Consider the following 60,948-nt stretch of genomic DNA (forward strand, 5'->3'; position numbering starts at 1 on the left):
GTTCTGATGATATTAAACATTTGTAAATAACCACTTTTAGACTTTTCTGCGTCTATCGGTTTCGATACGTACCCTTCTCTTCGTCAGGACACCAATTAAATTAACATACAAATCCTACTATACCCCTTTACCATAGTTGTTGCACAAAATATATTTTAGCTTTTTGCTAAACAATGAACTTGCACGATTATGCAATAACGATAATTTATTGAGCGCCATTTCAGTAAAAAGTCGCCTTAACGATGCTAGTATTCAATTTCGTGTTAAAAAAATTAACCACAGAATACGCGCTATTGCAGCAGCGAGAACGTCTCAATAAATCGTTCTAAATTCATTGCAAGGTTCGCTGGTTTGCATATTAAACCGTGACTTTTCTCAAGAAATACAATTGAAGACGTGTTCCTGAATCTTCAAACGTTTTATTGTGAAAAGATCGTTATTTCACCAATTCACCCGATATAGGATATTGATACGGTAGCCATGACATCGCATTCGATCCAATTTTAAATTTCTTCGCTCGATCAAAAATCCATTACGTCCACAAAATATACCGACTTTTTCTAAAGATTTCGTTACGCGCAAGTTAGTGCCAAAAACGTGTTTCTGGTCTTGTATTAAAATTCATGGCATACCTCCAGTTGTAGATAGCTAATACAAAATTACCCCCAAATTCACGGCAGTTCGGCGCGAATTATCCTTTTTTTTTATGGCTGCTGACCCTCCCCCGTGGTTTACTTTTCATGTTTGCTAAGAAAGCTTTTTGTTCGCGTACGTCATTGCGGTAGTTTTTGTGGGAATAGTTCCTATGCTTTCCTTTCTACGTAGTATACATAATATACCGCTAACGCGGAAGACTTCATAATACGTCAAACAAATATTTTTAGAAAATATGGGGATGGACTCTTCTATCTTTAAATTTACCTGTCGGCGAAACGTTAGGTTGTGGCGCTTTAATTTACACCACCTTCGGGGGTTATCTCCAGGAAGACATTTTCACGGACATTACAAATTTACGCCAACACTTAAATAAACTTTTATGCTATGTGAAAGTAACTCGTTCACGGTATATATAATTGTATTTTTGTAAGTTCTAATAGAACTCAGAATAATATCTCCTTTCCTCAATAAAAGCGGAAGTTCATGTTTCTTTTTGTTTACTTTTTTATTTGTTAATGGTCAGTCTCTGCTATACATAGGTACTTTTTTTTTTATTAGAAGATAAATATGGTGAAAAATAATATAGAAGATGATTGTGTAAAATAAACAAAATACCAGTATGTTGTGAAAATATAGTTTGTGAAATATGATATTTTATCATTTTACATTTAGTTCGGGCTGATATCTGATCGAGCACAAATCACCGCCCGAAATTTCATGTCATTTAACGCTTAAATATATCCGTGATTTTTGTCATGATCGTTTATAGTTATTAATTATTGCGGAATATCTAAATTCGGAATTTGTATAACTTAGAGAGATCCGATTCTTTGCGAGTAACCTATTTACATAATATGCTTGTGTGAAAGCTCTTTTAAAAAAATCCTGTATTGTGATAAATGGATTATCCCACTTATTCTCACTGAAGAAATTTGCCGCACTGCGAAGATTCGAAGCCAATGAATGTTTATTAATGAAAAACGCTACACGGGTAGAGATTACGTAGAGCAACCAATATTCGTATGACGAGTAAGCAAATCGGGTCGAGTTTTCCCCAAATTGTCTTGTTACATGCAAGTGGATTCTATTTTCCCTTCTTTAAAATTATTTTTTCCGTCTCTGTTGCGATATCTATCCAATAGATAATATATTTTACGGACATTTCTTTTCGGCTAGTTTAGTCTCGTCCTATTTACGATTCCACACCACGACCTAATTAAAATTCACGTAACTGATCCCCTTACGCAAGCTGCTTTACAAACGCTACTTTTTTCAGAGCTTTTTTGAGAATTGAATATGAACTGATCGCAATCTGAGTGTTAGTAGGCAGCTGTACATTTAACGATACGCCAAACTTTTACTAAAGGAATGTCACGTCAACACGTCATCCGTTTTCAGTCGTTAAGATCTTGGGATGAGCTCCTGTGTTATGTAAAAGCTTCAAGTTTGACAGTTCTAGATTGGAAAATTCTCTTCGGTAATTGAAACACGTTACAAATACAATTTAGCATAAGAATTTCGCATTTACGTAATGACAATGGAAATGTTTATATTTTTAATGAATAATTTTCTTTTGTTTTATGGCATATGTTTTTGTTTAAATACCTAGTTAACAATTGTACAATTATTATAATAAAAATCTCTCGACTGTTAACCAACTAGATGTTTTTGTTTTATATTATTTGAAAACTACTCATTCCGCAAATACTAAAACCTTTTTTTTTAATTCCCTCTTTTATAGAGAGTATTTAGTTTAATTTTAATACATTTACTGGCAAAGTCCATTTTAAACATATTACGTGGGTCATCCACAAAATAAGGTTACAAAATTTACGTAGGATCAAAAAATGCTTGTATTCAATTGAAATTCACAGAATAATTCACAAATATATTAAACCATTTCTCAGCGTAATCACCGCCGAGATAAAAACATTTCTGCAGTCGGGGCACCAGCTTTTGTCAGCGGGGCATCCGCCGCCAGCTGTTTCAGGTGCTTCTTCGCTGCTTCTTCGACCTCCTGATTGCTGGAAAAACGTTTCCCATCTAAAAACTCTTTTAAGTTTAGTGAAAAGGTGATAGTTCGAAGGTGCCAAGTCGGGCGAACAGGGGAGGGGGGTGACTATATCCCACCCAAACAATCCCAACAGCTCCTGTGTAACTCGCGCGGTGTAGGGCCTGGCGTTGTCATGCAGGAGGCTTACTCTCCGTGTCAGGGTTCTGTATGGCTCTTTTAAGTTTTTTGGGGTATTGCAGTAAGCCTCTGCAATAATGGTAGTCCCTTTCGGCATAAAATCAACCAAAAAGACCCTACAACTTTTCCGGCTGAACTAGTCGTTTTGAACCTCTCGGTGGATGGGGAAGATAAATGATGCTGCTGAAATGATTGTCTTTTTGATTCTGGGGTGTAGTGATACACCTACGTCTCATCATCCGTCACGATTGAGTCCAGAAAAGCTTCTCCTTGTGCAAATCGATCCAAAATTCACGTACGGTGGTCACGCGATTTTGACGGTGCTCCGGTGGCGGAAGCGCGCGACATGCTCTCCATCGGAAAAAAATATTGCGACCAAACAAAATGGCCGTCAATTTCTGCACTACAAGACACTGTATTTGCTTTTACATTCCATTTATATGTTACTTTATTTGATTATTACACGCCTTCAAAATGGAATGTCAGGTAGACGAAGTCAGCATTTTCGACACCTCCTTCGAGTTCAATCGTGGCAAGAAACCTGCCAAAGCTGTTCGCGATATTTGCGCAGGTGAAGATTTATTGTAAAATAATGAAAGATAATACATTATCGACTAATTTGTTTTTTTTTTATGTCCTCTTGTTCCCTTCATTTGGAAAAATTCAGACGCAACTTATGTAAACACCTAATATTTTGACGAAACAATCATATTATACAGTAACAAAACTAGAAAAGAAACAATAACGAAAAAGCAATGACAAATGCCGGCATTGTGCCGATATCGTTTCAAAGCTAAATTACATCATAATAACATCAAAATACTTAGTAAAAAAAATTAAAAATCCCAGTTGGGCGTAAATAAAACAAATAAATTATGTACGTACCTACGTCCTACATAACATATTATTATGTATGATACACTAAAAAGTAATCATTTTGTTAGCCATCTCGGAAAAGGTAAAACAGGTTGTAAACCATTTTTCTTTTTCATTCTATCTTTTGTATCCGTGGGTTCTTATTAAAGCGGGTCTTTTTATAAAGTGGGACGATTTTATAAAGGGAATTGTATTCTTCATATACCTACATAATTTCACTCGATGTTGGCGGCCGTTTATTTGTGAAAAATAAATAAATCATACCGTTAGATCGTCAAAATATATCTGTCGATATTGCATCACCGCGCAGGCGCAGTGCGAACTGTGCTTGTGACCGAGGAACGTTTTCTAGCGCGAGCGCTCGGGTGTGTATTCTGAGATTTTGACTAATGAATTCCCATGTTCTTGTCGTTGCAGAAGCTTTTATAAGAATTCGGGAATTTAAAATTGAGTGCGAAAATGTTTAAATATTTTGTTATTATTTATTTTAGTTACTCAATTAAGATAAGAGGGACAAGACTCAATTTATATATCTACATGTATAATTTTATTTCTGAAATCAATAATCTTCAAAACTGATTCAAAAAGGGTTCAACGAACGTCAATATTTTTTTAATACTATGTAAAAAAAACTTTATTTTTATCCGATCAAATTTTTAAAATTGAAAATGCGGTATAAAATATTAATTTTATATTTCTGTTATTTTACACCCTCATACGAACAGTGTTATGATTACAGTAAGCCATACAGAAATAACCCAACATTTTCCGTCACAAATTAGTAGTGACCGACCGAAGTTTCTAAGTTAATGTTCATATAGCGTATATTGAAGAAATGTTACATATGTATAACATAACAATGAACCAAAAACCGCTAAAAGTAATCAAATTTATGCCTTTTATTTCAATGTGTAGGAACTTGTAAGGTTCAACAATTAAAACGCCTAATTTTAGGCGTTTTGAAGTGACTTTTAACTTATTTACATGTGTTAGTTTCGGTCGGTCACTACAAATTAGTTCAACTTCTCCACATCATAAAATATCGTCATCTTGAAATAAGCTAAATTGTAATTTTAGTACTGATAAATTTAATTATATAATACTATAAAGCCCTCTTAACATTTTCTACTAATATCGTTATTTTACATAAATAAGTTTTATGGAGAATATATAATATCTAAAATTATTCATTTTTCTAAATTGATCGACGCGAATAACAATATTATATATGAAAATAAACCGGTCTAAAAAAATTATAACGTGTGTATTAAATTATAAAATATTTCATCTGTAAATTTGTCTAAAACGATACAGGATTTCATAGTGAAAAAATTCAATATAAATGTAATTAGTTCGACTATGAATAGTAATAATAAAATAGTTTCAGCTCATTATTTATATATAAATCATTGAAATCATTAATTGAACGAGAGGCGGATAACTCTAATTTATTAAGTACCAGCTGGACCAAAAAGTGTTTAAAAAAGGTAACTATAAATTACGGTTTCGCTTTCAATTGTCAAAATAATGTCACCTTATTTGGCCCATTTTGATGAAAACATAACAATTATTTATTGAACTTTCAACGTTTTCCGTGCAACCGCTTCTAAAAGAATGACCGACGCCGACCTTTTTATTTTCATCAGATTAATTAACAATTATGTTCAATAGTACGATATAACCTACTTTAAATTATCACATTATCATAACTACTCGTAATAATTATATATCTACGTTAATTTTCCTCTGTTTTATGTACGCACTTAAAATTGCAGTAAAATATCCAAATAATGGCAAGCAACAGTCGTAAATTTTACTACGCGTTTTCAGGAAATCCAAAAGTTAATTGGGATACGAAAAAAAAACTTGAATGGCTTTCACTAGAACGTTTTGCGTGCTAGTAATTACAGATGTTCGCGTGCGCTATGTTCGACACCCCTGACCTAGGAAAGCGATGGGCAGGTATGGATGTGTGTGTGATGTATTTTTCCGCAATACGGTGGACGTTGGCGATGCGCCTGCCCGACCCAATTCACCTTCGGCCGTGTGAATACTGAATAGCGAATAGCAAACAGCTCTGACCCACTCGACTCCTATTATCGTTATTTACTAAATGCATCAAACTGTCTTGGCCTACATGACCAGCACCGAGCACGAGACATTCTTTCCGCGAGTGATTAGTCCTATGTTTCAATTATTCAGTTCACGGTTAAATTACAAGCGAAACACTTACTTTTTCGGAACAGTCTACAAATAAAATCAGCGTAGGATTAATCAACATAAAAATGTAGCTACTTAATCCAGAAGATTATAATGGGTAATGTATGCATTTGTGAAATATATTGTTACCGATTTACCTAAGTTTATGAGGCATGATCTTTCCGGCGAAAAGTAATTGTATTTTGATTATAGAAAACTTTTAAGTGATTTTTTTTTATTAGAAAATATTGTTTATTAGTGATCAATCACTTTGGTCAACCAAAGATTCAGTTTCGGCCAATAAAACGAGTTGGAGCCGCGGTTTCGGTTTCGAAACTTCGGCTCGGCCGAAACCTGCTGTCGGGATGTGTCAGATTACGCTCGACTGTACTCGGGTGGAAAATTAGCACAATTCGAGATATTGGATTCTTGTCCATTCAAATAATCGGTTATTGTCCATTCAAATAATTATAAAAAATATACTTATTTTGTGATTTTTTACTATATAGTTAGTATTTCTAAGATCTTTCATATTTATATTTTAGTAATTCCTTTATAGTTAATACGTCTTATAGCGTACATTGAAGATCTGTTACATACAGGGTGTTCTTTAAACCCTGTCACATCCGAAACCACGATGATCAGTATGGGCAAGAAGACGTATTAGCACATTAAAAAAAATGTTTAGAACGAAGAAATTTAAAAAAAAAAAAATGAAAAAAACAAATAGTTGCTTACTTCTGCAGGGGAGAAGCGAGAGGGGCGCGGCCGCGCGGTCGACATTGTACCAGACTCCCCCCTCCCTCCTTCTCGTTATTCCCCTGCAGATGTAAGCAACCATTTGTTTTTTTTAATATTTTATTTTTGTAAATTTAATTCGTTCTAAAAAAAATTTTAATGTGCCAATATGTCTTTCTGCTCACACTGATCATCGTGGTTTCGGATGTGACAGGGTTTTAAGAACACCCTGTATTATATATCTGACGCGAATCTATAAATGTATTTTACTATTTAAAACTAAGCTTACCTTAAACACATTATTAAACTGATAATAATTTGTTAAATATGTACCTATGGAGTAGGTAGGTTTGTCGCATTATAATCATTATTAATTTTGTACACATATACATAAATACATTTTGCGTATAAACATAGAAAAACGATTTAAAGAACATCAAACAGGCAAACTGTAATATAATAGTTTTTTTTTATGTTTTTAAAAGGTCATCTTTGTAACACAGATTTCTCAAATGTAACTTTTTCGCTTTCTAACTTGTGCAATAATAAATTATTAAAGTTCCCGTCAAACTGTATACTCAGCCACGCGCATAACACCAAACAGGTTCCTATCGACGAATTTCTATCGTGATGGAAGTTCAAAGAGTAAAGTTAACACTGCGGCCACGATGATAAAATATTCAGTTGGTTTTATTCAATAATCAAGTTTTTAAGTCACAAAACACTTAATATATTCCATTACATGATAACAAATTGACCCTAAAGGTTATTGTAAAATTCTCGGCAGATCGAAATTTAATTACAATCAGTCTAGATTCATATTTACAACAAATATATTTAATTAGTTGAATTGTTTATCAATCGTGATTGATCACTTGAATACTCAAAATTATCTTATCCGCACCTGGTGCATAGGGCACTGCATGGGTAAACTACAAAATTTCATATCCAACAAATATTTTCATAGCTCCAGATTCTAACAATTGTTTTATTAAAGCATAGTTTCGAATATAAATTCAAGTTTTTCAAAAATAAGTTGGTATGTACATTTCAAAATCAAAATTTGAAGTTTGTACTTCTCGACAAGTAAATGCCTGTTTCCGAAAGGGTCGACATACCTGCGTACCAGGCGCGTTCCGCCCATACATTCTGCGGATGCGGCTCATCCCTTAAATATTTGAAGATAGTCACATGTATTTGATTATTAAAAATTACAATATGAAAATATTCCTCAAATTAACGCAGAAAATTTTCGAGCGCACGCAATTTACAAATTCAAACAATATTTTCAGTATACAACCTACCTACGTATGCATTTCCTATATCAATATACTGAATATCGAGGTACCTTGGCCTTGTTCGTTAGATACGCAGGAATCTGGATACTACTCTTTATTTTGAGTCCAGTTCAATTAGACATGTTCGAATTTCCGCGCACGCGCGTTAAGGTTTGTAACGTTGTCATATTGCTCTACGAGACTCATAATAAGATAAAAGAGCATCTAACTCATATAATGCAAATAAAAACGACTCTAATAATGTATAGCGTAGCGTATTCTTGAAATTTGGCCAAAATTTAAGAACATCTCGAGTTTAAGGTACTGTCCTAATGTTTACACCTTCACCGCTAGACGCACCTGCTCCTGTGCAGCGTTTATTTATAAACGATCAATCATGTTTATAATTATTATTATAATGGAAAACTTAAATAATATCATTTTCGTAATATAATACGTCTTTCGTAAAATAATCAAGCGCACTTTGCAAAGCTGATTCTAAGCAATATTGATTTTAATTGGATATCTAATTATATCTATTATCATACCTACTAAATGTAAGAACATGATTATTTTTGTCAGCATCCCTACTGATAATATTCACCGCATGCGCTTGCTACGTATATATATATTTAATTAGTGATTTTATATAAAGTTATTATAAATCTATTTTTTTACTCAATAACTGGTCAACAGCCATTTACGCGGTTTATGGTTTTTGTCATAATTTGCTGAAATGGGCTAGATTTCCATATTCCATTCCGAATAAAGTTTTCCGTCCCCGTTAAAATATCTTGTTGATCTTGGTAAACTATGTACATAGAAATTTTTAAACAATCAAAAAAATATAAATAAATAATACTAAATTAATTCAAGTGTCCTCCTCACTAGGAAAATCTGTTCTAAGGAGGACGACTGTACAGTTTTTTTTTCGTTTAAATTTATTCTCCACCAGATTTTGATATACATTTTTAAAGCTTCTTTGTTATCATCTGTCGAAATAATTATTTTAGTATATCAAAACAATTTGGCGGAGAAAAAATCCACCCACGGACCGAATGTTGTCCTACTGGGAGGAACATTGATGCATGTATTATGCATATTTTTCCTAAAACATATTATCCGCAATTAAATCCAATATTTCTTCACAAAGATTTGGATGTACTCAAAATATTGTTAGTATATTTTTTTCATACGTTTCTGGTGTCCGATGACCACATTGCCTATCGCTAGATTAGAAGTGTTTCACTCGAACCTACAAATAATAATGCACTATCGATCTACTAGAACTAGACGACTGCGGCTGTAGCTGTGGCTCTCCACTCTCCACCTGCCACTAATCAACCTTGGCTAATGTGGAGCGAGGTTCCTACTCTGAAAAAATCCAGCAGTTCTTCATCCCGCTCTAATCACACCACATTGAAAGGAGACAGCGAATGACTGCAGTACGGAGTACGTACAGATCCTCGCATTTTGAGCAGCTTTTATTGGAACAATCCGATAATACTTGTTTGAAATATTCACCAAATATTTTTTTTTTACAAATATGCTTTTATATTTTATTTTTTACATATTTATTTATGACTTAGGTTGCTAAAAGTAGGTACATCGTTTTAATGTCGTGTTTATAGTATGCGTGCGTAATCAGACAGCCAGATATGAAATTTAAATTATTAAAAAAATATGTATTTGCGTTTTTATGATTTATTGAAATATTTCAATATTGGGGTAATTTTTACTGTCGTAAATAACCGTATTAAAATAAGTTGTGGTAGAGCGGTGTTCGAATCTCGAACCTCGTGGTTCGGAGTCCGCGACCCTATAACCCCCTCTTAAATAAACATTGAGATCTTTTAGAGAAAATAATATTTAAATTTAGGCATGTCTGTGTTTGAATATCATTTTGCATTTTATTATATTTTTTTTTTGTGTTTAACTATTTAATACCTTTCTTGATGTAGGTTCTTCGGAATCATTTCACCTGCACAACTATTAATTTTGCAATCTTTTAACTGATAACAGGTCTTTTATATGACTTTGCGAAACTTCCATATTCTGTTTTCATTTCAGTCTTTATCCCCGATAAAATACCTAGGGGGTTGAATCCGGCACTCATCCAAATATTTGGCAATACTCAAAATATTTGTACATTCCAAAACTATTTATTTTTCGCTAGAACGTGCTGCCCGATCAGCTTTACCTATTAATTGGTTGATATCGAACAGATTTGTATACGTCAATAAATGAATACTCGTATCACTTTTAGATTTAGCATTTGATTAACGATTACAGCCCACTTTTTTTTTATTCATACTTATTGGCGATCATACTAACTATTCGCGTAATATATTATTATTACGAACCGTAGTAAAAAATATATTTGTTATTTTTCTCTACTCAGACTGCTACAGCCGCCACCGTGTTTGTCATACATTCTGCATATGATTACGAGTCCACTCTCATTTCTTCCGAATCGCGATTTTTTACTACACCAGAAGTATAACATAACTTGTTTCAAATGTTATATTCTTCGCAAGGGTATTGTAACTCCGTCTCGAGGAAATTTCCTTAAAAGATAGAAAATATTTCCCCCATTCATGCGTATTGGAATAATGACGCAAATCGTTTCATGAATGTCTATTTCTACCATTTAATCAATCGAAAGGTTTCGTTATTTGAGCCTTTGTCGATTGTTTGTTTTCGCCTCGTTTTGTGCGCCTTTCGTTTCTCAGAACATTATAGCCTTGTATGATTTCATTAAATCATTATTTTCTAATTAGGTACCTACACATACAATACAATTTACATTATAATATCCCCTTATGTATTTTTTTTTTACATTTTCCCATCTCCCGTGTTTCGATGTTTTACGTGAAAAATCGTTATTAAAAATGCGTTTTTTAAAATAAAACCTTTTTATTTATTTTGATAAACATTTTAAAAGAAGTGGAGTGCGGTTCGAGAAGGGAATGTGGATATTTATTCAAAAAACAAATAAAGATACGATACAAATATAATACCCGTGCTTTTAACTAGTCTGCTACTTTCCGCCTCGTTGGTTAGTGGTAAGTTTACATATCTTGCATCTGCGTGTCTCTGTTTCGATTCCCGACAAGTTTGACATAAAATGTTCACTTAAAATGGTGATATGCACTTGAAACGTGAGATTGGTCAACTTGCCTTTAAGTGACAATTGATCGAGATACGCTGCGATTGTTAATTGATAACAATGCAGTGCTCTATGCACTATCTGGTGCGGATAAGAGTATTATGATGATGCGATTGATGATGTTTCTGTGCTTGTATATGTGTGAATGTGACGGAAAGTACAGTGCGTAATGCGCAATGTACAGTGTGTTCGAATATTTAATAACCCTATGTTGGTGTTTAGTGCCTGTCGGTGAACCAAGTGAACATGCAATTTTTGCTTGTGTAAGCACTCACATTTGAATGCTATGTTATGCACACGTGAGTAGTGGTTATTAAATATTAAGTTTATTAAATATTTGAATAGATTGTGACTAAGAGTAATATGGATTTTATAGGGGTGGAGTGTAAAAAGTTTATTTTGTGAATTTTGTATGCCCGGCGTAGATTTGTTTATTTGTTGCGTTCAACGTTTGTTATTTCTTATTGGATTTACGATAAAGCAATAATAGAACAGTATCAAGATTGCGCATTTTTGTTATTGAAATATTGCGCCAATAACGCGACGCAGTTAGTACCGACATAGAAATAGGTTGATATTTTCTCCAACGCTTTAATGCGTGATGCAATTATTTTGGAAATAAATATTGCCAGTCACACTAAAATGTTGCGATTTAAATTACGAAACATTCAATGGTTTATCTCATCAGATGCACAAACCGAAGGAGAATATTGAACGCTTATAAACTTGCTGAATTGCACAGTTGTTATACAGTCGCTAGTCACTAGGGTTGCCAACTCGATCGGCCAAAAATCCGGGAGGTAAAAAAAAATAACTGCCTTATATAATATATGTTTTTTTTTTAATAACGTAGAATTTATATTTAATAAAACGTCATTTACAAGGTGTCTTTTCTTAAAAGTATACTTTTAAATCTGGGTGGGATTTTATGTGAATTTAATTTGTCGTAAGTTAAACTACGTTAAAAACGCACTTAGCCGAGACATTCGCGATTGGGATTGATTAACAAATACATTTACTTTTTTTCAATTACTTACTTACTTAGCGTGTCCGGTTGGATCATATCCTGCCACTCCAATATGCGGCGACAGATATCGCCTCGTCGTTTGCCACAATTAGGTCCCCAGGAGTGCAGCCTTCTCCCATGAGCGGGCATGTCAATAGGTGGCTGTCGTCCTGGGTCACACAATATATTATCACCAGAGAGTTACCCCCACCTTTGGAGATTTTTTTTACATCGTCTAACACCCACCCGTAGTCTATTGAAGGCGATCCATAGGGAATAGGGAGTATGGTAGGTGTTCACCTCCTTGAATACCCTTATTTGGATTCATCCACGGTCTCGCTCCAAGATCCTCTTGCCAAGTTCTTTTCTCCGCTGTTGTGAGGATTCAACGGGGGAGGTGGCTTTGATAAAACTGTTTCTAGATCTCGGTTGGTGGGGGTGTAGAGGATGTCTAGGATCGTGGGTTTGTTTGTACCTCTCTGCTTCTGCGGCTGTCCTTCTTCGAATGTGTGGTGGGGCGATTCCGATGATTGAATATATTTTATCAGTCGGTATTGGCTTGAGGCACCCTCCTTCTACAGTTTCATTTTCAGTGCTGCAGAGCAGCGTTTATTTAATAATTTAAAATACATATAACAATTTGTTACCTACTAAGTCTCAAGACTTTTTAGTGGGACACATTTTTTTTTATGACAGGTTTATTTTACATAATTTTATTTATATTATACAAATTTATTTATTAACAGGCACTATAAAGTATTTAGAAGATTCAGTTCTTTTTTTTTCATTTGAAGATCCTTCATGTTAATGATGGTTTGTGGGAGATCATTGAACAACCTTGGAATAACGCAATTTAATGTTCGCTCTCCGAAGTAATTTGTAATTCGGGGAACGATCAGGGAGCCCTCAGTTTTTAATCTAGTGTTGTGAGTGTGGGAAACTCTTGTTTTATATTCCGGATCAACAAAGTGATCTACAATCAATTTGTAGTCACAAAGTTGTTTTACCGGCAGGACATTACAGAATTTAAAAAAAATATACACCATATGTTTTGCCTCCCGGATTATGCTATCCGGTACAATCCCCCTTAAGTCTTCTCCAAGCGGATATATCTAATATATCTGAATGGGGAAGGCGAAACAAACTTGGGTTTAATGTTTCCAAGTGTTCGGTCACGTCCTTCACTAGGGCCCAAAAAACTCTTTTTTTTCGCTACAAAATGAATGACCAGAATCTGATACGAACATCGAATGTTAAGGATCTGGGCGTTAGATTTGTAAGCACTCTGACATTTCATGAACACATAGAGACAATCAGTGGTGATGCATTGAAGATGTTAGGATTTGTTCTGCGTACTGCCAGGGTTTTCGAAAATACCCGCGTACTGAGAACTCTTTACAACTCCTTGGTGCGAAGTAGACTCGAGAGTGGCTCGATGATTTGGGGGCCACATGAACTGAAGTACTCTCTTATGATAGAGAAAATCCAAAAGAAGTTTCTGAGATATCTCTACATGAGAGAGTGCGGGTATTATCCTTGGCTCTACCCGACCGAGTTTCTCCAGGGTATGCTTGGCTACAACAGTTTAGAGACTAGAAGGAATGTGTATTTGACCACACATTTTTATCGATTGTTGCGCGGTATGATCGATAATTCTGAAATTATGATGAGCATTGGTTTGTATGTTCCTGATAACTACCTAAGACAGCGTCAGCATAGATTGTTTCATATTCCGATATTCAGGACCAACCTGCCTATGGTTATGCCTGTTGGAAGAGCTACCGCTATGTTGAACAACATCGCTCTGGATATTGATCTGTTCCATGTATCCGAAGGGGTTTTCCGGAGCAGGATTCTTCGACTCCTTTGACATGAGTCTCTTTCGTGTATTTTTTTTCCTTTTTTATAATATGTACGTATTGAATATATTTTTGTAATGTATATGTTATATTTAAAATAAATAAATTGAAATTGAATTGAACAGTCTCACCTGAATATCATAAATTTTACCCAGATGAGACTGGAAGGTGAGACCCCAGACACGCACTCCGTAAGATATAATCGATTCAATGAGCGAGTTATATATGTATCTTAACGTTTTGAAAGGTAGTATACTTTTGATTTTACAAATGACCTCAAGCCAGTACCTTAATCTGTCGCAGATTCCATCAATATGAACACCCCAGCTAAATTTAGAATAAATAATTCATCCTAAATACTTACGATTATTTACAACTTCTATAATAGAACAATTACGTTTATCTGATTCTATATTTGAATTTGAATGAAAGCAAAAATTTATATGAGCTAGTATTCCTATTTCAAATTCACATTTAGTGATATATGGTGAGGATACATGAACAATTTGAGATTTTTAGAATTTATTACTAAGCAATAGTCATGCGTCCATTTAATGAGATTTGAAAAATCTTCTTGAAGCATTTTTTGGGCAGTTTTTACATTTGAATGGCTTATTACAAGGGCAGTATCGTTTGCGAATTGGAAGCAATTCGAAAATTTTACATGATTTTCTATTGAATTATAGTAATGAATCGGTCCGAAGACTGATCCTTGAGCTGTTCCCATAGACACACCTCTTTTATTACTACTATTCTAAGTTCTAAGTACTGATGGCGTTACACCCCATGTGGTCCCGTGAGTTTTTAAAATTTATTTCCCATATTCATATTTATATTTTGTCAATTTACCCGACGCAGCGTCTAGCCTATCGGTTTCTCTCGCCACAACTTCACTAACTTCTCGCAACAAACAATAATCATCAAACAACAATCGATTCGGGAGCCATAATAAAAAAGATGGCTTCGATCGAAAAGAATGATTCATCAAAATTCAATATGAATGTTGATGAATCATTATTTATCCGCCCCCTGTGGTGCATTGGGCCCTGCATAGTGATCCGACTGCCGCGTATCTCTATCATGCGATGAAGGTATGAAGGTATGGTGACGCTTCAGATGTCTCTCACGGGACGGTGAAATATTGCCATGTAAACAAATATTTCATGTCGACCTTTCCAGGAAAAAAATCCGTGAGCTCAATTACACGGCGGACTTTTCTCCACCCGGTTTTATTTTTCATACAAGTATACACGGCACGGGTAACCCCCGTGAGGTCTCATTATTTTTATCATTTATTATTGTTTATAATTCTAAAAAATAAATAAAAAAATACATTCTGAATAGTGCAGCGTTAGTAACATTTTCAAAACCGTTTCGTAACACTAACATTTCACATAGCGAACGTCACTCAGATTCGCCCGAGTCTATGGAGTGTTGCCATGGGATATGTCAGCACTCGGCACTTAGTGAAATTTAACTCGGGAATAAATCAAACAATATTTTATATCCATTGAATACAATCACTATTACATAATATATATCTAAAGCCTACTTTGTTCTCTTGTAATAATGACGATTTCTCATTAAAACTATTGAAATCTAAGAAACAAGTCATATTATGATGATTTATCTTATTTTAGAAAGTTAGCTACAAAAAAGTTTGTTATCCTAAAAAAATTAGGCTGAATAACTAATAAGAGTTGTTTTCGTTTCATGAAAAATAGCACAAAAACATAAATAAAACCTTAGAATCGTTGTTAAATGTTAATTCAAATGTCATATTAAGTTACCTACAATTATTTACGTACAATTGATTACAAATTCAATTTTTTATCGAGGAACAAAGTCTTTTTCAAAAAATATACCAATAATTTAATGGTACATCCACAACACGCTAAACCTTAATGTATTTTTTTTATTGTTTCGTTATAATACCATATAAACTCGTATTATTTCTTATTGTATTTTAAACGCTTTAATTTGTCTATGAACACAAAACATAAATGAAATAAAATCAATAAAACTAAATGTACTTAATATCTAGGTCGTAGGTATTACTTTTCTGGAAATTCAAAGCCTGTATATCTACCCTCTTCGATGAAGTAATGTCACAGTACTTCACGTGTGAAGTGAATTTGACGATGACATCAAAGTGGATGTCAGAGTATAAGATCGGTGTCACCCACAGCCCACAACCCACAATCCGCCGGCACCGGGAGCGAGAAGTGGCTCCAGCTCGGTCAGCACATTCCGTCACGGGGCTGGGTAGGTACCGAGCACCCGGCACTACTCGGCACTACTAGAACTACTAATCCAGAACTGCGCCTGCGGTATGATGGTATACAGTGTACGGTAGATACTCGACACTCCATACTCCGTCCCCGCTGGCAATGGCGGTGTAGTGTGGGCACACTCGCTCGTCTCTCGTCTTGCGGGAGATGAGAGCTTCCCGAGCTCGGCTCTCACGATAAACCTCACTCCTTACTTTACTTACATTTCCCCGATTATCATTAACCCCATAATCTTAATATTTACATCAAACGTCTCTATGATATTATAACCAGATTATGTAGAACCTAAATTGCCGTATCTGAACTTTATTTATCCTTTAATCGTAATATTTTTACCAGTTATATGCTCGTAGTACCCACCGATTAGTATACTATCGTCTCTTTGTAATCCCGTGCAATTAACATTTCTACCATCAATATTGAGCTGTTGCGACAAATTAATACGTTTCGAAATAGACTCTGAAAGATATATTTTTGATGGTTATTATTTATGAAGTATTTCATAGGTATATAAATGTTCTTAATTTAGTTATAATGTATTCCTTACTGGGAAATTTAAATTTTAAAGTTTTTTTTAAATACTAACCATCGTATAAATTATATTTTATGGTAATATATTTATGTTTATAAAATGTATGTTTTCATTATAATACATTTTCCTGCCATGACCATATTAATATTTGCCTTCTCCCAATACAGAAAACTGCTATTATAGTATTCTACTATTACCGATAGTAGTATGCAGTAGAGAGGATAGACCGCCACAAACGTCTATCCTGACGTACAATCCTAATATATCTGTCATACATGCCCTTCGGTTGTGTCCGCTTATGACACGACCAGACTTAAGATTTTGGTTTATCTGATCATGCCACATCTTTCTTGGTCGTCCTCGTTCTATGTCACCATTAATTCTCGCCATTAACTGTTTTAACATTATTTCGTAATTATTTCTATTAGATTTATGTAATGGATGTGATTGAACGATATTCGAAACGGAATACTCGCTTGTTTGATAATGTACAATATGTACCTTATCAATGTTATCAAGTGTAGATAGTAAATCAGATGTATTTAATGCTCTATTTTACAGATAAAAACATAACAAACATAATATGTATACACAAAGGCAAACATGTTGCAGGCAAACCTTGGCACTACTTTGTTGGCTATTTATTTTATGTCCATATGGAGGATATAATTATTGAGCTCATATATTTAGTAGAATTAGAAGGTTACTCTTTGCGACGCATGTGACATGTGACATAATAATGCATAATGCACTAAACATACATCATCGATATGCGATGCAGCAAAATAAACTACACCACGAGCGAAATAATTTTATAGTAATAAATCTAAATTTAATTTATGATGAGCATAAAGGTATAAACAGATGTTATGTTTCTATCTGTCTCCGGGCGGATAAAGAATACAATTAAAAGTAAAGTGGCCACTTGAACCAGCCAATGACAGGTCATAAGCCCTGTAAATGCCTAGACTCCCATATCCCCTTCTCAAAAATATTTTCCCTCTCTGTTGCAAAAATTTAGAATACAATTTGTTTGTGAAATAGAACCAGAATCCTGGGCTAGTACTTTCGACTACTCTCGGGTAAAAATCCTAAAAAGGGAAATCGAGTTGAGATAAGTCCGTCCCCGTAGTGTAATGGTTGGCGCGTTCGCTTATCATGCTTGAGGTCCCCGGTTAGATTGGAACTATTTATTAAAAAGGTGGTTCTACTTTATGCGATATTTTATTTATTATACACCCCCGGCAACATAAATAGCCGAACCCGTTCCATTTCAACAAATTTTCAAATTTTGTGCTTATACGTATACCTATAGGTATACTTTACATCAATGAAACACTAAGTTTATCATTCAAAAATCTTTTGAGAGTTTTTCTATTCGAGTGAAAAAACATTTAAAAATGAATTTTAAAAAATCGTTAATTGTTATGCAAACTGATATATTGAATTTTAAAAACATTTATTTAGTAAATAAAACACCATAAAGCATCTTTAAAAAATATTTATTATTTAATTAAAACAACATTAATATTTTTAATGACCGCCTTTGGCCTTTATCGCATAATTTATTCGTCTTGGCGTGGATTTGTACAGCTTACTCACAAATTCTGCGGAAATTTCTTCATACCATACTTCTTGTTCTATTACATTTTTTTAACTCCTGCACCGTTTTCGGAGATTTCTTCCTAATTTTTTTCCCATTACGGCCAATAGATCTTCTATTATGTTCAAATCTGGGCTATTTCTGGCCATGAAAGGGAATTAATTCCCAATGATATTTTGAGCTGCGATACCTGATGAAGAAAAACACCAAAATTTATCTAAAAAAATATTAAATGCAATAAGACGCATTTAAAAAAAAAAGCACACTCACAGAACGAGCCCGATGGCAAGGCGCAGAATCATCCTGAATTACAAGGTCATCAATTTCTTCAGTTATGTTCTAAATTGTTGGCACAACACTCTCTAAAATTATTCAATTATATTTTTCAGCATTCGCTGACCACCCTTGTATCATTATTAAATTACCAACACCCAATTTTGTGATGCATCCCCCCATGATATAAGGCGAATGTTTAACTGTGGGTGCAAGTCACCATATCGTTCTCCAGCTCGGTGGCGCACTGTCTGCAAACCGTCTGGACCAATAAAATTAAATTTTGATTCATCAGAAAATACAACTCTTTCCCAATTATTGTCTGTCCATTTCTTTTCTTTCGCCATTCCAAACGGTTTTTTTCATTTTCTGATTTAAAATAAGTTTTTTTGCAGGTCTTCTGGCCATTAATCCAAATTCTAGTAGTCTTTTTGTGACTCTGCGTACACTAACACTGCCACCGGTGGTTTGTTGTAGTCAGTGTTCTTAGTTCTGGAGCTGATGCGAACCGATTTCTTAATGATATTTTTTTAGTACATGATCATCACGTTTTGAAGTGCAGCGTTTTAATCCTGTGCCCACTTTTCGATTTAGTGTCCCACTTTCTTCGACTTTTTTCAGAAATCTCACAGTTGATTCATTGCACTGTATTTGCCTTGCTATACCACAATTAGAAAAGTATTTTTTAGATAACGCAACATTAACTTTTTTTTTTTCGAAAGTTTAAGTCTCGTAGACATTTTGCTTTAATAAAATAGGGACCCTCCGAGAAAAAGACTAATCACTGCCGAATCAGGTGTATAACTGAAGAAATTTAGGGCTTTCCAGGTTCGTAAGTAGCTATTAATTGTTCCTAGAAGTGATGACCCACGACTCAAACCTAGGTTCAATTACTTTGAACACCTAACGGGAATTTTCGTATTTAATTAGTCATTCGGCTGTTTATGTTGCCGGGGGTGGTATATGAGGCGTAAGCCAATTACAACAGTTACATGAATGCACAAGAAACTGAACAAAACATTAAACTATGAAGCAAATATAAACAAGGGAAATAAAATAATGGTAAACAATATATTCAAGAACATGATCAATATATAAAACTTCGAACTAACCCATGCCAATATTGCAACTTGATTTGATTAATATAAAATTTTGACTTTTGGTGAAACGGTTGGGAACATGAAAAGAAATTGATTGCAACAGATATGGGACACCACTTATGGCATTAAGTATTTTTTAAATGCATTTAAGGTCCATCCCGGTTCTATGTTTCTCCAATGAAGACAGATTAAGCGATTGCTCTATTTAAAAATAGGAATAGTTACCCCTTTGCAATCCGAGCAACCGTGCCACTTTTGTTGGACATACTCGATATGGTCAATATGAGTCAATATTTCATGTTCCAGGACTAACATCTAAATCGTCTGGCTAAAACTGTTGAAATATATATTTTTATTTTATATTTACTATGGTACATTGTGTCATTTCAACTTTTTCTTTGATTGAATAGCATTATTATTATAAATAAACAAAATAAATCAATAGTCTTCATATAAATATATTAAGTCGCATACATACTTCCAAATCAGGTACATTTAATTTTAAAAGTACGTGCTTTTCATTACAGCCGCAATTTCCACGTGCTTTCATAGATATGAAATTTTTTTCAATTCATGTTTTTTAATAATAATGTACATATTTACACAATTCATCGCGTAACCTTTACTAGCAGCTTTCGGATACACTCGGTATTTATTTTATATTTAGTATCATAACTGTTTCAATTACGTTCCCTTGACGTTGCGAATATATCCACCGATGTACATTCGTACAGGCATCGCATAAGTTCTATAATGTATAGGTGTAATAAAATTTCATTTGTGTTTTACGACTTGTCATTCATTTCATGAGCCATCTTGTATTGTATATCATACGCACCTTCAAACATAGTTTTGATTGTATAAAAATATGATTAAAAATTCTAATTATGTACTTCTTTTTACGATGTATTTTACTTTATATTCTTATTTTATGTAAGAAACACAATATTATAAGACATGACATACTCGTACATGCATAATTCATTTATTGTGTAATTTACACGAATGATATAAAAAAGAACATATTATTTTGGCCTTGCATTGATAGAAGCATTTGGTATATTTGTATATTTATATAAAACATTAAAAACATGTGTCGTGTATTGTATATTTTTATTTATAAGTACGTCTATACTTTTATTGATTAATTTACCTTTCTCTAGGAGTTTATAACAATAAAATACTCAATAAATAAATAAAAGTAAGGTATCGGGTGTTAACAAAAGTTGTGTCCTTTTTTTCCAAATTTAAAAAACTGAATGGTAAAGGTTATGCGTCATTCGAAAGAAAATTTTCTGCTCTACAAGATACTTTGTTTGCCTTTAAGTTACATGTATTATTTTATTTGATCACAAGCCTTCAGAATGGAATGTCAAATAGACGATACTGAGAATTTTTGTCACCTTAATAACAGTCTCATTATAATAGATTCTGCAAGTTCTCGCTTTACACTCCCTCCCGAAACATTTTTGTGTCAGATCAAAATGTCGATTAAAGTCATTTTCTTTAGTTTTGTACTGAAATTTAATAAATAAGCTCAGTCATTGGTGTATTTTGTAGACATTTCACCTTTTTTGTCAGAGATTTTGATACGTGATAATAATTTAATAATTTATTCTAATTGCAGAAAATGCTTTCTTTGAGTTGTGTAAATTCCTGTTTTGTACTAAATGGTGAATTAATGATAATTTTTATTTTTTTATTATTTTTTTATTTTATTGAAATAAACGGCACTTAGTGCCTTTTACATATTAGTTACAAATACAATTAAATATACAAACATGTAAGCATAAGTAAAACAGAGCATTTAAAACAATATTATTAATTAACAAATTAAGAAAGTCTAAGAAATATAAACTATATAAAATAATAAAATATTACCAGTTATAGAATTATCGATAAAAAAAAGATAATTTGGTATTAGAAATACTTTGAACCAGTAAAAAAAAAACTAAGAAAACAATATTGAATAACATTAAAAAAATATATATATATGTATTATTATTTAAAACTAATATTTAGGTAAATAGTATATGTTTATGTATAAAACTATATAATGATGTAAAAAAAATGATAAAGAGGAATATTTTGTACTTATAAATTAATTTAAGAAAAGAAACGAAAAAAGAAAGAAAAAAAACACTAATAAAGAAGTTTAAAACAAATTTTTAACAATATTAACAAATAGTTACCTAGATGAAATAAAGAAAAAGAGCCGTTCTATATGTACTAAATTTCATGTGAAATGAGTCACCAACGTCCTGGTACTTATTGCCTAGAGAGTGAAGTCTATTGATGACTGCATTTATGCATGACTGCTGTACTATCTATTTATTTAAAAAAATAAGATCAACTTTTGTTTTTATGCCCGAATGTCCAGAATGTGTAGATTAGTCAATTCGTCACATAACTTAGAATTCTTTGGGATAGATCTTCCGGCTTTTCGTAGATCTCTTCGCCACTAGAACAGTATGGGACACTGTGGGATGTAGTTAGATTAGCATGGTTTTGCTCGAAGTCTTGTATGTTTATGAATATATTGTATACCATTATTTTATTGCCCTCGTTTGTCTGCGCTACCCAGTTTTATATTATTTTTGTTCAGTTTCTTGTATATATGTTTTCATGTAACGGTTGTAATTGGCTCAGGCCGTATATATAATGAATTAGTAAATAAATACAAATTTATAACCAATTTTAGATTAAGATAATAAGGTTTAATTTACCCATGCGTACGTAATACGTATATGTGATTTAAAGTAAAATTACTGTTTCCATATTATGTTTTTTATTCGTCGAGCTCGAGTTTATTCCATTAATCTGATTTGGTCATGAGAGTTATTTTTGATTTTTAATTTATTCGAAAACAAAATTTATGATTATGGGCGAACAAAAATCTAAATAGTAAAATAGGGTATATTTAGTTATTGGTCTTGATTTATTAATAAATGTATATACGATCTAAATGTTTCGTTCTCAAATAATTATTGCATTGACTCAATTACATCTTTGAATTCATAGTAAACTACTTAACTAGTCGGAAATAACTGTGTTCGTATGTGTGAATAAAGTTTTGTTAGAGCGGGGCTCGAACCTCGTACCTCTGATCTGTGAGTCCGCGACAATACCACTGGACCACAAACTGGTTGAAGCAAATGCTTCGTGATTTTGAAAAATGTATCAACCCGATTTTTTTGGTACATAACTCGTTAGTTTAATAATTTTCAGTTGGATTATTTACATTTACATTTACATTTTTTTTTGCACCACAACAGGCCAGGAGGCCTAATTACAGTGGTGAATTACATCACAGAGCACCCAGGCTTGAGAAAAATCACATTTTTAATTTTTTTTTGTGTTCTCACCGGGAATCGAACCCGGAACCTTCCGTGCGTGAGTCTAGCGTCTTGACCACTACACCACGTAGGCCGCATTTACATGATCATAGCATGGCTTTCGATTCACAGAGTGGGTAAGCCGCTGATTTTAATTAAAAAAAACCTTAATTTTCTATTATAAATTATACTCATCCCTCAAATCATAATTCTTCTTCTTTTTCCCACATCCTAAGTTGAGAGTGCGGACATCATCAGACGCCTCCAGGAGATCCCAAAGTCGCAAGCCAGCACTCCGCCTCCTCCCACCACCGTATACCTAATATTATCCTCAAACACTCAAGCTCTCAAAGCTCGAAAGTTTTTAGGTTTGGTAAGGTGCCAGGCTTCGCACCCATATTCGTGTAAGGGCTGAATTCATTTCACCCCTCTGTTGGAGAATACATCTGATATTATGGATGAGGTCCGCAAAAGATTTTGAATAAATCCAGTTTTGTTGTCTAAGAATCTGAAGCACGGGAGCTCGCAATCTGCCCAAGATTATGTGTGCAAGAATATTTCCTGGACCGCTCAGCAGAATCATCATAACCCACGTCTTATAAACAGATTCCTGGAACCCTTCAGCATAAATATTGGTTCAGTGCCCAAAAAAGATGTATTTAAGGACTCGTCGATTGCCAAACTTTTGTTCGTAAAAACGACTGCTTCGGTTTTTTAAATTCGAGTTCTTTCTTTATTTAGATTAAGTTTGTCCATATAATTCAAAGGCATTCTCGTATATATTCTGCTAACGGGCTAAACTTCAATCCAATGCTCAGAAAGTTAAACAATTATGTACCCACACCGCAAATAAAAACATTAGTTCCATATACAAATAATATTGAAATAAACGATAGGTAACTAGGTAAAGATTATTCTGTACAATAAATAGCAATATAATTTTATAAAAAATATCTGTACGCGAGAAGTAAACTACGGTACCGTATTTCCGAAAACCCAACTTTTCAGGAAGGACAAATGGGTGATTTTTTATACTTTAAATATCTGGTATTTTTTAATGAAAGGCTTTTTGGACATATAAAAATGTTATTTTCATGTACTCGTAAATATTTTTCAAAAATCATTTTTTTTTTTTAAAGAACAGTAAGTTATTGTAAATTATAGTATAATTATGGTACAAAAAATGTCGCATGGGAAAACAACAGTCAATCCAAAGGTTTTATCCATGAATAAAAAAACGCTCCTTAAAATAAGTAAAAAGTAGGTGTTATGATACCATGAAAATGTTTTTTGTAAACATAATATTGTTTAATGTTTTTTTACTAATGTGAAAAAAGGGTGAGTGCAAATCAAAAAGGGGTTTTAATTTCCTTGCATTTATTGTCAAATTGTAATGTTATGAAGAGTTTATATTGGTTCTGAATATAAGATGTTATGAACCAACTTATTAAATAATATAACATTACTTTACATTTTTGATAAACCAGCAGTGTAATTTTTTTCAGGAATTGACCAACTCTATTTTATGATTTTTCTAAAAGATTAGTAATAGGATAAGTAGTACTGTAATTTTTTTCTGTAAAACAAATTATTTAGAATTTTTTTCTTACTTTTCTTAGTATTGTATATTTCTCACGGTAAGGAGTTTCAATAAAAAAAACAAAGTTTTCTTTGTTATTAAAGAAATTAGGAGTTAATGCTATTTAGCTCCAAATAAGAGGACAAAACAACTGTTGGTTTCGTCATACTAATCATTATACTTGGAGGTACCGTAGTTTACCTCTCGCATTCAGATATTGGTTTATGTAGGGATTTTACGCGAATATATCACATACATAAATAATATATAAATACAAAGCACTATGCAACAAAAAGAAACACAAGAGTAATTATTAAATTATTTATTAAATCCCCAATTTATTATTTTTTGGAATGTAAAACTTGATTTTTTAATTAAAAAAAAACAACAACTCTTTAATTGTGAATAAAAACTATGTACCAGATTAATTTTAACTATATTAACTGCAGAAATGTATATTTCTTAATTGCCGCTTTTGGTAACAGCACGCCGAAAGAATGTTTAATTGATATTTTTTTATTATTTTTTATATAGGTAAATATTTATATTTGTTACAGATGTAATATTTATTTTTATAAAAATATATAAATAGAAATACTGTTAACCATTGTATACTTTTCTCGTAGTTTTTGTTTTTTTTTTATATCATTTCATATTTTTTGTTGTATTTTTTTAACTGGTTTTATTATAATTGTGTAAAAGGTTCATGGAACCGTAAATAAATAAACAAAAAATGTGCTCTGTTCCAAGCCGAAATTTACTTAATAATTGATTCTTGTAGATTTTCAATCACGCTTTCGACCAATGCAGTGTCTTATGCATCATTAGGTACGAATAACAAAATAATGAGTATAAAAACCAAAGATGTACATTTCTGAAATTATTTTCCCCTTTCAGCGTCGATATGAAAATCTGGAAAATGGTTTGGTCTAACCCAAAAAGAAAATGAAGAATTACGATTTTTTATTTGTACTGAAATATATTATCCTCTAAAACTACGGCATCAAATCAGAGTTAACGTTGTATTATTTCATAACGCCAGAAAACAAGGCGTTTCCTTGCTACCGGTTCTGTGTCGTGTGCGTGCGTGTGTGTGTGTGTAGTGCTAAGGGATGGGAACCCATTCTAATTCCGGGTAAAGTTAAGTTTATGGGAACTCCGTATAAATGATAGGTTCTTATTGTCCACATTCCCGGCTCCAATAATTCATCGTGACATCACATTACCACGGACAGTACGGACAGGTTTACACGGGACACATATTTCACGATTAAATCGGACATCCGGAAAACATTTTGCTATTTTTCATCGCGTAAAATGCTGGCGAACTTATTTTCACCGGAATAACACCTGTCAATGTTGGACGCTGGATGCTGGAAACAGTGGGAGCTGTATCCATTATCTTCGAGAAGGAAATATCAAATTCGTGAAAGATAACAAGCGATCATTTCGTTTTCTGCCATCCACTCGCTTATTTTGTAAATTAATTTTAAAATACTCAAATTCACCGCATTATTTTTTTATTAAATAATAATAAAATGATCAAATGGTCCGACTTGGAAAATCCGATCGAGAGTATTTTGACGTTAAAATTGCTGATTTGTTGAACAAGTCAATTTTATTATTCGTTTGGCTATAGTTACCATAATTAAAATTATTATTTTTGTCCTGTACACATAATGTCGATGATTTAAAAAAATCTACTTCTGGTACTCGTCACTAGGATATATGTTAATTTTGAACCCGTACACAAATATAAACGCATAAATGAGGAGACCCGTATGTCTTTACTTTTTCGTAATTGTTATTGTAATTTATATTGTACTTATGTTTTGCGTTAAAGTGTTATGTACATAAATATTAACGAAATAATTTTTAACGTAGCGCCTTGTAATTTAATGCAAAATGTAGCAATTATAATACGTAGTTCATACAAAACATTGGAATTTCTTAATCAAATCATAATTCACGCTAAAATATATCGTTTCGCGACATCATTGTATTATTAATATTTATTGTAAATGAATAAATATACTAGTTAGGTTAGCAGCGTTGTTGTGTTTTGTCTCTCGCACGTTCGTAGATTAGTTAAATATCTCGGTACGATAATTTATGTCGCGTTGATAAAACCCGCTCTAGATTAGTTGAGCCAATGTCGCCAGGATTGTCCGCCATTGTGGCCCAAATACTGCTCTATTTCGCATAATCCTATATTTATTTAGCGTTCTACTGCAGTTTAATGTGCCAAATCGAATAAATAATGTACACACAATACACACATCACACAACCATCGTAACTTTAGAGTTACCTAGACATTTGATTATAATAATAGAAATTATACGCGTACTTAGGAAAATGTAATATTTCAGTTCAGAGCGCTATTTCAGGAAAAGACCTTCGGGTCGCCATTTTGCGTTCTTGCATTAGAAATAATTTATGTACGTACACGTTTCTACTACAGTGTTGTTAAATTGTATTATCATAGCAAAGCGAGTTTTTTCTTTAGATGTTTATAACTCCCATTCTTTGTTTTGGTATTCGCATAATTAGTTTTTTGAAATATTATATTTTCGTTTGAAATTTTAAGTTATCAAAGTATCTCTCTCTTTTCTTTTACGTGTTTATGAACACATGAAAACAATCAATCTGTTTTAAAGGAATTCCGTATTAAAGTATTTCCATTTTTAAATTTGTCGCAACAGAGAGGGAAAACATTTTTGACAAGGGAATATGGGAGTCTAGGCATTTACAGGGCTTATGACCTGTCACTGGCTGGTTTGAGTGGCCACTTGACACACTGTATAACATTCTCAAAAACGTTTTCCCTCTCTGTTGCAACAAATTTAAATATGAACAACTCCCTAGGGAGGAAATCCAGCCAGTCTGCAAGCATTTGGACATACTCAAAAAAAAATGTATTTCTATTTAGTCTACTGTATTTCAAACTAGTACCGTCACACGGGGTCACAACCCTTCTAGTACTTTCCCAATATTTATGCCCCACACCGGCATCTAACGACGCATGGAACGCCGCAATCCCCCGACACCATTGAGCCTAATAATATTGAGCCAGTCGGAAATCAAACCCTGGAAACAGCGAAAACGTCTTCTGTTTTACATCTGCAACATACAGCTAGGTCAGATTGTCGGACGAGCTCGCGTCGAGGCGTTCGCGGCGAGTATGCGGGTGTGCATGTAGCGTTCAGTATTTGATCGGCAGTTTAATATGTAAAATGTGTCCGAAGGTCTAAGTTGAGATATCTTGACATCACCGGGAGTGATGTAATGCGGTGTTAAAGGTCACCCGGAGCGACTAGTGGAGATTTCTCGGCGAACGAATCACTGATCAAATTATATAATCAATAAATATAACCATGTTATTTGTAGAAAATGGGCTTCTACTGCGAGCGCCGAGGTAGGCAGTAGGCAGTAGGCAGTAGGCAGTACGTAGTACGTACCGATACCTATCTAACTACTGTGTATAAACTGACTGTAGTGTTACGCCGAAATACAAAGCTCGGAATGTATTCTATTTTACGTTTTATGTTTTTTTCCGTGTTGATTGTGGAAACGGTATTAAAGTTGTCATCATTATCACTTTATTGGGTATCTCGTGGCTCGCGGCGTGCGGCACAATGGCTGCGAATTAAAATGCAAAATGTTTTCATTCCGCCTTTTTCTACATTAACGCGTACAAACTGTCTCTGATTTTGGTCCCTTTGTCCGATGAGTGAATTTAATCATGTCGTTTACAAAGCTTTCGGGGCTTACATAAGCTTTCAGTATCGCCGGCAACCACAATATTGTACCGGCATGAATCTTCAGTAGCGCGTAGTGTGGGCGCGTGGGCACAATACGAGTATTATTCACGTTATTCACGTTGGTCACGGCGAATATACGTTTGGTTTTGGAATATAGGAGATTGACTATTTATTTATATGTATTTATCAACTTAATGTTAATAATTAATGGGATAGACACGAACGATTGTGTTTTTATTAGAAAATTCTTGAAATGTTTGTTTATTCCATGTTTTTTCTAACAAATTTTATTTGAACGTGAAGCAATACCTAATTTATCGTATCGGGAGTTTGTCGCGTGACGCGTGATGCTTCCATTCGTTGCTTGCAGGAATAGGACGAAAATTCCACGCATTTTGATCATTTATTTTCATTTCCAAAACAATTTCACTTGCACGAGTTTATAATATATTACGATCCTCTACCGAACCCTTTCTCGTCTGTGAGCAAGTCCTCGCATGTTCAGCCCCTGGTTATATTACTGATCAGGAAAATTGGCTGCAGCTTTGTTTTTATAAATTGCTAGGTGCAAATAAACGGAACCGTTACAATGCGAAGCCATTCTTCAGAAAATCGTTTTATTTCAAATGTATTTAATCAAAAACTGTCCTGGGGCGTACCTACAGCAATAAATCCGTTGGAAAACTGTTGGTTCCGTAGGATTAGAGAACCCAAAAATAATTTACGAATTTATTTTAACATCGTCAGCGTCATTCCATCTCCGCTCCCTGGTTGGAGCGTATGGCATCAACAAAGAGCTTCCGTGGATCTCTATCGGCTGCCAGCTCCTGTGCGTCCTCCCGACAGGCAAGCGTGGTTAAGGCTCTCAGGAGTAATTCGCAGTATATGGCCCAGGCAACCGTATCGCTTCCGCTCGATGACAGTTATCACCGGAGTTCGCTTCGTCCGTTCTCTTATTACTTCATTCCTCGTAAAGTCAAACCACCGCACACCCGATATCCAACACCTATTTTCGAAACTCAGTATTTTGCTGTACGGGCCCTAGCCTAGTGAGGTGCCACAATTCGCGTAGCATTTTAACATAACGACGTGAAACAATAATGTTCTATTTTAGTTCAATGTTATGTACATAATAACCTTGTTAAATAACAAAAATAAATAAATTAATTTGTCATGAAGTGTTATCGGTTCTTAGAAATTTTATACCAATAATGTTGATGACTTTTATCAAGTATTTTCAGATACATACATAACATTATTATGTTATCGGACAGTAGTTTCCCACAAATTCAATATAGATCGGTATTTGTTAGAAATACCGAAACAGTAATGGAATTTTTCCTAGTAATATTTATAATAATCGTGTTTTGAAAACATGTAAAAACATGTCTGTTAATCCGATGTTTATATTTTAGCATAAATCGTATTTTATTTCTTGATTTTGCATTAAAATATTTTGATTACGCAGTTGACAAATGTGTCGTCGGGTTTCTGGAACAAGTTGGTAACTACAAATACTAGAAAAATGAGATGCCTTCATAAACTGCCATCAAATAATCTTCGTTTAAAAAGTAAATAAAGATTTCGTATTTTATGAATACGAAAAATAACATTTTATAATATTCAATTTGCTGTTTTACTTGAATTGTTGATTTGGTATGAGCTTTTAACTTTAAAGGTGCAATATCTCACAACTAGTAAAATTTTAGTTACTAACTCGTCACAGAAACCCGTTAATTTAGGAAACTGTATAATATAAACACATCGTTTCAACAAACCTTATCGACGATCCACGACCTTTCAAATTGATTATAGTAAGTACCAACATACAACATACCTTGTAAAAAATCACGATATTGTTAAATTAAAGCTTTTTATCTTGATTAATTATTTGGGAAAATGTTATTCATTCGCCTGCACGAACATAATAATATAATGGACTTTACTCGTTTAAGTTGATTGGCGAAGCAAAAACTGAATAGGTATACTGTATTCTGTATCTACCTGGAATAACTCCAGCCGTGTTAGAAACGGTAACAGTTTTTTACTGATAACCATTCTTCGTTCATTTATTCACGTTTCGCTTGTATTTTGCACCTCAACCAGCTCTCGGGTTTCGGTTGGCCAGAGAACTCTGCGTTCATTTATCGGAGAGCTTTTTGCTTAAATGTATGCAAATTTAAGGTCTTTACCTATACAGTCTACGTTTCTATACAATTATACGTACCGGCTCCATTTCGTTTGCTAACTAACCACTTTCATTTTTATTATGCGGTACCCGACCCTACAAAATATTCGTTTAATTCTGCGACAGCCGTTTGGATAAATTTCCCGTTTGTTTTTTCTAATGTACCTTCACATAAATATTTATTGTCAAAACGATCAAATAAACACGACTAGCGCGAGGAGCCGGTTTATAAGTTCGCCATAACAAATGATGCGCAAATTTGCGTTTTTTATTCCTTTGAATTCTATTGACGGAGCAAGATGGCCGATAATATTAATAAATTCGCGTAGTTCAACACCTTTTCCACGGCTCCATACGTTGGCAAACAATAGTGGAAATGTACATTTCATTCATTTATCCTCGTTCAAATTAAAACGTATAATTATTATGTTTTTTTTTAAAACTGTAATTTGTATTAACTATGTGTAGTACTCTATGGTAGTACTTCATTATGATGCATTGCCTCTGCACTGGAAAACCTTATATTTTTATCTTCTGTAATTTTGTTTTGTATGTAAAAGTTATGGGTTTAAATGCTTATGATGTTTTGGCATGTTTGCCACAATTTTTTTTGTTGATTTTGTTTACAAACGCGGGTGTTTTGTATTTTATTTTATCATTATATATATTTTTTCCTTTATTATGGCCTTTACCATTCTTGGTAATACTAGCCAGAAACAAACAGTGTTTACATATGTTAAATGGGAGCAAAACAATATTACAGACAATACAGAAAAAACAGATAAACCGTATACATTTTTAAAATACATGGAACATAAATTTTAAATACTTTTTTAAAAGCATAAACCGTTGCATTTAAAAAATGACGTTCATTTCAATTTCGAATAATTTTTAGTAAATTAAGTGGCGGAGATAATGGTAGGTACTCCTAACTTCCTACAAAATTACCGTGAATCTTTTGTAAGCGTATTCGTGCTAATTTATAGTAATTTTCTCGTAGCTTATCCGATTTAAATATGTCATGAGGTAACCAGTGACTACAGGACTTCAATACCTAACGATGATAATCATTTTGTCGCGGTGAAGTCACGTTTCCGTAATCATTTGAACTTTATGAACGGGAATCCACCGAGCTTTCTCTACCCGCGAATCATTTGCATTTTGATTATCAAATCTAGACATTACTCCTAAAACTTGACGCCGACACTATTGATTATTTATTTTCTATTATTAATATCTATTATAAACATTTCAATAATTTAATCTTATTCTTTTTTTTAATAGAAAAAGTAATAAATATGATATCACTTAACTTTATCAAAACCATATTACATACATACATATACCATAGACACGTCGTTTTAACATTTCCAATTTGATAATGGTCTATTTATTTTTCAACTCTCTGCGCGCAAATTTTTTTTATGGAAAATTTCTTCGAAAAATTGTAAATTTTATTAAAAATACTGATTGGTTTTTAATGTAGGTTGTTTATTTACAAACTTTATAATATATTCTGATCATACATAGGTAAAAGTTATGAAGACTAAATGGAAAATAAGTCAGTTTAAGTTTTACATGTGATAAATAATACGAATATTTTTTTTCCGTCGATCTTTTAATTTAATAATTTTAAAAATAATAATTATACTACATAACAAGTAATAACTCTGGATAGGGCCGCCAGCATTAGGAGGCGCAAGGGTTCAAGGTTAATGTTTATTAGCAAAAAAGTAGTATATAAAAATATATACAGATAAATAAAAGCTAATCATTTATGATTAGAAAAATACGAGTGGTTTTATAAGTTTTTCTCCTTGCTGTTTTGCAACACATTGTATTTTATGATCAATTTTATTCCAAGGTTTTCTTCTAAATTTTTTTCAAACTTTGTGTAGTCTGATGATATCTCAACAGACGAAGAAATTATCAGGATATCTAGTCTAGGGGTACCTATTAGTCAGGGCTTATGACATGTCATTAGGTGGTTCAAATCATCACTTTACACACATGAATTTTCTGGACTTTTCCCGTACCATATTTGAGAGTAATATCTCTCGCAAATTTTTTATCCGTTTTCCCAATTCTTGTGTATGTATGATACTATGTAAGTATTATGTACCCGTGCTAACAATATGTTTCCGTTTGTTTCTAGCCGGGGATGCGACGTACAACTTCAAGACCCTCGTGCCGTCGGTGGCCGCTGGAGCCATCATCGGCAAGGGAGGGGATGCCATCGCTCAGGTACAGAAGGATACCGGAGCCAAGGTCAAGATGTCCAAATCGCAGGACTATTATCCAGGTACATTTACATATCGCTACAGAAACGAACAATTCTTAGAGAAGGGAATATGAAAGTCTCTATATTTATAGAGCTTACAACCTGTCATTGGTTGTTTTAATGCAGTTAAAATTCACCACACTTGTGTTTGAACATACTTGTTTTTCAATTTTCGGATCTTGTATGTTTATCTATTTCTATTCTGGCAATTTTTAGTTTTTATTTTCTAGTCTTATTTTAGTTATTCTATAAATCCAATTAAATAAAAAATAAAAAAGCCTTGCATGATGTCACATAAGTCTACATAGAATACAAGACTTGATCAATATTTCTTATTTTTTAGAATAGTGAAGTCGTATTTTGTTACATCAGGCCAGACAATTTTTTTATAAATTATGGAAACTAGATCAAACAGTTTACATGCGTATTAATTTTTTGTTTTTAAATAGCCATATAAAAAAAGTCATCTTTTGCTTAATGTAAAAAGGTTACAGCACTGTCTCCAAAGGGATTTCTTAACACGGCCTTTTAAGAGTTAAAATTTAATCAAATATCACATTGTATTTTTTTTCCCAAAAATTTTTAAATGCCCATCTCAGCCAATCATCTAAGGTGCATTTTCCTTTTTCGACTTTTGCACCATGTCTCCGTATGTTACATACTTTTTTTCCTTAATAATATTGATTACAGTAGAACACGTTTTGGAAGAGTGACGGTGGTTTACTTGTGATGCTTCTGGAATGCATTTTACTGTAGCTAATTGTTTTTATCCATTAATGTCTCTATTTCTTCATCATTTTTATGCGTATAATTTTAAAAGTATGAGTTTGCGTCAAATTAAAAGTGATTATGTATACAGTTCAGCATTATATCTTTAGAATACTAATCAGGGCCTCGAATACGATAGGACATTAACAGAGTTATCTTTAATTGTCAATACAGTAAAATCAAATTTTCTGTATGAAAAATGTAATATTCATTAAAAAAAACTTGATTGATTACAATTTACTAACGATACTTCAAATTTTTGTTCAAATTTATACACATTTTTGTACTGAAAATTAGTTTTTATTTTATAGGCAATGAATATAACTCTGCTAACTTCCTATCTTCCTATTGTGATTGTTCAGACATTGCAGATACTTAAATAATCTTCTACTCAGAGTTGTCTGCAGTTTTTTGAATCGTGATAATGTTTTACTTCCAGGCACGTCAGAACGAGTTTGTTTGATAACGGGAACAGTGGAGGCTATAATGCAAGTTATGGATTTCATAATGGACAAGATAAGAGAGAAGCCCGATCTCACCAAGTCATTCTCACCTGACGCGGATCCCAAGATCTCCCAGGACCGGGACAAGCAGGTCAAGATATTGGTACCCAACTCCACGGCGGGTATGATCATAGGGAAGGCGGGGAACTACATTAAGCAGATTAAGGAAACCACGGGCAGCTATGTACAGATCTCACAGAAGGCCAAAGATATATCATTACAAGAAAGGTGTATTACTGTTATAGGTAACTACAGTTTGACTATTTTATCAATAATTAACACCGTCTTATTCTGAAAAATACTGGATAAGCATTGTGTAGATCTATTTGAGAGTGTTCTCATATTGCTAAATCTCTACCTCCAAGCCCAGATCCTTAAAGTATAGGGATACTAGGTAGAGGGCGAGCGCTCTAACATCAGGTTTAACCAGAGACTCGCCAAGGCTGTGGCTTCTTTCGTGACATAGTTGTAATAACACCGTCTTACATTAGTATGAATTTAAGATCACATCTAATAAAATTTCCAGTTAGTGAGTTAAAAAGTTGCATCTATTTTCAGTAGATGTTTTTTAAATTATGAACAATGGAGATACAATTGTTACTACATGATGGTTAAAGCTAGACAAATCCCCTAAGATTTCGGTAGAAATTACTACAAATTTCAATCCAGTATATATATTTGATTTATTTAGCTTTTGTATACTTAAGATATTATGTCAGCTCGTGAGACACTCCCTTTTAAAAATGTTACATACACCTCGGTGATTTTTTCACGTAGCTAAATCATCATTCTGAAAAATGTGACGAGACCAATTTTATCTGGCTTGGATTTCAGGGGAAAAGGAATCAAACAAAAAAGCGTGCATGATGATTCTAGCTAAAGTAGTAGACGATCCTTCGTCGGGCATTTGTTTGAATGTGTCGTATGCGGACGTCGTGGGACCGGTAGCCAACTTCAATCCAACAGGGTCACCCTATGCTCAAGGACAACAGGTAACTACCACTCACTTACTAATTCAATAATACTTTACCATTACTGAATCAATCGAGAATGTTTAAATTATGGGACACGGTAATAATGCGTTGATAGAGAATGCAAGATCCTAAATGGTACCCTGCAAGAGATGTATCGAGTCAACCCTAACAACACCCATTTGCTGAAAGCTCTATCGTCCTCAATTGCACGTCAACACCCAGAAAACTTCCTTTCCAGCAGAGTGGTTCCAAAACCAAACCTAGTTGTCCATTCCACCATTTTCAACTAATTTTAAATCCATTTGGATGATTTTTAAGGGAAGAACAAAATCACTACACCATATCTTTACACCATATCTTTACACCATGATCGCTTCACTTACCCAGATCATTCAAATCTCAGCACTCACCTTATACTGGAGTTCTCCAAATCTCACTGTCAGCCACTCCTCTCTAGTTCTCCAAATCTTATTGTTAGAAGTTCTTCTTGCAGCTGGCTCTATGAGATGTTAGGTTGAATAATGGCACTTGATCTTGACTAGTCGAGCACGACGATATGATGGATTAAAACAAATAAACACTTATCGCGCGGTGTAAGGATCCAAAGTTACTAAGGCAATCTCTCAAATATCTTATAATTCATTGCGTGGCGATACGCTTTCACACGCACTCACATCGACAGTTTGTACCCCATTGCTGTAGAGAAAAGGATGGTTACCCACAGTGAGGGTTCTAAAATTTTGATTGAGGTTCAGGCGGTAAGTTTAAATTTAACAAAGCAACCTTCATAGTAAATGTGGCTCCATCACACCATATCCCTAAATTTAAACATCCTTGAAGTTAACATAGATTATCTTTTTGAGGTAGAATTAAAGCTTTATATAAATTTAGTTTAATTAACCTAGGTGTTAAAGGTGGGTTTCAAGACTTAGATTCGTATATCAGGTATTATTGTGCATCAGAAGTTGATAAAATGAGTGTAAAGTCATCACTATGACCAATTTATTATTTTTCATTAAATAAAATAAAACTGTAAATTTGAAGGTAATTTTTAATCCAACAATTTTGCATGATTTGGTCAGAATTTTAGATATAATGATTACGCATGTTGTTTATATGTTTGAGTGTCAGTGTATCTTAGCTTTATTTTCTAATTGGTATAAAAAATACTAAAACACAACTCCTGGCATTGTTTAAATATTTTCGCACGAGTACAATATCTTTTTAAATTGAATAAAAAATTCTGTAAAATCCTTTTTTTTCAATTCTTGTTTTCTTCAAATCATTTTTTTATAAAAAACTAAAATTTGATCAACATATTACTAAGCCGTAGTTCCTTTGTTTAACAGATTTTATATTTTTCAGATTTGTTGGAATTTTTATTTGATATTTTTTTCATGAATATTATTTGTGTCATTGATTGTATTTTTTGCATGAATTTTGTTGTTAGTTAATATGTGTTTTTGGGATGTTTAATAAAATTGTATTTTTAACCTTGCATTACAAAATACCTATACCTCACTATGAACTAAATAAGTATGTAGTATATGTATACCAACATTTTTATATAATATCAATATGTGAAATTAATATTTAAAGTTATTAATACCTGTACCAACACATTGACATTTTAATACACATGCACTTAGTTATTTAAAATAGGAAAATTTTGTTCATCCATTGACAATAATCATTGATGTAGGTAATAAAGAAGTCAAAGGCAGCTATTACTGTAAAATTATTGAAATATATAATTCTTACACACATATTTAAATAGAACTCAAAATTACATGTAATTTGAAAGACTACTGTTAGAGTTTCTTTATTGAAATGAATCACTTTGTTAATATATGAGAAGGTAATATAGATAGTAGGCGGGTAGCTAGAGTTCTTTCTGTTCTCGCTGTCGAGTGAGGTGTAATAATTCATACCTTATGATGACCATTACAGGCTCACGCGTTCGGTTCGAGTACGTCCTCCCTGAACAGCAGCGGGCTCGGTGGCATGGTGGTGAATGGGGGAGCTCTGGCTAGTCTCAACCTCACACTCAACCTTACATCGCCACAGCCCGCAGCCAGCACGGTCACCGCCCAGGTTCTAGACCACATCAAGGTCAGCCACTCTTCTCTCTAGGCTAGGGTCTCTGTACTGTAGGCTAGTCGCTATCTCACCCCTGCACAACCCGCAGTCGGCACGTCACCCCCTCAGGTTCTAGATCACATCAAGGTCAGCCACTCCTCTCTACGCCAGGGTTTCTGTACTGTAGGCTAGTCGCTACCTCACACCTGCACAACCCGCAGCCGGCAGTCACCCCCTCGGGTTCTAGACTACACCGAGGTCAGCTGCTCTTCTCTCTAGGCTAGGGTCTTTGTACTGTAGGCTAGTCGCTACTTCACCCCTCCACAACCTACAGCCGGCACAGTTATCGCCCAAGTTCTAGACCACACCTAGGTCAGCCACTCTACTCTCTAAGCTAGCGTCTTTGTACTGTAGGATAGTCACTACTTCACCCCTCCACAACCTTCAGCCGGCATAGTCCTAGACCACACCAAGGTCAGCCACTATCCTCTCTACGCTAGGGTCTCTGTACTGTAGACTAGTCGCTATCTTACCCCTGCACAACCCGCAGTCGGCACGTCACCCCCCCAGGTTCTAGATCACATCAAGGTCAGCCACTCCTCTCTACGCCAGGGTTTCTGTACTGTAGGCTAGTCGCTAAATCACTCCTGCGCAATCCGCAGTCGGCAGTCACCCCCTCGGGTTCTAGACTACACCGAGGTCAGCCGCTCTTCTCTCTAGGCTAGGGTCTTTGTAGTGTAGGCTAGTCGCTACTTCACCCCTCCACAACCTACAGCCAGCACAGTCATCGGCCAAGTTCTAGGCCACACCTAGGTCAGCCACTATCCTCTCTACGCTAGGATCTCTGTACTGTAGGTTAGTCGCTATCTCACCCCTGCACAACCCGCAGTCGGCACGTCACCCCCCCAGGTTTTAGATCACATCAAGGTCAGCCACCCCTCTCTACGCTAGGGTCTCTGTACTGTAGGCTAGTCGCTACCTCACACCTGCACAACCCGCAGCCGGCACAGTCGCACCCCGAGGTTCTTCTTTCTAGGCTAGGAACTCTGTGTACAAGTCGCTTTCTCTCTGAAATAACAAATAAAAGAAAGACAGGTAATATAATACAATTGCTACCTATTTCTTCTTTTCATACTTCTTTACATTTAACGGTGCCTGAGGTGCTGTATTGGTACACCATTTTCAATGTATTTAAATCATTTGTTATATTCACTAGAAACTTTCATCACATAAATGGTCAGTTTCGTTTTTCATCATACATAATATCACGGGCTAATCACTACAACTGGGTAACTTCAAAATCAGCATTTTTGAGTTACCCACTAAAAACACATTTGTATCTTCCTCCGTGAATGCTACGAATAGGCAAGTCGTGATTCATTAAATACACATTATGATGATGCTGATTTTGAGGTTACCTAGTTGTAGTAATGACCCCGCGATATGATTGTAATGACTCACTACTTGCTTATTTGTGACGTTCGTGGAGGAAGATGGAAATATGTGTTTTAATGGGTAACTCAAAAATACTGATTTTGAAGTTACCTAGTTGCATTAATTACCCCGTGATATTATTATTATTATAGAGTATACTTCAAATATGCATATCGCTGGCCCAAAGTAACAATGAGATAAAACCGAAATTTCCAATTTTGAATCACACGTGATATATTAATAAATTAAATTAATTAATGTTTTCAAATAATAAAATATTGAAATTAGTTAACCTATTTGATAATATAGTATTCATAATCAACTTCAAGTAATTCAATTCTGCCAGACCCTCTGCACATCTCTTAAGTCCGATTATCTAAGAATGTTCTTCAAAGATATCTCACTGTTGGTTTTGGCTAGCGATATGTTCATATTAACTTCTTTCTAATATTTATTTTCCAGCAACTTTCATATATATTTTGTGCTAATACTCGATTGAGTTGTCAGTTATTGCATGGATGAGTTGGCGGTTCTAGACCCTTATTGTGCACACATTAAATACAAAATATGAATGATTTTCTCTCGAGCATCTTATGTATTGAACGCCTATTACTGTCTCATCTTACATCTGTATTGTCCTTGAAACAGAAATAAGTTAGATCTGCGATATACTATTATCCAACGAGTTTTATAACTTTTGGTCAGTGGCGGTATTTCCATAGAAGCCCATAAGCCGGGCTTGACTATTAATTTTATTTCAATATTACCAAATCTGGACCAAACGCTTAAAAATAATTCATTTCGTTGTTTAAATTTCGCGCCGCATAAGAATTAGAGACCTTTTCGACGTTTGTACTGTTTGCATCCCGAGATCCGAACTCCGAACCATATGAAATCCATGTGCGGGAACGACAGTCTTCTTATCTCGCTCAAAAATCTCCTCAAAAATACCTCAAAACAAATTAAATAATTGTTTTTCAATCTAATAACAGTAAAAACATTTTTGGACATTTTACGAAAATTCTATTGGCGATCAATGTGTTGAGTCCAAACAGTAAACTTAAACTTAATGTATTTTAGCAGAATGCCTTATATAAATTATAAAGGCAACACTAGTTCTTTTTGATGGGAAAGGACGGTACATTCAGAGAATTTGTAGAATAGTTGATAAATTTTCTCCTATTTCTCAGGGTATGAGCTAGAGCCGTTACAGGATCGCAGAGTGCGATTGGCTTGTTAAGGCTGTAGTCTGGTAAAACGAATGCAAAATTAGGAAATCATACGATTTTGCCATTTTAAAACTAATGTTTTTTTTTAATTGCGCGATAATATAAAAATAAAAAAACAAATTAGATAAAAACAATATTTTTTAAAGGTATTTCTGTTAAAAAATACACTGAAAAATTTTATGTAACTAAAATATAATTGCTTTTAGACTGGCAGATTACGCCATTTCAAATTTAGACTGCAATTAGGTATCTATATATTTTTTAACAGAAATACCTTTAAAAAATGTTGTTTTTTTCTAATTTATGTTTTTATTATTGCGCGATTAAAAAAAAACATTAGTTTTAAAATGGAAAAATTGTATGATTTCCTAATTTTGTGTTCGTTTTACCAGACTACAGCCTTAATATAGTGAGCTCCCAACTTGAGCAATGCAAATGTTTTACATCTCAAAGTGCCAGCCAAACTGATTTCAGAATGCTTTTTAGAAGATATGCGGAATGAGGAATTTTAGTGGTTTTTAAAAAAAATTGTATATTTATTAATAGACTATCAAACTAAGCAAAAAAAAACCAAAATATTTTTACGTATCGTATTATCATTGCTATGATGTTGTAAAGTTTTGTAATTTTGAAAATACACAATTCTGGGTGGTGAGTGTTTCTCACATTTAAAAGTTGAACGCAATACAATTATAAAAACAAATTATTTGTACTCGCTAAATGTCAAAAAACATGGCTACCCCAGAAACTGAAAATCTGTTGCTGATTGCTACAACATAACAACACTAATATTTATTGCTTATTATAAACACGTGATCACTTAAACCCGTGATGTTGCCAAGTAGTTTATTTTAATGAATTTTTTTATTCATTTTTGAGAAATTTCTTTATTTTTATATCCAATTTCCCGTACCACTGAACTTCCTCATGAAAAGCAGAAAAATCACTATTCAATGTGTTAAAAAAGCGGAAAAAATCATTCCGGTTTCTTTTCACATGCAAATTACGCTATGTCACCTTAGAGTAATATACATAATCACATAAGAGTGAACGTAACTTAACCGGGTGAAAGGCTCTGCCCCAGCAGGTGCACCTGCGCGGCGGCGGCTACTCGGAGAGCGGCGTGTCGGAGATCTGCGCGGCGCTGGGACTGCTGGCCAAGCACGGTGTGCTGGGACTGGGGCTGCCCTCGCTGCCCTCCCTGCCCTCGCTGCCGACGCTGCCCTCGCTGCCCTACTTCCCCTCGCTGCAGCCCGACCAGGCGCCCGCGCCCAGCGTCTTCGGCCCCATCGGACAAGTCAGTCTCGGTGAGTGCGAAGCGGCAATGGAGTTATTATTCCTAGTGATAAATGTCGTCAAACATATTACTTGTTTTTGTTAATATATGTATCATCATCATCATTACCTTTCCGCACCTAATGGTGCATAGGGCACTGCATTGGTACACCAAACGCAGTGTATCTTGATCATTTTTGTTACATGAAGGTAAGATGATCAGTCTTACGCTTCAGGGCATCGTCCATGGACTATGTAATAAATAACTTATGTTCAAGTATGACCCAAAATTTGTAAAAAACTAACTTTAGCTGAACTATTCATCAATATTTATTTTATCCCCTTGAAAGTAATCTCCATTAGAAGTAATATACATATGCCAACGTTTATTTTATCTCCATACGACTTCTCGCAGGTCGATTCCAGAATGGCTTTCAGCTCCCTTCGCGAATTTTATTTTATCACCTCAATCGAGTCCAAATGCTTTCCGCGAAGTGATAATTTGAGTTTACGGAACAGGAAGAATTTCAATGGAGTCAAATCAGTAAACAACTTTTACATTGTTTTTTTTGCCAAATCATCGCTTACAACGTTATGTGAGACAGCGCATTATTGTGATGCAAAAATCAAGAGTTTACTTTCCATAAATCTGGCCTTTATTATTATTATTATTATTATTATTTGTTATCGGCAGGCAGCCTTTGCTGATGCACCTATATCTCGTGTACTGCCTTTTGTCTGCGTTCTTCTTCCTTCAACAAAGCATCCAAACGGTTTTTGAACTGGTTGACCAAAATGGAATATGGACAACTAGACTTGGCAATTTATTCCAGTCTAAAACTACCCTGCTTTTCTTGGGATTGAGGTGGAATTGGGGACGATAGAGCTTCCAGTTAAGAGTATGTTTCTTGATGAATATTCTCCCTCAAACGCCTCAATAATTTTCCTTATTGACCGTCTGGCCCGTTGGAAGAAACTCCGAGTGCGCAACACTATGATAAACTAAGAAAACAGTCAAAATCATCTTGATTTTTGAGCAACTTTGGCGTGGTATTTTTGGTTTTGGCTCAGTTTGCAAGCGCCATTCCGAAGATTGTGGACTTGTTTCCACATCGTATTCATACACCACGGACCCTCTTTAAACACTTTGTACGCCTGCATTTTTGACAAAGCACACTCCCCATAGGCTTTTTGTAACATTTTTAACGCGTTTGCACGTAAAATTTCATTGGGAAGACAAAATTTAAGGTAAATTCTTTGCTCAACTAATTTTGGCACAGTCAAATTTGCAGAATACACCAAAGATCCACTTATTCACACAGCCACCCCAAACAAACTAGATGACAATTCTCACATTTTTTTTATTGTATGTCCATGACGGTCCGGTCCTACCAACCTTAAGAAAAAAAATTACCAATATCTTTGACAAATTCCGGACATATTTGAACATACCAGTATATGTATTTTAATACACATTTCTGTTGTACGGTATTTTGAACAATACGCGGCAAAAACGGGCTCATTACCAAATAATTCATTTTTACAGGAGAGCAAAAAGAAGAATAAAAAGTGTTATTTGTGAAACACTCGGTTCATGTTAAACAACAATAGGTTTTTAATTAATGTAAAATATATTTTTACCTACAATCCCAGTAAATAGCTAACAGAAAAGCCTACTTTACATACAAAAACTAGCTCATTCCAGCAATTATCTCATTTTTTTACGTTGTTTTGCTAGTCGTGACCCCATATTTTTTTCCTACAGTTTATCAGACAAAGAGCCACGCTTTCTTAATATTTCATTCTATTGAACTCAAGCAGGAATAAAAATGGCTTTATTATCTAAAAAATCTAAAAAATGCAATCCACCTGTTTTTGCCGCGTACATTAACTAATAATATGTTAGCAAAAACAAAAACTTTTTTCTGTCTCTTTAAGAATTTATACTTTATCAAATGTTCACTGACGATATGATTGCGACTTTGTGGGAAATATTAGGTCATTTTATTTATTTTTCATCTTACTGGATTTTTTATTAATCTACAGCGGTCGTTTAGAGCTGTATGCGCCATAGTTTCCTCATAGATGTTCAGCAGTACAGCAATCTTATGCCATTCTCAAACAGTGGATTACTATCGCCGTTCTCATGTTTCCATACAGCTATGGAAAGACATTGCGGCAATTATCAGTTAACTGAAGACTAACTTGAATTCTAGTACTTCATTATAAGCCTTGAATTGTTTGGATAATTCTGAGGGCCTTTCAATGGCCGTACAATGCTTTGTTTACTATTTGCATCTGTTACTTCCGCACTTGGGCACTTGGGCACTTGGATAGTTCGTTCCATCAATACCAAAGGACGGGAATTTCATATAGTATAGCACGAGTGAGTAAACCAACCGTTAGTAATATTGCATTTCAAATATTGTGTATCACTTCAAATGTCGAGTTTGCCATATTTTGCCGATGTAACAAGTAAGTGCAGACACCTGGAAATATTACATAGGCCTGAAAATAACACCCCCAACCTCTTTCTTATGTTTATCTAACTACTACATGGTACTAATATTCAATATAGCGAAAGCAGCACGCACGCTAATTACAAATAATATGTAATCACATTTCTGTCTTCACTGACGCACTGTTGTATCCTCATTATTCATCATAGCCTTAATTTAAATAACATTTTGATTCTCCTTTTAATTTAGCTTTATGCAGAAAATTACACACATTAATTGTAAAAATATTTGATTATGATATTATTACTATGCACAAGAAACATTCTAAATGAGAGAGATTCTTGTGTTTAGGAATACTTTTTGAAAAAAATTTATCTATCCTTAAAAATCAAACAACACAGGTAGATATATAATTTAGTTTATATTCAAACAAAATATAGCTGTAATATAATTTTTTATATTTGAAACACTAAATTTGAGTTATTCATTAAAATAAAATAAATAAAAACAAGTTTGTTTTTTATATTAACATATATATTTTATTAAAATATAACTGTTTTAAATTATTCTATTGATTTAAAGTGGATTTTTTACAGCTTCTTAAATTTTCAATAATCCATTCTTATGTACCTACATATTTCCAAAAATGCGCTTTTCGATTTGATCTTTTTAATTATCTTTGGAAATTGCTCACATATCTCATTTATTTCGTATTCTAAATGATGTCTGGAGTCTATAATTCTGAGAACACCAATAGGTTATTCACAAAAAATCAGTACAGGAATAAATAATGACAAATAAAATCACGCTATTCAAGAAAATATGACCAATTCAACTATTTATAATTTCAACTCCAGATAAAATCATAATAGTTGAAAATCTCCCATATTTTTTACAAATACCTTTCTAATAATTTACTGATACTTTCTGTATTTCCACAGTTAAATATTACATTTCATTTAGCTGCATTTATTCATTCATATTTTAAAAACATTGTTTAGCTTATTAAATAACTATGTTAGCAGTAGATTGCATACAGTAAACCTCTCGATATTAGGGAAGTCAATCGTCTTTGCACTTGCATTGTAATAATGAAATGAGCATAAAAATCCATATAACTTAACCCACTCAATGAAGAAGTTCGGTGTTTTTTTATTTATTTGTTATTAATATTATCAAACCAAGCCAAAAATTAAAAAAAATATATTTAATATATGATTATATAATCGTGTTATCAGCGTTATGATTTTTTAAAGTTTTGTTATATTAAAATTACTTCGCCAGTGATGTCACAAGTTCTAGTCTGTGAGTTTTGCTAATTTGTGATTTGGCTTTCCGGAAACATTATTGGCAACATTATTATTGGTTGATTCGGAAGAACTTGTGATGTAATTCAGAATTTTCTGTTATATTAAAATCATTTTTATTAATTTTAAGAGATACTTCGCTGTAAATCAAATGCTCTAATTTTTTAAAAAACATTTTTTCTATCCAATTTCCCGCAGCACTGAACTTCCTCATTGTTTACCAAACTTTCACTATTGTAGGGTTTACAATACATGTATAATTGTTTTTATTTAGTTGTTTACATAGTGCAATTTTTCTGGAAAAGGTTTTATTTTTAATATTTTTGTTTATCTATGTTATTTTGCTTTATATTTGCTGCCTTAAAGCTTTTTACAAAGTTTAATATTAACCCTTTCTGAAAATTGGAGAAAAATACATACTTATTTCATTTTTTCAATTTATTTTTATTTTATTTTTTTGCACAACAGGCCAGGAGGCCCAATTACAGTTGTAAATTACATCACAGAACACCCGGCTTGAGAATTTTTTTTTTTGTGTTTTCACCGGGAATTCAACCCGGAACCTTCCGTGTGTGAGTCAAGCGTCTTGACCACTAAACCACGGAGGCCGTACATAGATAGTAAGCACCAGCTCCCTTGGGGGATCTTTTCACTGTTACTTCAAATGTAATTTTTAATACAACTAAAAAGTTGTATTCAATATTAAAATAAATTTACACTTTATTTTAACTATAAATATACTAACAATTTTGAGTTGTATTTCGCGTTTTAAAATAATTTATTTAACGAGTCAAAGTTTGAAACCTGATTGACTTTCTGTTTGTGTAATTTACAATCAGGATGAGATTTCTCGCATCACATACAGTGCCACACTATTTTTCTCCAAGATTCTCACTGTTCCCTGCTTTAAATATGTAGAAAATACTTGACAAATATTCCGGACAAGTTGATTACCTTCCTTATTGAGGAATGCAGGTGACTGTCAGTCAGATGGCAGTCTGGACTGGATTAGTCACGTTGACCGGAATTCTTGTGTAAGTTTGAGTAAATGTGTAAATTATATTTTTTTGCATTAGCTCAAGAGGGGTCCTGGTCTCCGGTGGCTTTCTACGACACAGTGATCGGTAGGTCAGCAGACGATTTCGTCTCTATTTCTTTACTTGTCAACTCGCCGGATTGTTCTTACTTTCTCCAGGCATGGAATCCATTTCTTCCGGGAGCTTCATTACATTACTAACAATTCTACTTCAAGCTTTCATTTTTATTTATTTTTTAATAAGATAGTGTAGTGTTTAGGAAATTAAGTTTTGTATTGCATAGTCGGAACATTTTTTTAAAAATAACTTAAAATTAAACATGAGCAGATTACCACAATAAACTAATAGATACATATGTTTTTTCAAAATCATAAATTAAAAATAATACATTTTATATTTATTCATAAAAGCTTTATAACATCCTTCTTTTCTTTCGTTTGTTCAAAATTCTTTTTGATGGAGTATATTGAAAATGCTTGAAGAAATTGCACTATATACTTTAGTATCAGAGTTCATTAAAAGTGAGTTCATCCCATGTGGCACTAGAGTTGATTTATATAAATACTTGCTGTTTATAACAACTCCTGCCATAATACCTACATATATCACTAACCTATATATATATATTATGTATCATTTCGTACAAGGTTCAATTTCTATCTTAGATGGCCTTATACAAAATGTGTATAAATACTATGTTAGAAAGTTTCATTGTGCCCGAGGGCAGTTATATTAGCCACATATTACCTTACAAAACTTATAGTATATTATTTGTGTAATTATTAGGAAACAAATCATTAGTGGTAAGTATTGTGCCATGACAATGTTCCGATATTTTCAATTGCCATGTTAAAATTCAATACAAATAATTCAAGGGGTGATACACCAACAATCCAGCATAAATACAGAAAGATAGGTGTAATTCATAATAATTTACTCTACTGAATTCTAAAAAGTCAAAATAAAGTTATCCAAAACAGGTGTTGCACTTTTTGCAACCTTTTATTAAAATGCAGTTCCAGAAATACATGCAACATTTCACTTTTAAAAAGTTGTTTGCGGGAGAAATTATTATTGTTATTATGTGTACTAGTTGTACTGTTATTTTGGTGACATTTTTAAAGCTTAAATGAAACATCATTAAAATATGAGGAATAAATTTGTAAAAAATAAGTATTATTATAACAAAAGTACTTAAAAAAATTAAACCGGTACATTTGTGAATTTGATCTGAATTTGCATAAAATACATACAAAATATAGCAAATAAGTAAGTTTTTTTAAAAATTAATTTTTGTTTTAAGCAGTCAATATGTAGGTATGTTATTTGATCAAAAATAAATTATATTATTCGATTTATGTTATTTATTGACAGTAATAATATTGATGGAATTACATTGTAATTATATTCCGAAGATGCCCTTTAGAGGGTAAAAGCTCTAATTGTTCAAATAAATAAGTGGAAGTGTACCAAGTATTTTAAATTTATAAGTTATATTAATATACAAGTTATTACGTAATTAAATATTATTATTTACAACAAAGTAATACTATGGTATGCCCACAAAAAATTGTCTCCAATATCACCACAAGACTAGATCTTCACTCAAAACTCATTAAACCAAAAAAATAAACACTACAATTGTAAAAGTATAAAATACCAATAAAAAAAATAGTATCCGTTGTTTTCTGGATACCTAGACATTATTTTTGTATATTTTTTGTTACTGCTTCAGCAAAATTTTACACATATTCCTAAACCAATTTGGCAGAATACAATTAATCTCCTAAAAGAGAATATCAGATGCAGATAATCGAACACAAATAATAAAAAAAATGATACTGTCATCCTCAGTTGAATTTTTCCAATTGTTTCAGGAAACACATCTCCCACAACACGGAGTTCCCTGGAACGCTTCTCTGCGGCTGAAGTGGCCTTCGAGCAGGCCTTCCGGCAACCGGCTGTGGCCCCCATCTCCCTGAACAACAACTCATTCGGGCTGGCTACGGGAGGGGGTGCCGGGCCTGCAGGACTCATGCCCCTGAGCAAGAGCCCCACTCCCGGAGACCTCGGTGCCAAGGACACCAAAAATGTGGAGATTGCCGAAGTTATTGTTGGTGCCATTTTAGGTTTGTCATCTAAGCTATCTACTTTTTACAGGGGATAATGTTTTTTGATAATTATTTATGTATTAACGAGTTGATTATTTCTTGAACGCATATATATAATGAAAACAAATACCCGATGATTGAAATGAGAGTTTACTCTACTATTTTAGGTCCCTGCGGGCGTAACTTAATAGAGATTCAAAATCTATCCGGAGCGAGTATCCAAATCAGCAAGAAGGGCACGTTTGCTCCGGGAACACGAAACCGTATTGTCACCATTAGTGGATCTCCCAACTCCATCAACAGTGCGCACTATTATATCCAGCAGCGCATCGCCGAGGAAGAGATGAAACGCGCCCGCCATAACAACATCTCCAGTATCATGCAGTAAAGTCTGCACCAGCCCATTCCTATGGGAGTTTTGACGCTAAATGTTACTCCAACATTACCGGCCATCGAAACTCTCATCCGAATCGGCCAGTTTTGTGAAGTGAAACTTGCTATTGGTATTTGACAACTCCACCGAATAATTAGCATTCTTACATCCCGTATTAGGAATATTGTATTTCTGAGACTGGTAATGAAAAGGCTCACTCGACTAACTGTTGTGGAGATGAAATGCGATTAGTCGCGTAAGAGTAATTTTGTCTTTCGGCTGTTTGGATAGTAAAATTACTTCATCTTGCCTAACAAAGATCCGCTTTATACGAAGCTAGGCAAAATATGCAAGGAATATAGATATCTTGTTAAATTAGTCAAATATTCCCAATTACCGAGAAATGTGAAAATCATAACCTTAGGTTGAAATTATCCGAAAATATCGAATAGTCTGTTTTTTCCCATTCTTCTGACAAGTTAGATTTCCATCAAATGCAAAACTAAGTATTTCACATACTTAACAATTATGTTACTATTTACTTCTACCTGTTAAGGTAGCTATCAACCAGTTAATAATATAACATTATTAACAAAGCTATTTATGTGTGTATTTCATTATTCATGTAGTTTTGGTCATTAATTCCGTCATCTGCATCCCGTTCATCTCAAAGAAATTGCTCTCATTACTACTATCATCGTCTCACCTTCGGCCAGATTCCTCCGTAGTCGGTGTTTACCCTCACAGGCTTTTATTTTGTTTGTGAATTACAGGGAGTGCCTAGAATTTGTTGAAATTTTAGCTTATAGCACAAATTGAAATGGCCTAAGAGAGCCTACGCATGCTTAGTTTTTCCTTTATTATTGTTGAATAATATGTGAATAAAGGTTACACATTGAGGCAACTTAACCTACCGGCGATCGCATATAGTTCCCGACGGTTCCATTGTGACTTGGATCTTATGTAAATTAATAATTGCGCTTTTCACGTGCCATTTGTTTTGTCGTCAGTATTTGTTTAGTTATTATTATTTAACTAACCGCGAACTGAACATTTTTACCCATATGCGAGTGTAGGTTTCGCAGATTAGTTTCATTTTTTGTGCCAAACAATAACGTCGGTAGCTCATGTTGCCTCAGTATGTAGGGAGTGTTTTGATCAGCACAATATAGGACACTCTCCGGGCCGCAGATACAAGCGTAGCTGAAGAGCTAGTAGTAGCAAGTAGGAGCCACAGATCGGCCGGCAGTCATCCATCACCCGCTTCCCCTTTGCGATACATTCCTGCGCTTTCTCACCACCTCACCTATTTACGCTACCATTTGTCTTTACTACTTCATTTGTATATACGTAGACCTAAATCCCCACAACTCCATCTCAGCCATAATAGAATTCCAATTATTTGCGCCCCTTGGAATCGCCTCAGAGTAGGTGGCTGTGAAGATGAGTTCTTTACGGAGAATAGTACAAAAATTTTATTGTGTCTAAATTATTTAAGGGTAGTTAAATTATTCCTCGAAAGTGTGGTTTGATTGTGATGTTAAATGTTACGTTGCCATATCTGATGCCACCTATTGTTTCCGGATGTATCATTCTACCATCGACATAGCCTTGAACTTTTGGCTGTGATATTTAAATGTTGGTTGTCAATTTGGCCGGCCGGTCGTGATGCGTCTTGGCTTCCGGTCACTTGCGGGTTATACTCTTCAATATTCATTTTAGGATAAATTAGGAATATCGCGAGAGGGTACGATGAAAAAATTATTTACACTTTTTAACTATGTCAAATTTTATTTTCAATTTATATTTTATATTCTCATTTTTGTTGTTAAATTAGTTGTTATTTATTTCGATAAGCGACTATTTGGTTCTTCTGTAAATGTAGAATAATATAATGTACGGGATTGTGAACCTACTGTTAGTACTTGTGATATCGGAGCGAGGCTTCGGTCTCGTGGGATCTTATGTGATAAGGACCCTCGTGTGTTATTTATTTCCTCTCATCTTACTTCTGGTTAGCACTAGTGGTTACGTCACCCGAGTTAGTCGGGAGTACATTCCGGAGCGGGGAAGCTCGCACCGCCCGTACAATAATTACTTAGGTTTAGATATTCCAGTGTTAATGTTGTTATTATTCAAGTTGTTACTAATATTGAGAGTATATCACGACAGAAAGGGCATATAAATATTCAGGATATATATATACATATATATCTCTCACACACACATTCACCGCGAGTGAAGTCATTATTTACTGTTCTGTGATATTCGGGAGTGTGTGGGTCCTCCCTTCTCCGGCCCTCCTCCCCGTTCCCACACATTGTACTAGCACTTCTCTCTCTCTCTCTCTCTCTCTCTCCCTCCCTCTCTCCCCCCCCCCCCCCAATCGGCTTGGTCTATCCCACCTCTGTCTGTCTGTCTGTTGTTTACCCAACTGTATACATATGTGTTTATCCGATGATGATGATGATTGTCCTTATATCATTTGCGTATAATATTGTCTTCTCTATTTAGAACATACTCCGATTCACTTACATAATTATATTGTATAGGAATAATATTCGATGAATACTTTTCAAGAAAGCCATTATTATATTTAATTATAGAGAAAGTTTAATAGGATTATAGTGAGATATATTATTGGTAAAGTTTTCATCTATATGAATCTACTCTTGATCATTATATTTAGGTGTTGGAATTGTTAAGTACCCAATATTACGTTGGCTCTCGGTCGCGCGCCGGGAGAATACAGAGTTACCTGACTAAAGTGCGCTCTATGGTAGTACAAGTTTAGTCTAGCGTCGCCACATTGACTCCCGTTTCGTGTAGTTTGTGATAGCTCCCCGTGTTACCGACAGTTACTTCATTCCGCGCCTTCCATGGAATCACCGTCACCCGTTGTTACATTAGTTAGCCGAGGGAGGCACGTTGTGACTAATTCTAAATACCCGTAACACTGCCTCGGAATTAGATGTTATCGCAGCAGCCTCACACTTTGTTGTTACTTAGCTTCACGGAGGTGGCGTGTTATTGTTATAAGCATTATGAAGTTACCTAAGCGGGACGCGAGTGCGTAGCCGGCTAGAGCTACTCGCTGCGCCCGCTACGTGTACTCAGACCCACTGTACACGTGTTGAGATTGATAAATAATAATTCTTGTTGCGTAAAATTATAATTGAAAATTTATTTATAAGTATGTGTAAATAAGAATTTAAGTAAAATTTATTGTTACTTATGTTTTGTTCTGTTTATATTGATATATATTTTATTTGTTTCAAATGGTTTGTAATAATTAGGGGTTTTGAATATTCAGTGTTGGAGAACGGTATTGATAATTGATATCCACATTATAGGGTTCCTAAGAATTGCGTGCCAGATTATTATTTTACTTTAAAAGTTGACAGCATGGTTTATATTTATGTTAAAATAATTCAGATGGTACCTTCATAAACAATATCTGTACTAAATAACATTAAATAAATCCTTATCAAATGGTTATTTCTATCTTTTATTCCATTCCTCTTTTTTGTTATTTATTTTTCTGGGAAAATTAAAAATCCAAATTATTTGGTGATTTTTTATTTACTACAAAAAAACATAGTACATAAAATCAAAAATGGACGGTTTACAATGGTTATATATAAATAAAAAGGAGACTAGAAAACTATTGGAAGCATTTATTACTATGCCAACCGAAGAGATACAATGAAGAGTAAGTATTTTATAGTACAATACGAGAACTTAGAATTATATTTATAAAACTGATTTAGTCATTAAAGAAGAAAAATACTGTATTTGTGTACAGGATTTGAAAGTAAAAAGAGGTAACATTAAAAAAGACGAGCAAAATTGTTTTCCATACTATTAATTAAAAATATTTAGTAACATATTTTATTTACAGATTCTAAATAAAATAACACTACACTTTCAGAATTTGAATCTTCAGATTTTTTTTATTTGATTAGTGCTTTTGTTGAAACGACAGTTTTATTGGTCAAAGTCTGATAGCCTTAAGAAAATGTGCGGAAAGAGGTAAAGAGTAAGGGAAGGTTCCCTTTTCCGTTATGCAGCTGTCAATTTAAATTATAACCTTAGAGTCAATGTATTTATATTCTAAATAAATTATATTTTATTTCAACAATCGGGGAAATCTGCCATAAATGAAATAATTTGAATAATATTTACTAACATTAGTTAAAATAACTCTTAGTTGAGAAAAAAATACATTATTCTTTGGAAACGGTGTATGGGAACAGTGTTAAAAAATTGTCAAATTAATAAATTTTATTTTACAAATAAACCAGGCAATATTTTTCCCCTTTACCGCACTCTTTAAGTCGATTCGTCAAGTATACAGTCTATCAAAATGTCAAAACCAGGAGACAAATAATTTAGGTTGACAGATGCGGATCGCCCGCAGATCTCAAATACTTTACACCATTTTTTAATTGGCGTAACTCTAGTTATGTCAGAATGTGCGCTCATGAATTTGTGCATCGTGACAGCTTTTCAGTAGGAATACCTCAACATGTCTTACATCTTATTTGATTTACATATTCGTTAAAAATTTGTCAATAATTTCAATTTTGTCAAACTATATAAATTATTAAAAATGTTAAAAGGGAACACAAAATATTATTTTAGTATAAAATATTCAGTGACCAGTCTTATAATATATAAAAATAAAAAACACACCAACTACACTAATGTGCTGTACATTTACATAAAAACATCTAAATATATATGTGCTTTCTATTCCTATTGCACACAGGCAAGAATATTTTTTTAATAAAGTAGCAAGCAATGTTGTTGAAAACATGACCTACAAGTTAGAAAAAACAATACATTTACTTACGTCTGAATTTTAAAGGAAATGCTAAACAGACAAACATATTGTTCTAATTGATTGTTTTAACAGTTGTAAGGTATAAAAATAAGTTATGCAGGATGTAGAAATTTAAAATTTGACGTAATTCTCTAAATGTTTGGTTGTATGGTAATATTCTTCCTAACTCTGTACGTAATTATATATTTAGATCAGCGATTGGCAATTGGCGGCTCGCGGGCCAGGTCCGGTCCACAAAGTGTTCTCTTTTGGCCCTGCGGGTTCCTGTTCAGTTCTTGAACGGACCACAGTAGTACATGAAGCCACGCCGTCAATTAAGAATTTCTCTTTATTTTTTTTGCAACTTAGAATTTTCAGGGTAATGAATGTTGTAGTCAGCATGTTTTGTATTAAAATATTGTTTTAAATTGTATTTTTTCATCACAGAAATTACTTAATTGCATATTAGACATATTGAGTTTAAATCATAAGCACGAGTGACGTCAACGGTCTTGTAACTTCCAAAAAGAATTGATCAATTTATAAAGCACGCCACCAAAACTAATTGCCGACCCCTGGTCTAGATATTTCTATTTATATCATAAAATATTTATATCTTAAGGCTAATTAATTACTTTTATAAAAAACCAAAAACTTTCTCATATTGATAACAACAATTTTATAGAGACTTTCTTTCTGGAAACATCATCTGTAATATCTGTTCTACAAAGTAGCTCCAGAAATAAATCTTACAACCATTTTGATTGCACAAATGGAATTCGATTTTATCTATTAAAAGATAAATATAATCTTACATATTAAAGGGTAAAATTCTGAAAAAAGAAAATCGAGTGGTTCTCCTACATTTCTATGTTTGCCAAAGAGAGTAGCGGTTGGTGCGTTCACCTACCATGCTTGAGGTCCTGGAAAGGTTGACATGAAATATTTGCTTTTAAAGGTGGTTTTCCACTGAAGTATTTCACTGTCCCCCTAGACTGGCACATAAACATAATACTGACCACCTTGCCTTCCTGTAACAGATATCGAGATACGCTGCATTTGATTGAACAGTGCAGTGTCGTATGCACTAATGGTTGGGGATAAGGGTGTTTGATGATGATGGTATAAAGAAAGATAGTCAAATTATACAGCATGAAATTGACAGTCGTTCACCAGCAACATTTTGGGTGCAACTTACTTATTTAACTATAAACTAATGTACGGTAAAATGCATATAAGTTTATTTCTAGCGGAATGCTTTCTGAAATATAATCAGCAATTTTGTATAAAAATGAGAATGGCATACAAAATCTATAATAATTATTACAAAGGTATAAAAGTATGAAACCACTATAAAAAAATAATATTGTTAGATTACTCGAATAATTTTACCTAGATTAAGTCAATTATATTTTATCACAGAAAAGTATTTTATTTTTTCTCAATGAATAAATAGATTTTAATTTGTTAATAGGCAACACCGAGAAAATATGTATTGCTTTAGTTTTGTGTAACCAGTTTTTAAATTATTTATTAAATCAAATAATATTTTAAAATTTGTTTTCTGTGTAATTCTACTTTTATAATAAATACAAAGTAGGGATTAGCATGAACATTTTTATCCACAGAATAATATTGTGTACATAATAAATATTACCTAGTAAATATAATATTTTTATACATTCATTGAATTGTGCCCATGTAGAAAGACACATACCACACAAACAAAAAAAAGGTGTTATTTAAACCTAAAATAGTATATATAGCAACAAGGTACCTTTGACAATGAGGAACTTCAGCTCTATGGGAAATCGGATACAAAAAATGTTTTCTTACAGGCAGTAAAACTTAAAGCATTAAATTGTACAGCAAAATTTCTTGAAAAAAATAACTATGTTCACATGTATCAACCAATGATAAGAGAGTTATGATATATTTCCAATCTGCTTACCGTCATTGGACCAATCGGCAGAACTAACCAAGAAGAAGCGGAAAAAAACTTCAGACGTCAAACGCGAAGTAATTTCAGAAATACAAAACAAAATAAAAGATTAAGAAAACATTTTTTTGGCTTAGTATAATTCTTATTCTTAGAGGTGGGGGTCAGTGCTATGCAAGCTTCTGATGTCACTGAGACCTGTGAAGATCTATTGTGGCTGAGTTTAATACTCTATTAACAAAACAAAAACCACTGAACTTCCTCATTGTCACTTTTGAAAGCATTGTTTCATTTAAAAAAACATAGAGCTTTTCCTAAATGTTTTTGTTGAATTACTCTAAAAAATAAACAAAATCACGTATACCCTTCTACATGGGTACAATTCAATTAGACTTGACTGCAAAATGGTCACGCCCATAAAAAATGGAGCACTATGAAGTTCACTATTTTAATTTCCTTTTCCCAAAGTAACTACTCATATAACTGTTTCTGTGAGTATTCAGTTACTTTTTTCCTGCCCATTATTAACACAATCAGAGGGAACACTCTAAAATATTGAATAAAATTGGAAAACGCATTCATTTTACAAATGAATTAATATTTTCCATACCACTTATAATTTTGGGGTGCAAAATATTGTTGATAAATAAATAAAAAAAATATGACAATATAGAAATAATTTTGATTTTTTTGACTAAAGAATACAAAAGTATTCGTAAATATATGTATATATTTAATTGTTTTGTAGGGGTTTGCAATTCTAAAATAATATTACACATCCGATAAAATAGTTATAACTAAAAAAGCAGAATTTCCAGGAGAGCCTAAAAACAAAAATAACATGTCCTAAAACCATGTTTTCTTTTCACAATTTGAAGCAATGCCGATGTGTCATATATGTATTTGAATTAAAAAATGGTATTACATTATTCAAAGAAAAATCTCAACTGTCATAAAGAAAATAGTTAAAATGTGACACCGTTTGAGAATGCCCACATTCAAATAAGTGTGTTATTAAACCCGTTAAGTGGTTAAGCATAAAGCTAGAATTATGTATATTTTTTAGCATATGACAGTTTTTTACGTAATTTATTCTGTTAAACAACGAATGTCTCGAGCAAGTAGAAGAATTTGTGTATCTGGGAAGCATGTTTTCAAGAGATGGAAGAGTAGAAAAAGATGTTGAAAGAAGAGTGAATGCGGGCAACAAAATGAACGGAGCACTAAGCACAGTAATTTCTAATAAAAATATGTCAATCGAAGCTAAACTGGCAGTGCACAACGGAGTTTTAGTCCCAACACTTATGTATGGAAGTGAAACATGGAACTGTAAATCTGAGACAAGTATAATTGATAAGATTAAGAAAGGGTCTCTGAGATGGTTTGGTCACGTAGAACGAATGGACGACGAGAGAATGGTAAAACAAGTGTATATGGCAAAAATGAACGGCAACGTTAGACGAGGACGACCAAGGAAGACGTGGCATGATCAGATAAACCAAAATCTTAAGTCTGGTCATGTCAAAAGCAGACAGAACCGAAGGGCATGTATGACAAGATGTATGAATGTGGAAGAGGCTAGGATTGTATGCCAGGATAGACGTGTGTGGCGGTCCATTCTCTCTGCCAACCCCTACGGAGAAATGGCGTGATGGTAGTAGTAGTAGTAGTATTCTGTTAGGACTATTTTATCGGAAGTGCGATAAGCAGAGTATTTTAACTGCAATAAACTTAATTTATTGAGTATATTATTTCCTTGAGACTCAATTATTATGAGAGGTACTGTCATAAAAAATTATATTGTCTATATTCGCATTTGCAGAATGACGAACAAACAATAATCCGTATTATTAAAAATACAATCTATCAGTTCATTGACTAAACAAATCATCTTTAGCACAAGCTCTCATGTTTCTCATAAGAGCTGTGTAAGAGTATGTGTGTACATAACTGAAAAGACCGCTTATCTTTTTTTTATAAGTGTGTTTGTAATTTGGAGAATCTTGAAACGTTGACAATATAAGACAATGAGAATGTATCAATAATAAATAAATCAAGTAGATCTACCTTCTTTAAAGTGGAGCGGGTGTTTCACCCTTCCTACCAACTTTCGCTGTATAAGTAAAAAAGAAAACATAACTAGTCTTCGGTCGACAAGCAAAGAAATAATGTCAAGAAAAAACGTGCACAATTCGATTACACTTTATTTACCAAAGTTAATATTTTATTATCCTTAGATATAATAATAACATTGTGAAGATCCTATGCATAATATATCTGTGAATATTGACGCTTTCATTTTTGTCAAAACTCAACAGGGCAGCTTCACAACATTTCCGCATTCCCTCCGTGCATCACGAATTTAGACCCCAACAGTTATTATTAAATTCTATTATTATTCAATAAATGCAGTCAAATCAAATTTTCAAAAATACTTTTCAAATCTAAAATATGCATTAAAACATTAAGCTGCAATCAGATTTAAAGCCATGGTTTGGTGAATTTTTAAAATAATAATCAAATTTCAGTAAAATAGATTTTTGAAGAATATATTGTCATTGTCTACTAGAATAAAAAAAATTAAAAAAAACAACGTTTTGCAGATTATTGACCATAATATATTGTGTATTTCATAATTTTCAGATGTTCAATATTGAAAAAAAAATATGGTGGAAAAACTTTATCAATATTTTAAAGTGGAAGTGAAATACTGAAAGTAGATTTGTCAAATTACAGAACACTAATTTATTATTTCCAACTCTGGATTGTGAGATTCGTAATTAAAACCATTATAATATGTAAAACTTATGATACCAGATGTGTCTTGGCTTATCATGTCCTCCAAAGTGTGGGCGATATCGGCGAAGGGCGGCCTCTCATCCAGGTCCAGTTGCCAGCAGTGGAGCGACACCTGGTATAACTCGTCCCCCGAGTAGGGCAGCTGCCCTGGCCGCATGCCTCGAGCCACCCGTGTTGCCACGTCCCTACTGCCTACGTGTGCGTACGGAGTGCCTCCCAGAGAGAACAGCTCCCACAGAAGACAGCCAAACGACCAGACGTCACTCTTCACGTGGAAACTATTCTGCTTGAACATTTCCTGAGCGGTCCATCTCGTATAATCCGGCTTCTCCGAGGCGGTGTAAATGTGCGCTAACCCAAAACCGCTGATTTTTGGAGTCAAATTATCCGCCATAACAATATTTCGACAACACAACCTTTTGTGAGTTACTCTTTTACTGGATAAATACTCCATTCCTCTGCATATATTCAGCGATAATTTCAGTATCGTTTGTTCGTTGATTAAAGAAAATTTGTTATTGGCAATATCTCTGTGGCGAGAGGACAGCAATAGTTCCTTCAAGGAATGGCGAGTATCTTCCAAAACTACATACAGGGTATCGGGAATTTCGCAAATTCCGATAAGGGATATTACATTCTCGTGACCGTTGGATTTGATAAGTAAATCCAACTCACTAAGCATGGTTTTTTTGTCAGCTCTCGACAGCTGACTATCGGGTACAGCCTGTACAAGGGCGGACTTGTAGTTGCCCTGGTGTTGTACCCTACCGCGCACAAACTGCCCGAAACTTCCTATTCCCACTACAGTTCCCGTATCTACTTCCAGAAAGTTTCTCGGAATATTCCAGAGTTGACGTTTCAAATTGATGTAGTGATCCACTCTCTCCTCTTCGTCGGGAATGAAACCTGAATTTTCTATTTCGATGCACGGACCGCTCAAAGGCATCGTTTGCGATAATCTTTGTCGCCTGCGAATGCCAACTTTCCTGCGGAGCACTATGAGCATTCCCAGACCGATTATTAACAGAACAAAACAAATAGCGACCGCAACTCCGAGGACCATTACGAGACCGTTAGTTTCCTCCTCTTCCTTTACATTGAGCACGGCGACATCGCTGGCGTGGGTATACCTTTCCTTGGTGATTCCGTTTTTCTTACTCACTACTCCGACGGCTATTTGTATGTCTCTGGACTGTGGCAGGGGAGCATTATAAAATCCGTTGTATGTCACTCTATCTCCTATGATGAAATCGTTTTCCACATCCTTAGGGTCAATCTCGGCGGTGATGTAATAAGGTAATCCTTCTTCCGAAGCTTCTACGTATGCCTTAAGATTAGACGTCAGGAAACCCTGTTGGAGGTCCTTATTTATCACGACGATTCTATATTTACTGACTGGTCCGTTCATATTAGTCGCAGGTGGAATTCGGATGACCATGTGGTCATTGCGTCTCTCGACGACGATCGCTTCCGGGGGCGAGGGGTCAGGTTCTCCGATGTTAGTCTCCACTTCCGCGTGAGTGGCTACACCGGGCCCGAAGGTAGACAGGGCGCAGATAGTGATGTTGTACAGCGTTCCAGGGTGCAGGTTTACCAATTGAGCGACAGACATATTACTGGAGAAGAACCATTCCAGTTCTTTAGGAACATAATCCGCGTAGGTGAATGTTACTTCGGACCTGATTTTGTAGCCGGTTATAGGTCCGTGGGCCTCTGGTTCCTTCCACATGATCCGAAGTGTAGTCTCCGTGATGTTGGTGATGCGGATGTCGGCCGGGGGTCCTGGCACGAGGACTCCAGTGTCGTACACACTGGAGACGCCCTCCCCTCCGCAGCGCTGGCTCACGTCCCTGGGACATGGCGCCGCGCACAGCGCACTGTCCGCCATCGCCTTCCCGGGACTATTCCCGCAGTAGCAGTTGGACCCGTTGGCGAGTAACGCGAACCGGTAGAAGATCTCTTCACAAGCTGACGTACAAATTTCGACGGAGCCCCCGGAATGCGTATTGATAAATTCATTTTCAAAATTGTAACAACCGATACTATCCCCTCGAAGAGTATCGTAACAAGGCACTATTCCGCATAATAATAAAATTATCGCTAGTTTTTTCATGTTTATATTTATTATGGAAAATTGAAACCCGATGCAAATATCAGCATTGGAAAGTCGGAATAAACTATTTTAAAAAAGATGAATCGACTTAATGTACATAATGATTTTGTACTATGTAATTACAAGTAATCTTTTAATTCTTAAAATTTAAAACACTTATTATTTATTTTAAATGACGCATACCACTACAGTCACAAATCACAAATGCCAAAAACAACAAGCATAACCAATATTATTTGATACGCCCAAGTGTATATATCCATAGACACACGCTGGCAACACCAGCTTCAGATTTATCCAGCAGCGGTCCACAAGGCACAAGGGAATTTGATCAAAACCCACATTTGATGGGGGTCAATCATCATCATAATTTCCCTGCCCGCACCTAATGGTGCATTAGGCACTGCATTGGTATACCAACTGTAGCGTGTCTTGATTGTTTTTGTTACACAAAGGTAAGAATATAAGTTCTATGCTTTAGGTGAGACAGGGACTTTGAAATAGTATTGTATTGTAAAAACAGCATTTTAAATAAATATTCTAAAGACCACGAAGCGGACAAACAACATTGAAAAACATTATTTTTCTCTAAGTGCCCTGTCAGGTATCCCCAACGTTGGCAATAACTATGGTAAAAGTTTATTTGCCCTGTGCTGCCTGAAAAATCTGCTCCACAGTCCTGAATCCAATCCATTCTTGTTTATTACGCAGCCAGAACATTTGTTTTCTTCCAGCTCCTCAGTGACCCTCAATCTTGCCCTTCAAAATTAAATGAAGCAAAAGGTACTTTTCTCCGCGCATTGATTG

At 34.2% G+C, this 60,948-nt stretch overlaps 2 protein-coding genes across 2 annotated transcripts; one reads left to right on the forward strand and one right to left on the reverse strand.

Annotated features, from left to right (window-relative positions):
• The first annotated feature begins 3,322 nt into the window (after positions 1 to 3,322).
• ps (RNA-binding protein Nova-1-like protein passilla) lies at positions 3,323 to 51,961 on the forward strand. Its single transcript, XM_088225627.1, has 9 exons — positions 3,323 to 3,419; positions 32,791 to 32,937; positions 34,124 to 34,432; positions 35,022 to 35,179; positions 37,112 to 37,273; positions 40,991 to 41,210; positions 46,021 to 46,068; positions 47,859 to 48,110; positions 48,260 to 51,961. The coding sequence occupies exons 1-9, from the start codon at positions 3,323 to 3,325 to the stop codon at positions 48,478 to 48,480; spliced, it is 1,614 nt and encodes a 537-aa protein (XP_088081753.1). The 3' UTR covers positions 48,481 to 51,961.
• Positions 51,962 to 52,031: 70 nt separating this feature from the next.
• Wsck (tyrosine-protein kinase Wsck) lies at positions 52,032 to 60,341 on the reverse strand. The gene is made up of 2 exons (XM_088225600.1): positions 54,197 to 60,341; positions 52,032 to 54,150 (listed from the first exon to the last, which is right to left on the reverse strand). The coding sequence occupies exon 1, from the start codon at positions 60,139 to 60,141 to the stop codon at positions 57,970 to 57,972; it is 2,172 nt and encodes a 723-aa protein (XP_088081726.1). The 5' UTR covers positions 60,142 to 60,341; the 3' UTR covers positions 52,032 to 54,150; positions 54,197 to 57,969.
• Between the last annotated feature and the right edge of the window lie 607 nt (positions 60,342 to 60,948).

Source organism: Micrasema longulum, unplaced genomic scaffold (assembly GCF_059751315.1).
Source record: "Micrasema longulum isolate JH-2025_06_02 unplaced genomic scaffold, ASM5975131v1 h1tg000376l, whole genome shotgun sequence".
In the NCBI taxonomy this organism is placed as follows: Eukaryota; Metazoa; Arthropoda; class Insecta; order Trichoptera; family Brachycentridae; genus Micrasema; species Micrasema longulum.

Excerpts from the sequence above, each read along its gene's own strand:
- ps (XM_088225627.1), top strand. The coding sequence starts at position 3,323 with ATGGAATGTCAGGTAGACGAAGTCAGCATTTTCGACACCTCCTTCGAG. Across the intron at positions 35,180-37,111 it reads CCTATGCTCAAGGACAACAG|GCTCACGCGTTCGGTTCGAG; the intron begins GTAACTACCACT and ends TGACCATTACAG. Across the intron at positions 48,111-48,259 it reads TATTGTTGGTGCCATTTTAG|GTCCCTGCGGGCGTAACTTA; the intron begins GTTTGTCATCTA and ends CTACTATTTTAG.
- Wsck (XM_088225600.1), bottom strand. The coding sequence starts at position 60,141 with ATGAAAAAACTAGCGATAATTTTATTATTATGCGGAATAGTGCCTTGT.